The sequence below is a fragment of the Balaenoptera musculus genome, chromosome 8, assembly GCF_009873245.2.
Source record: "Balaenoptera musculus isolate JJ_BM4_2016_0621 chromosome 8, mBalMus1.pri.v3, whole genome shotgun sequence".
Lineage (NCBI taxonomy): Eukaryota > Metazoa > Chordata > Mammalia > Artiodactyla > Balaenopteridae > Balaenoptera > Balaenoptera musculus.
Window position 1 is genome coordinate 105,870,718 of NC_045792.1, and position 69,277 is coordinate 105,939,994.

Here is a 69,277-nt window from a genome sequence, read left to right on the forward strand (position 1 = left end):
AATGGGACCTAATGAAACTTCAACGCTTTTGCACAACAAAGGGAAACCATAAACAGATGAAAAGACAACCCTCAGAATGGGAGAAAATATTTGCAAATGAATCAACGGACAAAGGATTAATCTCCAAAATATATAAACAAGCTCATGCAGCTTAACGTTAAAAAAAACCAAACAACCCAATCCAAAAATGGGCAGAAGACCTAAATAAACATTTCTCAGAAGAAGACATACAGATGGCCAAGAAGCACATGAAAACTGCTCAACATCACTGATTATTAGAGAAATGCAAATCAAAACTACAGTGAGGTATCACCTCACACCAGTTAGAATGGGCACCATCAGAAAATCTACAAACAACAAATGCTGGAGAGGGTGTGGAGAAAAGGGAACCCTCTTGCACTGTTGGTGGGAATGTAAATTGATACAGCCACTATGGAGAACAGTATGGAGGCTCCTAAAAAAACTAAAAATAGAATTACCATATGACCCAGCAATCCCACTACTGGGCATATACCCAGAGAAAACCATGATTCAAAAAGACACATGCACCTCAATGCTCACTGTAGCATTATTTACAATAACCAGGTCATGGAATTAACCTAAATGCCCATCGACAGATGAATGCATAAAGAAGATGTGGTACATATATACAATGGGATATTACTCAGCCATAAATAGGAATGAAATTGGGTCATTTGTAGAGACGTGGATGGATCTAGAGACTGTCACACAGAGTGAAGTAAGTCAGAAAGAGAAAAACAAATATCATATATTAATGCATATATGTGGAACCTAGAAAAATGGTACAGATGAACCAGTTTGCAGGGCAGAAATAGAGACACAGATGTAGAGAACAAATGTGTGGACACCACAGGGGGAAAGTGGCGGGGGGGGGGGCGGGTGTGGTGGTGGTGTGATGAATTGGGAGATTGGGATTGACATATATACACTAATATGTATTAAATGGATAACTAATAAGAACCTGCTGTATAAAAGAATAAAATAAATTCAAAAAACAACAAACCAAAAAACCCAAAACAACAACAACAAAAAAAATATGCCTTGTTCCCCACATGAATTAGTACACAGTTTTCCATGAAACTAGTACAAAATTGCAGAGTTGTTCTCCAGTCTGAGTGCTCTGTTGTCTCCTGTTTGTGGGAGGCCATGTTTCCTAAACTTTCTGGCAGAAGTAGCTGTTTTTCCAGATAAAACTCAGAATTGTTGTAGCCCCTCAGCTGTGGAGCTGGAATTTTCCCCCGAGGCCTGGGCCAGCTGAACAGATTATACTGATTGGTATGTGTGTGTGGCTTTCAACTCATTTAAAAAAAAATTTTTTTTAAAATTCCAGGATCTTTATCAAATAAATTGTGGTGAAATACACCTAACAGAAAACTTGCCATTTTAACCATTTCTAAGTTCTGTGGCAAATAATTACATTCACATTGTTGTGCAACCGTCACCACCATCCATCTCCAAAACTCTTTTTATCTAGTGACACTGAAGCTCTGTCCCCGTTAAACACTCCTCTTCCCCTCCCCCCAGCCCCTGGCAACCACCATCCTACTTTCTGTCTCTATCAGTGTGATGACTCTAGGGACCATCCTTTGAGTGGAATCACACAGTATTTGTCCTTTTGCGACCCGGCTTATTTCACTGAGCATAATGCCCGCAAGCTTCATCCATACGGTGCATGTGTCAGAATTACCTTCCTTTTTAAGGCTGAATGATATTCCATTGTACGGATGGACCACATTTTGTTTATCCATTCATCCGTTGATGGACACTTGGGTTGCTTCTGTGTTTCTGTTGCAAATCCCTCTTTGAGACCTTGCTTTCAGTTCTTTTGGGGTTGTACCCAGAATCAGAATTGCTGGATCGTATGGTTGTTCTCTTTCTAATTTTTTTGAGGAACCATCATACTGTTTTCATTCCCCATTTTACATTCCCATCAACAGTGCACAAAGGTTCCAATTTCTCCACACCCTCACCAACACCAGTTATTTTCTATACTTTTTTCACAGTAGCCATCCTAATGGGTGTGAGGGGGTCCCTTCACTTAACTTTTAAATAAAGAAAACAATAATGTCTTTCTAGGAATGAAACTGGGTCATTTGTAGTGATGTGGATGAACCTAGAGTCTGTCATGCAGAGTGAAGTAAGTCAGAAAGAGAAAAACAAATATGATATATTATCACATGTGTGTGGAATCTAGAAAAATGGTACTGATGAACCTATTTCCCGCGCAGGAGAAGAGACGCAGATGTAGAGAATGGACTTGTGGACACAGTGGCGGGGGAGGGGAGGGTGGGATGAACTGAGAGAGTAGCATTGACATGTATACACTACCGTGTGTAAAATAGATAGCTAGTGGGAAGCTGCTGTAGAGCACAGGGAGCTCAGCTCAGTGCTCTGTGATGACTTAGAGGGGTGGGATGGGGAGGGGATGGGAAGGAGACTCAAGAGGGAGGGGATATATGTATACATATAGCTGATTCACTTTGTCGTACAGCAGAAACTAACAGAATGTTGTAAAGCAATCATACTCCAATGAAAAAAAAAGAAAACAATAATATCTTTCTATACCTAACAGAACCCCATTGTCCCCTGTTCAACCAAAGACACACTAATCCTCTCTCCAAAAACGGAGATGCATGGGACTTCCCTGGTGGTGCAGGGATTAAGAATCTGCCTGACAACACTGGGAACATGGGTTCGAGCCCTGGTCCGGGAAGATCCCACGCGCTAGGGAGCAACTAAGCCCGTGAGCCACAACTACTGAAGCCCGCGTGCCTAGAGCCCCAGAGAATCTTCTGGACTCCGGGCATAGTCTCTCCACTGCATTCCCCCTCTGAACCAGGACCAGTCATGCCAGCGGGTACAATAACCCCCTTCTTCGTCTCTTGGTTCAGAGCCTAGGCCGTATCCTAGAAACAGCAAAGGATCATCACCCAGCCATTAAAGGGCCATCCCTTCATTCAAAGATGCTTAGGACGATGGGGAACATGGTGAGACCGAGGAGCCAGTGGGCTCAAGCCTGGTGATGCGCCTTCATTTGTAGAGAAATGAGCTCCTTGGTGAGAAGCAGTGTCGTGGGGTGTAATAATGACCAAGGAGATTCCGTATGTCCATGGGTGGTGGTTTTGGCAGAAGACTTCCAGGCAGGGAAGGCAAATTCATGTTCAGAGCAAAGTCATAATTCCAGGAAAATCAAATCACTGTCCCTTTCATGATGGAAGTGGTCCAGTGAAATCAACCCACAACCAGGTGGCTGGCTGTCCCCTGGGGAATGGTGTCCCCCGGGGGTACCCGGGCTCGCAGCAGTGACTGAGCTGGGTCAGCTTTGGAGTAGGGAAGCTTGGGTTGCTGAGCCCATGCAAAGCAGGGTGGCTGGGGACACAGGCTGGCTGATGCCATCAGACAGGTCATCTTGTCCATCTGATGACACTGAGTCTCCTCTGTGAAGTTGGCCTCTGGTGGGTATTTACATGGGATGTTAATCTCTATCTGGCTACCTTGCGCCTACTCCGAGAGGTTCTCCCTCAGGCCTCTTCTCCTGACCTCCTGTGACCAATCATCCAATCCTGTTCCTTTCTTTTCTTTCTTTTTATTTTTTGGTCACGCCGTGCGGCACACGGGATCTTAGCTCCCTGACCAGGGATCGAACCCATGCCCCCTGCAGTGGAAGCGTGGAGTCCTAACCACTGGACCACCAGGGAAGTCCCCCAAGCCTGTTCCTTTTGGGTCCCTGACCATCCATTAGGCCCTGCCGACGTCTCAGTGTAGACCCATACCTCTGACCCTCTCTCTTTCCAGGTAAAAGGGACAACCAGGCACATGTCTGAAAATTTGGCCCCAGACCCTTCAGGACCACCTCCCTGGAGCTGCAGAGCTTCAGCTCTCCACCCTCAGACGATGCCAGCTTATCGTGCAGGCCTGAAGTCTTTCTTCCGGTCAACTGGTCCTAAGGAACTCCCAGGAGATCATTTGCGTGGATGGAGGGAGAGGGGCTGACACAGCAGAGGAGGTACCATGGGAGTCTAGCATCTGCTTCTGCAATGACTTGTGCCTTCAGGTCTGATCCGCTGTGTCTCACTTCCCCTTGACCGTGGAGTGCCGTGGTGGGCATCTCAGTGTCTATCTTGCTGGGTTGGGTAACACCTAGTTCAGGATGGGCAGCTCAGATCGATGGTGACTTTGCAACCTCTGTTCACACATTTAGTCTCTATTAGGGCCCAGAGGCAAGCCAGGAACTGTCTTCTCAAAAGGAGAAGAGTTCTTTTCAGAAGAGGATGTGCTTTGCTCCAAAATTTGAACGGTCTGTTCTGCAATACCCCAGTAGGAGCCTGCTAAAGACTTCCCACAGAATTCCCCCATCTTCTGACACCTCATGTTCCATCAGCTCTGCTGGGTCATTTGGTCTGAGCAGCAGAATAGCTTTCACTGCATCCTGGACGCATCCCAGAGCCTTCTCTTGTCCTGGCATCTACTCACACCTGCCTTACAGGTCACAGGCAGCCTTACAGGTAGACCAGTTGGATGAGCACACTTTATAAGATGTATGTTGTGTCCAAAATCTAAAGAGGCTCACCAGGCATTGTGGGACTTTCCTAGCAGTAAGAGCTTGCTGGTCTAGCAACTTGTATTTTCTTTTGGCGAGGTTATCTCAACATGCCCCAGACCATTGTCCTTCTAGAAATTTCATTGCATTTTGTGGGGATCAGTTCCCACCCCCTGACATGCATGTGTCTGACCAAGATTTCTGGAGGGTTTATATTTCTGGCTCATTGGGTCCAATCTGCCAGATGTCATCGATATGGTGGGTCAGTTTGTTGTCCTGTGAATCAGATCTAGAGGGTTTTCTTTGCTTATTCCAATCAAGTAAATCTCAGTTAGCTGCTCCTTTATGAGTCTGAACCATGTTAAATGGTAGTTCAGGTCAAAAATGGTTGCCTATCACCAATTTTATGGGGTTAAACCAAACATTTCAGTCCCAGGTACTTCCTGAGCAATTAGCCACTACCAAAGGGCTACTCTGGTTATTCATGTTTCCATGATGGTAACTACACCCTTCTTGTCTCCTTGGCCCCTGCTGTGTTGGGATTCCTTCATCCTCATGGAATTCAGGAAGCCTGTTTCAATGGCAGCGTCTCCCAAGGTCATTCCCAGCCCGCAGAGAACAGCCACGAAGACTTTCCACTTGCTGTGTTCCCCTCCCCACTGTATTTCTCAAAGCTTTGGTGAAGGGCCCTCTTGGGGCATGGTTAGGGCATGGGCGAGTGGGTTGTATATAATGAATCCACTCCAATATTCCTATTTCCCCAAGTCTTTGGAGAACTTTCTCTACAGCAGGTGTTCTCAATTAGGGAGGATTTTGCTACCACACACCGCCTGCCAACCTGGGGACATTTAGCAATGTCTAGAGACATTTTTGGTTGTTACAACTGGGAAGGGTGTGTTGCTAGCATCTAGTGGACCAGGGATGCCACTAAGCACCCCCCCTAAGAGCCTCCCCCCCAAAAAAGAATTATCTCGTCCCAAATATCAAAAGTGCCAAAGTTAAAAAACTGTCCTTTACAGTTTACCAAGGGAATCCCATAATCTCATCTCTATCTCAAATGGGCCACCACTGAATGTAAATTGGTGCAGCCACTGTGGAAAACCAAAAATAGAACTACCATATGACCCAGCAATTCCACTCCTGGGAATATATCTGAAAAAAAGAAGGACACTAATTCAAAAAGATACACGCACCCCAATGTTCACAGCAGCGTTATTTACAATAGCCAAGGTACAGAAGCAACCTAAGCGTCCATCAACAGATGAATGGATAAAGAAGGTGCGGTATATACATACAATGTATACTACTCAGCCATTAAAAAAAAAAAAAAACCACCGGAATTTTGCCATTTGCAGAAACGTGGATGGACTTGGAAGGCATTATACTAAGAGAAATAAGCCAGACAAAAACAAATACTGTACGATATCACCTATATGTGGAATCTAAAAAAATACAACAAACTAGTGAATGAAACAAAAAAGAAGCAGACTCACAGAGATAGAGAACAAACTAGTGATTACCAGTGGGGAGAGGGTTGGGGGGAGGGGCAACATAGGGGATGGGGACGGAAAGGGTTATTATGAGATTATATGAAACCATGTGTGTGAAATTTTTTTTCAATTTTTTGAATTGAAGTATAGTTGATTTACAATGTTGTTCCAATCTCTGCTGTACAGCAAAGTGACTCAGTTATACACATATATACATTCTTTTTAAATATTCTTTTCCATTATGGTTTATCCCAGGAGATTGGATATAGTTCCCTGTGCTATACATTAGGACCTTGTTGTTTATCCATTCTAAATGTAATAGTTTGCATCTGCTAACCCCAAACTCCCAGTCCCTCCCTCTCCCTCCCCCTTTCCCCCTTGGCAGCCACAAGTCTGTTCTCTATGTCTGTGAGTCTGTTTCTGTTTTGTAGATAGGTTCATTTGTGCCATATTTTAGATTCCACATATAAGTGATATCATATGGTATTTGTCTTTGTCTTTCTGACTGACTTCACTTAGTATGGTAATCTCTAGTTGCATCCATGTTGCTGCAAATGGCATTACTTCGTTCTTTTTTATGGCTGAGTATGTGTGTGAAATTTTTGAAAATTGTAAAGCACTGTAGAATTTAAAGAATCTTTCTTTCAATTAAAAAAAAAAGTTAAATTTTGATTTTGGAAAAAAAAAGAGGAGCCACTGCTGGGTCCAGCCTTCAGTCAATGACATGAGCATTCTGTTAGAGCCACGTCCAGCTCTGGGTTAACACTCTGAGTCTGGGATGGGCGATTGCATCCGTATCAGAAAACATTACGTTTCTTCCATGCTGGTCTGACACCTGCAGGGCCATTGCCGTGCTTATTCCCGAGGTTTCTGTCAATGGAAACTGGGAATGCCTGTCATTTCTTTTGTTGTATGCAGTACATCTTCCTGGGTCAGATTTTTTTTTTTGGCTGTGCCATGCAGCTTGCGGGATCTTAGTTCCCGACCAGGGATTGAACCCATGCCCTCGGCAGTGAAAGTGAGGAGTCCTAACCACTGGACCGCCAGGGAAGTCCCCCTGGGTCAGATTTTATACCCCTGCTCCTGCGATTCAAGTTCAGATCCAGAAGCAAGAGGTGGTGGCAGGCCCTAGAGGAAGCGTCTCCCTTAGGAGTGATGGAGGGGGGACTTGGGACGGCTTCTGCAGGCAACAGAGTGTCTGAGGGATTTGGAGGTCCAGCAGCACCACAATCTTTCCAAATGGGATCCGTTCCAACGTTTGGGGTTCCCCTCTTTCCCATCGATACCCTGACTTCACCCCAGGGAACCCGTGTGGCCACGATTTCAAACGGCCGAGCTGACCCCACGGGGTCAGAGTTTGGGTCTGGTTTTCTAAAACCTTGACCCTGTGATTACAAGAGATGTGGGCTTTTGAAGGGCAGTCATGGAAGTTTTCTGGCACTTTAATAACTTGGTCGTGGGTTCAGGGTCCAGACTGCCCCAGCACCGTGTGACCTCACTGCTGTCCTCCTGCGGTCACCACAGATAGAAGCCTGCACGTGAGGTACTGACGTCTGCTCTCGGATGGGACCACCACGCTTTGCAGTGAGAACTGTTGGCAACTGGGGTGGGGGGTCCTCAGTTCTCAGGACCGTCAGAGCCCCGTTGACTTGCCTCCCCGTCTTCTCTTGCAGAGGCTGACACCACGTGGCTCTTGCACCTGTTGGGGATTCGTCTCCACCTGCTTGCCTGCCGTCTAGTTCCATCCTGGCTGCAACCCATGAGTTTTGGGTTTTGCTATCCTAGGTGCTCTGTCCATTTTTATAGGGGAATTTGGAGAGATCAAAAAAGATGCATCACTCTTCCAACTTCCCCAAACTGCCTTCAAGCTCTCTTGAAATAGCATGAAATAGCAGCAGAAGTGTCTGTTCTGAAAGTCCCAGGTTTGATGGCAGCTCGAGGTGGGCTGTTTGTCAATAGAAACAAGCAGTACCAAGGAGCAGAGCATGACACCTATGGGGATCTGGGCCTTTCCAGGCCCCTGTCACCAGACCTTGAGGCCTGGCAGAGAGAGCTGCAAGCGGGGCCACCGTGCACTGTCCTTGGGTCACATGTCCTTGGTGCACTTGGCTGAGAGGGCAAGTGCGACTGAATTCCAGCTCATGCACAAGCCCTGGGTCCCGTCCCGGGGCTGCAGCCTCCACCCTGAGAATGCACCCTATGTGCTGGTGGTTTCCCTGACCATAGGGAGGGCGTGACTGCCTGTCTTTAACGCCTCTTTCCGCGGTGGGATTCCCTACAAGGGGGTCAGCAAAGTGGCCTCTCCCTGAGATGGTGGGAGCCGTTGCCGAGGTGAATGCACGCCCTCTTGGCTCTGAACTGTACCAAATCCCTCCCAGTAGAAGTGTGGGGTTCCCTCACCTCTGTGGTCACCGTGCCACCTGCATCCCCACCTGGGGAAGGGTCTCAGGGATGGGGGGCAAGAGGACAAGCAAAGCCGGGAGAGTCAAAGGAATCAACCAGGTAGGGAGTCGCTGGCCCATCCTAGCTCGGCCCAGCTCGAGGGGGCTCCTGGCAGAGAGACCCCAGGGTTACCCCCTCCTGGAGGAGTCCCCCCAACTTTCCAACCCATGCCCCAGGCAAGGGCTGCTCGGTTCCCTGGTTGGTGCAGGCCGTTTCCAACCTCTAGGTCTGTGCTCGTGTGTTCTCTCTACCTGCTGTTCCTTGGAAAACTCCCACTATCCTTCAGGGCCCGGTTCAAATGTCACCTCCTCCAGGAAGCCTTCCCATGAAGCCCTGCCAGGAGTTGGCACACAGAAGACACTTGATGAGGGATGAATGGGTCCAGTGTGGCTCCCTCAGCCAGCTCTGAAGGGCAGCGAAGTTCCCTTGACATCCTTCTCCAAGATGCTTCCCTGTTCCAGCTGCTGGGATGTCGCTGGCTCTCTGAGGAGCCCACGTGTTCCTGAGTCGTGTGGGGACTTCCCCTCCGCCCTCAGAACAAACCTTGACTGTGACCTGCCAGATCCGCTGGCCTGGCTTCGATCCTTGGCAGGACCGCCGTCCCCGGCCCGGAAGACCACCAGTCCCTCCCCGTCAGGTTTCCTGGTGCTGGTGGACTCTGCCCCTGGGGCCCGTGCTTCCCCCAAACCCCCTTCCCCGCCCCGAGGAGCCTGAGCAGCTGGCCGGGCAGCAAGCTCAAAGTCTGCGTTGCCTTCCAGGCGGCCCCAGGGTCTGCTTCCGTCCCTGCCCTGCTGCCGCGCTCTCACCTTCCCTGCGGCCCGAGGCGGTCGCCCGCTCAGCCCCTTTTCTGTGCTGTGGCCTTTTCTCCCACACCCTGGGGTTTATCATCTCAGGGCAAGGGTGCCTTTTCACAGCAAGATCCTTTTTGACCCACCTCCTAGAGAAATGGAAATAAAAACAAAAATAAACAAATGGGACCTAATGAAACTTCAAAGCTTTTGCACAGCAAAGGAAACCACAAACAAGACCAAAAGACACCCTCAGAATGGGAGAAAATATTTGCAAATGAAGCAACTGACAAAGGATTAATCTCCAAGATTTACAAGCAGCTCATGCAGCTCAATAAAAAACAAACAAACAACCCAATCCAAAAATGGGCAGAAGACCTAAATAGACATTTCTCCAAAGAAGATATACAGATTGCCAACAAACACGTGAAAGAATGCTCAACATCACTAATCATTAGAGAAATGCATATCAAAACTACATTGAGGTATCACCTCACACCGGTCAGAATGGCCATCATCAGAAAATCTGTAAACAATAAATGCTGGAGAGGGTGTGGAGAACAGGGAACCCTCTTGCACTGTTGGTGGGAATGTAAATTGATACAGCCACTATGGAGAACAGTATGGAGGTTCCTTAAAAAACTAAAAATAGAACTACCATATGACCCAGCAATCCCACTACTGGGCATATACCCTGAGAAAACCATAATTCAAAAAGAGTCATGTACCAAAATGTTCATGGCAGCTCTATTTACAATAGCCAGGACATGGAAGCAACCTAAGTGTCCATCATCGGATGAATGGATAAAGAAGATGTGGCAGTATATACGATGGAATATTACTCAGCCATAAAAGAAATGAAATTGAGTTATTTGTAGTGAGGTGGATGGAGTTAGAGTCTGTCATACAGAGTGAAGTAAGTCAGAAAGAGAAAAACAAATACCATATGCTAACACATATATATGGAATCTAAGGAAAAAAAAAAAAAAAGGTCATGAAGAACCTAGTGGCAAGACGGGAATAAAGACACAGACCTACTAGAGAATGGACTTGAGGATATGGGGAGGGGGAAGGGTAAGCTGGGACGAAGTGAGAGAGTGGCATGGACATATATACACTACCAAATGTAAAATAGATAGCTAATGGGAAGCAGCTGCATAGCACAGGGAGATCAGCTCTGTGCTTTGTGACCACCTAGAGGGGTGGGATAGGGAGGGTGGGAGGGAGAGAGATGCAAGAGGGAAGAGATATGGGAACATATGTATATGTATAACTGATTCACTTTGTTATAAAGCAGAAACTAACACACCATTGTAAAGCAATTATACTCCAATAAAGATGTTAAAAAAAAAAAAAAAGATACTGCAGGATACAAATGGCCACAACGGAGCAAAGTGTCCCCACCCACAGTCCCTCTTAGGGCATGGGGGTGAGAACTGGTTTGTACTGGGTAAGCCCCAGTCCCAAGGGATTCCCCGGAGGCATGTGGTCTCCTGCGGGGGTTCTCCTGTCCCCTCTAGTCCAGCCACCACACTTTAAAAGCATAAATCCCATCATGTTTCTCTCCCAAGCTTGAGACCCTCCAGCTGCCTCCAGCTGCTGTCAGAATGAGCCACCCCTCAGCACGGATGCCAAACCCTATGGGGTCTGCTGCCGACCCCTCCCCGCACCTCGGGCCCCTCCCCTCAAGCTCACTGCCCTCAGCCCGCCGTCACTCCCCCTACACACCATGCCCCCTCCTGCCCTGCCCCATGGCCAGCTCCTCCTCACCCTTCAGACCTCAGCTAAAATGTCATCTCCTCCCAGAGGCCCTCCCTGACCATCTCATGTAAAGAGGACCCCTCTGTGTGTGTTTTTCATTTAAAAAAATTTTATTTATTCCTTTTTTTTTTTTTGGCCATGCCGCACGGCATGTGGGATCTTAGTTCCCCAACCAGGGATCGAACTCGGGCCCCTTGCAGTGGAAGCGTGGAGTCTTAACCACTGAGGTGCCAGGGAAGTCCCCGGGTGTGCTTTCTAGGATCGAGATTTAATGAATTCTCTTACCATAAACTTCATCCCTTTAAAGTATAAAATTCAATGATTTTCAGTATATTCACCAGGTTGTGCAACCATCACCACTCTCTAACTTCAGAACACTCTAATCACCCAGAGAAGAAACCTCGTACCCCTCAGCAGTCTCTCCGACCCTCCCCTCCCCCAGGCCCTGGCCACCACCAACCTGCCTTCTGTCTCCGTGGATTTACCTCTTCTGGACACTTCGTATTAATGGAATCCTACATTACGTGGCCTTTTGTATCTGGTTCTTCCACTTAGCATAATTACCGTCAAGGTTCAGCACCTCATTCCTTTTTTTTTTAAGGAATTAGTTTTTAATTTATTTTTATTTATCTTATTTTTGGCTGTGTTGGGTCTTCGTTTCTGTGCGAGGACTTTCTCTAGTTGCGGCAAGTGGGGGCCACTCTTCATCGCGGTGCGCGGGCCCCTCACCGTCGCGGCCTCTCTTGTTGCGGAGCACAGGCTCCAGACGCGCAGGCTCAGTAATTGTGGCCCACGGGCCCAGCTGCTCCGCGGCATGTGGGATCCTCCCAGACCAGGGCTCGAACCCGTGTCCCCTGCATTGGCAGGCGGATTCTCAACCACTGCGCCACCAGGGAAGCCCCCTCATTCCTTTTTATGGCTGAATAATATGCCCTTGTATGGATCTGCCACGTTCTGTTTATCCGTCCCTCACTCCCTTCGTGCACGAATCCAGTGTATCCTTTTCATTTCCCTGCGGTGCTCTTCTCACTTTTGGTCTCTTTGATGAGACACGGGCTCCGAGAGGGAGGCCCTGACTCTGTGCTCCTGCCTGTGCCTCAGTGCGTGGCCAGGGCTGGGTGCACCGGGGTGCTCGGTGAATAGGGCGCCCCGAGTGGGATGGTCTGAGCTCCGCCCAGCCTTGTCTCAGTGGATGCTTTTGGTGCCGGCTGGGTAGCGCGGTGGACCCACGGATCCAGGCCAGGCCAACGATACCCTCCCGCCAGCACCTGTGCCTTTCTGCGCTGGGAAACTCACATCCTAGGAATGGCTCCAGCCAATGGCCTTGTCGCAGGGGAGTTGGGGGAGCACCTAGGCTTCCTCGCCCCGAGGCGGTGGGGACACCCTGAGGTTTCTTCTCTGAGGTCCCCCCGGGGACTGAGCCTGGCTGCTACGGGTTGATGGGGCAACCTCTATGGCTCCCTTCCCTTCCCTTCCCTGACCTGCTTCTGGGATTGCCACCCACACACACTGCTCAAACCTTGTCTCAGGATCCCAGCCCAGGAGGACACGGGTGTGCCTGCCTGACCTGGAAAGGCCCCAGATTCCTCCCCAGCCTGACACGGCCCCCGCCTCTCCCAGGCTCTCACTCCAGCTCCCCACGGGCCTTCTCTCCAGCAGGTACCCCAGCCCTGAAGGCATCTGGGCTCTGCTCTTCAGCCCCCGCCCCGCAGACCCTTGTCACCCTCAGCCCTTCCCTTGGCCGCCACCCGAGCAGCTCGGTTCCCGATGCGACCAGTGATCCGGGTCTCCCCAGATTCCTGTTGCTTGTGTCATGTGTGGGAGAACTCAAAATAGCCAGTGCGGCCTGTGCCCTGCCTGGGAAGGATCTGGTTTTCCCAGGGGTTGGTCCCCAGGGCACAGACGAGGTCTTGCTCACCAACGCCCCTGCTTTTGGCCCCGTGCTCAGCCGACGTGCTCTCTTCCCACGCTTGGGCAGGCTTGATGTCCACTGTGTCCCTCACTCGCTGTGTGACTGTGGACAAAGCACGTGGCCTCTCTCAGCCTCAGTTTCCCCAAGTGCAACAGGAGGATCGTCGCCGCACTAATCGTGGCGGTCATTTCAAGGCTGAAGTGTGACAAGGGACTTGAGAGTTCTTGGTGATCTTAAAACACTGCGTCATGTTTCTCCCAGAGATGGTATAGAAGGGAGGGGGCAGGAGAGGAGGAACAGGGTCTGAGGCCCTGTTGCGTGTCCCTTGTCGCTGCAGACGGGAGTTGCCGCCATCATTATCCGCGTTTTATACAGGCAGAGACCGTGGCTCAGTAAGGGGGTGGGGCTGCCCGAGCTCAGGAAGGTGGTCGTGGGCAGGGATATGAATTCAGATCTGCATGATTCCAGGCCCATGATTTTCCCTTGTAACCATGAGGACGGGTGATTTAAATTTTTTCTTCCGTGTGCTTTTAGAAATCATTTGAAACTGTTACGAGGAGCATCTTTTGTCTTATTCAGTAGTACCTAGGCCAGTCCCTGGCATGCAGGAGGCCCTCAATAGATGCGTGGATGAATGAGTGAGTGAATGAATTAAACCATAAAGCTACGTTGGCTTTATGGGCACATAAACCATGGGCACATGTTTTCTGCTCCTGCAAGTGACAGGGGAGACCCAGCCCCATGGTGGGCGTTGGCCTGAACTGACCAGGAAGGAAATGGATGAGATCAAAAAGCGTCAGAAGCAGGCCCAGGGTGCCCGACCTCTGACGGTCATGGGCCCAGGCTGGGAAGACGTTTGGGCCCCTCTGGGGCCTCCTCCATGCCCTGGCAGCCTCTAACCCTATAACCCTATGAAACGATGCAGAAATGTGCCAACACGGTTGGCACGTTGCCCAAAATAACACTGCTGGGGGCCAGCATTTGGGAGCCGTGGGGGCATCTCTGTCGTTCGAACCACGTTTGGTGCGTCCTGCGGGCGGGTATCTTGGGAGAGAAAGCTCTCTGTTGATGCTGCGAGCCGCCAACAGTGGCCCTGGTATGGCATGAAGGATGCCCAGGCTGACTCAAAGCCAGTGTCCCCACCAAGAGGACATCTTCCTCCACTGCAGGTTCTGGGGGACAAGGACCACAAGAGCCATGCTGGAAAGGCAGCTGCGGGGGGTGGTGGGTGGATTCCTCGTTCATTTACGGTGTGTGTGGGGTAGGGGGTGGCAGGAGACAGGACGACGCTGGCCCCTTATGAATCTCAGGTCTGTTTCCTTGCCTGGGCGCAGGGCAGGGAACAGAGTTTGTGCCAAGGATGCCCTTTCTCATCTGCTTTGTAAACCAGCGGCTCTGTGACTGCCCCGTTGCAGGAGTGATGGATGTTGCTTCCAAGATTAGGTTCTAGAGGACCGTGATTTGCATCGCATTAGCCCTCTCCGACTTTTCTCACTTTCTTGTTCCGATGAAGCCGGCTGCCCTGTTGTGAGCTGCCTTATGGAGAGGCCATGGGGCAGGGAACTGAGACCCTTGGTCTATCAGCCCGTGAGGAACTGCACCCAGCCCACAGCCGCTGGGGCTGAGTGAGCCCGGTCCCTGGAGGTGCCTGCAGCCCCTGCCACACCTTGACTGCAGCCTGGAGAGACACAGGCAGCCATCCAGCTAAGCTGTATTCGGATTCCAGTCTGGGAGAAACTGGGAGACAGTAAATGTGATTTTAAACCATAATGTTTTGGGGTTACTTGTTACGCAGCCATAGATAACCAATACAAAGATTTCATTGAATGTGTCTTAGGAAAAACATAAGTAGCACGTGAAATTGGGTTTGGGACATTTATTGCTTGCAATGACACTAAGCAGGGAAAAGCAATCCATTTAAATCAGTTTGAAGAGACCGATAAGATAAATAAACGTACAGATGGGTGTGGGGCGGCAGAAATCGGGAGGAGGAAGAAGATGACTGACTGAAGTCCTGTGAGCACTGAGATATTGACGGGAGGGTCGCTGAAGCCACAGCAGGTGTGTTCAGAGATGATTCTGGGTTGTGTCTGGGTGCAGCTGTCTACAGGGTGCAGCAAGGGCTGCCTCCTCCCAGGCTGAGCTCTGCTCTGCTGACGGGGCTGAGGCTGCACAGGAGATCACCCCAGTTACCGCCCCCTTCCACAGCCTACGCAGAGTGTAGCATCCCCAAGGCGGGAGGAGCGGCTCTGTGGCCTCTTTGCTGTTGCCCAGTGTCCAGTGGGTTGAGGGGACCGAGGATCTGGGAACCCTGGTTCTAGGACAGCTTCTTTTTTTTTTTTTTTAATTTTATTTTATTAAAAAAATTTTTTTTGGCCACGCCACGCGGCTTGTGGGATCTTAGTTCCCCAACCAGGGATTGAACCCACGTCCTCGGCCGTGAGAGCACAGAGTCCTAACCACTGGACCGCCAGGGAAGTCCCTAGGGCAGCTTCTGGCCGTGGCCGTCACCTCCCTGTGGGCTGAGGAGGAGGGACAGTAGGTCCACGGCAGGAAGGGGAAGGAGAGAGGAAGATGGGGGTAGGGGTGTCAGGTGATGTCACTGTCACACCCCGGGTTTCCTGCAGGCCTGCCTCCTGGTCTGGGGCACCAGAAAGACCCATGGGCAGAGCTGGGAGGAGGCCTGGTGACCTCATCCAACGTCAGCCACAGACAAGGGGAGACGTTGGCAGAGCCTTTGTCACCTCTGGTCTCAGTTTCCCCATCCCATGGCCTTTTGGGGGGTGTGGCCAGAGCCCACTGAGTCTGCGTCCCTTCCTCCAAGCCTGTCACAGCATCCCCTTTCCCAGTTCCGTCTGTGTCCTCCACCGGACCAGACAGACGAGGAGCTCCGAGGGCCACCTGGCCCCTGTCACCGAGTGCCTCCCTCTGCCCAGCGCCTGACATGTGTCACCTTGCTTGTATCCTCCCAACAGCCGTGTGAGGCTGGTGTAATTCTCCCCCCACTTTACAGATGGGGATACAGGCTCAGAGAGGGGCATGACATGCCTGCGGCCTCAGAGCTGGGCCAGCCTAGGAAAAGAAGTAGCAGTCAGGATGCCGGCATCCCAAAGCACCTGTTTTGTTCACTGCTGTATCCCAGCACCCAGACTGGCGTCTGGCACGCAGCAGGTGCTCAGTAGACACTTGCTGGGCAGGACTGCCTGAGTGATGGCTCCTGGTCAACCTCACAGAGCGGCTGGACCTTGAGGAGGCAGCTCACCCGGGGGCTGGACCTCAGCGGAGGTTACATTGCTGCTGGGGGGGGGGCTGTGTATGCCCAGAGAGTCCTGAGGGCCAGTGCCATCCCCTTCATGCCTCACAGCGGTCTTGAGTTTGTTATGATCCCACTTCACAGAAGAGAAAACTGAGGCACGCAGAGGGGCTGTGACTTGCCTGAGGTCACATCGAGGCCAGGCTGGTGCCCCTCTGGTTTCACTCCCAGGCCAGCTCTGCTCCCTTGGCCCTGTCCCCCTCAGTCGGTGCCGTGGGCTCCAGGAGACCCACACATGGGACCACCAGGCTGTCGTGAGGACCCGGCCACCCAGAGGGCCCCGCCAGCCCTTTCTCTCCCCACGGGCACCTCCAAGCGCGAGGCTGACTTACTTACTGAAAGCTAGTAGTAGACATGGCACGGAGGCCATCTGTCTGCACCCCAGGGTCCGTTTGGTTGTACAGGGGCATACACTGGCATCTGAGAAACCTTGTTTCTCTCTCCCCTTTTATGAGCACTACTTCTAGTAACCCCACCTGCATCCAAACCAGCCTTGACTGACTCCATAAAGTCCATGTAAATGCTTACACGGCACTGCATTTCACTCAGGCCTCATGAGTCTGTACGAACATCAAAGGAATTCTTTAATTGCAGTAAAGACAAGTCCTTGGGGGATGGGCCATTTTTGCAAAGGGCTGTGTGCATCTATTATTTCCTTTTTCAGAACAAAAATGTCTTACTTTTTTCTAGGTTTTATTTATTTATTTAATTTATTTTTTTTTTACAGTTCTGCTCAGGTATTTTATTTGCGTTTGTCTTTTTTCTTTTTTTGGCGAGGGAAAGGTTGGAAGGGAGACAGGAAAACAAAACCTAAGCGAGAGAAAAAAAAAAACACATGACTCTTCCCACCCACTGCCACCCCTGGCCCTGGGACTGAGTCGATGAGGGTGAGAATGGGCGCACATGGGGGGAGAACAGCAATAACTTAGGGTGGGGGGGGAGCATCAGGAGAACCCCCAAATATAATCTCTGGACTCCACGGCAGAGGACGCTGCCTGTCTAGAGGCCCAAAGGGCTAGGGGTGAGGTGGGGAAGCGTCCCGAGGAAGGAGGGGTGAAGGGGAGGAGAGCACTGGGACTGGAGAAGCTTCACTGAGTAGTGGGAGATAAAGCGCATTTTCAGCGCTCTAGATTTGGGCTGGGGAGGAGCTAGAGTTGGTCACCTGCAGGGAGGCAGGGCCCCTGGGGGGCTCGGGATCTCCGCGCAGCTAGAGTCCCTGGTGGTGCCTGGTGCGAAGCAGGGGCGCTTAGCCGGCGCTGGCTGCGTGGTAGCAGCGGGGGGATACGGCTGGGCCGCTCACGGCCAACTGGCCAGTGTGTGGATGGCCCAGGGGGGCAGGCGGGTGGCTAAACCCTGGCTGGCCTGTGCCAGCCCTTGCACGGGGCCCAAAACTTTGCCAACAGGGCTAGTGGGTGTTGGGCAGTGAGAGGATTACCCCGCCGGGGCCCAGGGACAGGCAGACGGCCGCAGAGGCCATCCGTCCTTGTTGGTCTTGGGGTAGAGTGCCAATAGGCCCAGGTACCCCCCGGCCCCGTAGGGCCCTGAAGGTCGCGGGCGACAGACGCAGCAGGGCGCGCAACCAGAGTCGAGAGATGCCCCGGCGCATCTGGGGGCCCTGCCGCCGCACCCATTTGCCCCCAGCTGCCACAGCTGCCAGAGGTAGAGCCAGGCCTGGCTAGGCTAGGAGCCAGGCAGCCCCAAGGCCCAGAGGGACACCCATGAGGCCTCGGCGCCAGCTCAGACCGAGGACGGCCCCCAGTGCGGTGCCCTGAGCCAGGAGTAGGAATAGATGGTGGTGGGCAGGGGCAGAGCTGTACAAAGAAGTAGGTAGGAGCCCCCCACCTCGAGGGCCAGCAGGGCTGCCTGCAGGCCACCCCACCCCCGGCCGCCAGCAGTGGGAGCGTCAGTAGAAGTTGCAGGGCAGGAGGCCGGAGGAGGACCCCACCGCAAAGGAGAGTCCAGCCGAGAGGCCATGGGACAGGAGTCCAGGGAGCTGGCTAGTAGGCCTGGGCCTCAGATGTGTGGGAGGGGGTCCGGGGGGGGATGTCTGGTTTTTTTTTTTTTTTAAAGCTTCCAGTAGCTTTATTTACAAAAGTTCAAAACTGGAAAGAACTCAAATGACCATTGTCATTAAAATGGACAAATTGTGGCATATTTATATAGAGCAATAAAAAAAGAATGAACTATTGATACACACAACAGAAGAGATGGCTCTCTCAGACAAAATGTTAAGCAAAAAAAAAGCCAGCCACAGAGCGCCGTGGGCCAGGAGGCATCTGGGGGATGGAGGTTGCAGGGGAAGGAGGATGGTAGCCTCTTGGATGAGGAGTTTGAGCTTGGCTGGATCCAGGGTCCAACAGTGGCCCCAGTCCCTGAGGAGGAGGAGGAAGAGGAGGAGGGGGCTCCGTTTAGGACCCCGAGGGAGCCTGGAGATGGCTGTCCCTCACCAGACATTCCATCCTGGGGTGCAGGGAAGGAACTCTAAGCTCCTCCATCTCCTCCTCAGGTGGCCCCCAAACTCCCTCATCAGCCAAACTCTGTTTTTGTGGGCTGGGACTAGGGGCTCCTGACTCTTTCCCCAACATCCTCTGCTCTCCTGGCTCCAAGGCAGCCCCTTCCTTCCCCAGAATCCTCCTCTCTGGAACTGCTTCCTCCTCCTCTCCCAGGATTCTTCTCCTTTTTAAAAAAATTTACTTATTTTATTTTATTTTTGGCTGCGTTGGGTCTTCGTTGCTGCACGCAGTCTTTCTCTAGTTGCGGTGAGTGGGGGCTACTCTTCATTGCGGTGTGTGGGCTTCTCATCGCGGTGGCTTCTCTTGTTGCGGAGCACAGGCTCTAGGTGCACGGGCTTCAGTAGTTGTGGCTCGTGGGCTCTAGGTGCGTGGGCTCAGTAGTTGTGGCGCACGGGCTTAGTTGCTCCGCAGCATGTGGGATCTTCCCAGACCAGGGCTCGAACCCGTGTCCCCTGCATTGGCAGGCAGATTCTCAACCACTGCGCCACCAGGGAAGCCCTCCCAGGATTCTTTGGTCTGCCTCCTGGCCAGATGAGCAGGGCTGCTCTTCTTTAAGGGTGCCTGTGTTAGGTGGCCCCAGAGCCCCAGGAGCAGGGAGCGGGAGGCCCGGGGAACCCTGGCCTGCATGTACTTTGAGGCTCTCGGGCTGCTGGCGAACCTGGGCCGCGTGCTCTGCCGCGGTCTTGCTCACGCCGCTTACTGTACTCCAGCTGGTTGCCCAGCTCCGTCTGCTGCTGCAGGCGGGTGAGCGCAGCCCGTGTGAGCTGTACGGCTTGGAGCTGCCGTAGCTTCGGCTCCCGTGGGGCCTCATGCTGCCGTAGCAGCAGTGCACGCTCCAAGTCCTTCTGTGTCTGTTTCTTGTTCAAGTCCTGAGGCAAAAGAGAGGCAGGGCCCAGAAACTGGTCCGAAAGCCTTGTTGGTGTCAAGGAAGTGAGAGCCCCAGGACTCCTCGGCAGAGGGAGCCGAGGGTGGGGAGATGCGGGGTGCAGGTGAGAGGTGAAAGGGAGCCAAGCTCCTGGCGGGCCTGGGAACTCTAGCAGGGAGGGTCTGGTGGGCACGAGAAGCGAAAGAGGTGTTGAAAAGAAGCCGAGCCGTAACACGAATGAGGGCAGAGGGGAAAGGCAACCACAAGTGAGGCAAGTGGAAAAGGATGTAGGTGTCTGGGATCTGGGAGGGGAACAGGGGAGGGGGTGGCCTACCTCTCGAAGCAGGTCCTGGTCCAGGCTGTGACGAGCCGGCAGCACCTCGCGCTTGTACTGGCGACACTGCAGCTCAAAGTACTGGCGCTGCCGCCGCCCCTGCCCAGCCTCCTCCTCCGCCTGGCACTGCTATAGCTGCTCCTTCTGCCGCAAAACCACCCGGCCTTCTCCCGCTTGGGTGTGCTGGGCTTCTCCTGGAGCTCCTAGGAAAGGGCAGCGGGACAGCCAGGAGGGCAGGGCCGCCTGACCCTCCATCAACCCCACCCACCCCTGCAGCCTATCCCACCTCCTTCAGCGGCTCCTTCCGAAGCTTGTAGGTTCGCTTCTGTGCCTCCGGCAGGGCGGCCAGCTGCCTCTTCTGCTGCCCGAGGACGTGCGGCTGGAACTTACCCGCCTCAGCCTGGGCAGCTCGCGCCGCCTTCTCACCGGTAGCCTGGTGCCGCCCGGACAGCTTTTCGGCCTCAGCCCCAAAGCCAGCGCGCTGCCCCTCGAGCTCCCGCTCCTGAGGCTTAACCCTCAACCTCAGCGCCAACGCCGGCAGCTGTTTCTGGTGCTGTTGTCGCCTCTGCCTACAGCTGCTCCCGCAGGGCTCAGCCCTGCTTTCGCTGCTGGGTCTGACGGCTGACCCGGCAGGCAGTACCGGTGGTGGCAGAGTGGTCCCGGCTGCGGCAGCAGCCCCGTCGGCAGGCAGAAGAGGTGGTGGGTGTGGGACCCGGGGCTGCAGGTGGCTGGAGAGGGCCCGGGGTCACCTCTGGCGGGCAGGGGTCGTCACGGAGGCTGTCAGAGCCCGGCAGCCGGTGGATGATGGAGCCGTGGGAGATGACGGCGCGCTCGCCCTCCTGCATCGCGGCCGTCTCCCGGGCTTCAGGGCCTTGTGCCTCCTTTTCAGAGGTGTCTGCCAGGCTGTTGACTGAGCTGCCCTGGCTGGAGGGCTCCTAGACCGGCCCGTGTCTCGGCCCGCTGCGTGTAGGGCTCGGCCTCCTCCTCCTCCTCCTCCTCTGGGGCCTCAGCGCCAGGGCCACTGGGCGCCTCTCGCAGCCGCATCTTCTTCATCTTGCGGTTCTGCAGGTTGCCTAGCTCCCGAACAGCATTCTTGGTCCTCTGGATTAAGTCCGTGATGACTGCGGGTGGCTGCTCCCAGAGCACAAAGCGGTGCTTCAGAAGAACCTCTGAGGTTGGTCTGTCTTGAGGGATTTTCTGAAGGCAGGAGTCGACAAAATTCCGGAAGGACTCAGACCAGTGTCCTGACTGGAGCGCGGGGGACTCGCTGTGTGCAGTGTGGTGTAAGGCACTCATCGCATTCATGTGAAACAGCGATGGTTTCCATTCCGCCAGCTCGGTGCGGGTTATGCCTAAGGACCGAGACGTCCACCTTGCCATCGTACTGCCCCCTCATCCATTGCCAGGATCACTTCTGGAGCCATCCAGTACGGGGCGCCCGCGAAGGAGTTGGCAGGTGCCATGACGGATGCAGAGCCGAAGTGCCCCAGGTTCACCAAGCCTGGCTCTGACAGCAGGATGTTTCCAGCCTCACATCCCTACGGATCACGCTGTGGGAATTGCACATAAGCCAGGCCGTGAAGGGCCCCGTGGTTCACAGCTGCAATCCCCACCTCCTGAAGGGGCTTCTTGTGCACCTCTAGAAGGTCAGAAGCTGAGCCCAGGCGATACTCCACCACCACGCAAGCCATGTGCTTCCTCAGGTAACAGCCCCGGTACTGAATGGCATCGGGATGCCGGAACTTCTGCAGGAACCGCACCTCCTTGATGACGTCCTGCCGTTTCTCATGTGACTGCTTCCCACCGTAGGACACCTTTCTGATGGCCACCACCTCATTACTCTGGACATCCTGGGCAAAGTACACGGCTCCAGAGCTGCCATGGCCAATTTCCCCGAGGTCAGAGAAGAGCTTTTCCGGGTCGTCCTTGAAGTAGAGCTCAGCCACGTCGGGGTCCTTCAGGCTCCCGGCCCGGCATGGTGGCCCCTGGGGGCCCTGAGAGTGGGACTTGACCTGGCAGGGGTCACTCTGGTGCCCAGAGCCTCCACTTTCTCCTGGGGTCCACCATCGGCTCTGCCAAGCAGGGAGAGGGGCAAGGAGAGCTTTCCCCTTGCCACCTCTTCCGCCATCCTCCCGCCCCTTCCTGAGGGGCCGGCGGGAAGCTTTCCCTGGAGGGGAGGGGGTGACAACCCGGTCTGACCTCGCCGTCCTGTCCTCCTCCTCCTCCTCCTCGAGGGCGCCGGTTGCTGAATCCCGAATTTCTGATTGTGGGGTCTGAACCCCAGATATCTGAACAGGAGGGAGACCGAATCTGATATTTGAACTCGTGGGGAATGAACCCCGGATACTGGTGCACGCAGTGTCCTGAACCCCAGATATTTGAAATCCTGTGAAACAGAGCCCCAGGTTTACAGAGGAGTCCCAGATATCTGGAATCTCAGGAGCTGAGACCCGGATATTTGAGAAGCGTGGGGTCAGGCCCAGAAATTCGGGAAGGAGGGGACTGAGCCCCAGGTCTTTGGCCACTGATAGGGGGCCTACCCCGAGGACTTCCGACGGCACAGTCCCCCTCACGCCGGAGTCCGAGGGTGAGAGCTCCCACTCCTGCCGCGGCCCCCACACTTTCCCTTTCTCTCTCCCGAGGACAGCTGAAAGATTGTAGCTGAGGGCGGTCCCAATGCCCTCTGCCCCTCTCCTCTTCTCAGTCTCGGCCTCTCTCCTCACCACAGCCCCGGTCTCGTCCCAGTGTCCCTCTCCCTCTTCCTCCCAATTCCAAGATGGAGACAGGGCGGGAGGCTTTTCTAGGTTTTAAAATGCGTGCAGACTGTTTAAGAAAAAAACAAACCAAACCCATGAACGCATCCTGTGATTTCTCTCTACCCTCCTGGGATAACCACACTCTTGCCCTTCAGAGCTGTATCATCTTTTAAATACTTGCCAAGTGATGGGCTCAAGGATTTCATTGTTATTTTAATTTGCATGCCTGTATTCTAACGAGGTGGAGCTTCGCTTCGAGCATTCATTATTCATATTTCTTCTTTTGTGTACTTCTGGTTCTTACCCTTTGCCCCTTTCCCACCTAGGGGGAATTTAGTCTTTTTCTCACTGATTTTTTAAAAAAATTAATTGATTTATTTGGCTGCCTCAGGTCTTTTAGTTGTGGCACGCAGGAACTTCGTTGTGGCATGCAGGCTTCTCTAGTTGTGGTGCCCGGGCTCCAGAGCGCGTGGGCTCCTTAGTTGTGGCGGGCGGGCTTAGTTGCCCCGCGGCATCTTAGTTCCCGGACCAGGGCTCGAACCTGCGTCCCCTGCATTGGCAGGTGGATTCTTAACCACCAGGGAGGTCCCTCTTACTGATTTTTTTCTCTTTTTTTAAAATCTTTATTGGAGTATAATTGCTTTACAATGGTGTGTTAGTTTCTGCTTTATAATCTCTTACTGATTTTTAAGAGCTCTATGGGAGGCAGAATTATGGGCCCCATGACCTCCCCCTCCCCATCATGCTTGTGGTTATGGTCAGTTAGATGGCAAAAGAGATTTTGCAGATGTAATTAAGGGTACTAATCAGCTAATTTTAAACTAAGGAGATTATCCTGGATTATCCCATATGTCCAGTGTAATCACATGAGCCCTTAAATGCAAAGAGATGCTGCAGAGGGGGAGGTCAAAAGGATTGGAAGCACCTTGCTGCATCTCGAAGCATCTCATTCAAAGCATGGGAGGATTCAGTGCTCTCTTCCTGGCTCCGATGATGGAGGGGACCATAAATAAAGGAATGCAGTAGCCTCTAGGAGCCGAGAATGACCCCCAGCCAACATCCAGCAAGAAATGGGTACCTCAGGGCTTCCCTGGTGCTGCAGTGGTTAAGAATCCACCTGTCACTTCCGGGGACACGGGTTTGAGCCCAGGTCCAGGAAGATCCCACATGCCATGGAGCAACTTAAGCCTGTGCACCACAACTACTGAGCCCACGCGCCAGAACTACTGAAGTTCATGCACCTAGAGCCCGTGCTCCACAACAAGAGAAGCCGCCGCAAGGAGAAGCCCGTGTGCCGCAACGAAGAGTAGCCCCCGCTCGCCGCAACTAGAGAAAGCCTGTGCGCAGCAACGAAGACCCAACGCAGCCAAAAATAAATAAATACAATAAATAAATTTATAAAAAAGAGAAGCAATGGGTACCTCAGTCCTAGCCGCATGGCAGCGAATCTGCCACCCACCTGGATGAGCCTAGCCCAGGTGGGCTGAAACCTTGACTTTGGCCTCCTGAGGCCTTGAGATGAGAACCCTGCCCAGCCACTGGACATCTGACCTCCAGGACTTAGAGATAATAAGTGGGAGTCGTTTTAAGCTACATTTGTGGTAATGTGTCACTGCAGCAATAGAAAAAAAGCTCTTTACATATTAATGTTGGAAATACTTTTTACATATAGTGTAAATATTTTTTTCAAATGTGTCATTTGTCATTATAAACTTTACCTCAATTATACTTAGCCTCCCTAATTTCATTATCAGAGGGTAAATTCAAATTCCATTTTGGGGGATGACCTTTGGCGTTCACTCCATGTACCCAAAAGTCACATGCAAAACACAGATTCCTGGGCCCTGCCCCGAGTTTCCGATTCAGCGGGTCTGAGGGGGGCCCAAGAATGTGCATTTCTAATCCGTGTCCACGTGATGCTGACGGAGCTGGCCGGGGGACCACCTTTGAGAAGGCCTTCCTTCCAGCCCTAGCAGGGTCCTTAGAGCCCCTCCCTGATGGAAGGAAGCTGAGCCCCACCCACCAGGAGGCGCGGTCGGCTAAGCCCCCGCCTCCAAGAGAAAGATCTCCGTCTTCACTGGCTGGTAGGAAGGAGCGTCCCCGTACATCACAGGGCTGTCCCCGCCTCCTCCCGAACCCCGGGGGCGGGGACATTGCGCCTGCGCAGTGGAGCTCGGCACTCGCGTCTTGTGCTTCTGTGAGGTCCGGGTGGCGGGCTGTGACCCCATGGCGGACCCCAGGGAGGAATCGGAGCCCCTTCTGAGCCGACCCGCGGCGGCAGTGGCCGCGATTCCCCGGCGGGCGTACCCTCCTGTCACAGCGTCCAAGTCGGCCCTGGTGAGCCGCGGCCTGGGGAGGGGTCGGGCCGCGCAGGGGTGGCGCGTGGAGGTCCCGCCGGCCCGTACCGCGTCACTGCTGTCCCTGCGGGCGCGCCCCCGCTCCCGGGCCGGGGTCCGAGCGGACCCGGGCGGCGCTGCGCGCCAGGGAGCCGCCTTCCCGAGGGCGGGACGGCTGCGCCGTGCGGACCCCGGCCCCGCCAGGGCGCGGGCTTCAGCCAGGTTCTGCGGGGTCGCGCCCTGGCCCCGACCGGTCGGACTGAGACGCCTCGCTCAGCCCAGGGGCAGCCAGCCCCCTGCAGGCCCCCTCGGTGCGCCCAGGCCCTCGTGCTTTCCGTGGATCGCCTTGGTGATTCCTAGGAGGAAGCACTTCCGTTTTCCCCAGTTCTTACGGGGGAAAGTGAGGCACAGAGAGGGGCGTTCCCCTACCCAAGGTCACACAGCCAGGAAGTGGCCGAGGTGGGATTCGAACCCAGCTGGGAGTGAATTGTGAGGCTCCTCCTTCAGCGTCGGCTTGGGGCAGGGCTCCCCAGACCGGGGCCGCTTCCTTCTTTCCTTCTCTGCAGCTCCATCCTGCTCTTCCTGTTTACCCGCAGAGAGATTGCTGAATCCCAGGGAGGGTGGGGAGGGTGAAGTCCTTCTGTCCCTGGCAGACCCCAAGGGCACTGGGTGCTGGGTTAGGGATGGAAGGGCCTCAGCCTCGTTTTGCAGAGGGGGAAACTGAGGCCCAGAGAGTGTCCAGGACCTGTCCAAGAACATAGACCTGGGATCTGTCTCAGCCACCCACACTGGGTGCTCCTTCCGGGCCACCTTCTGTCTCTGGACTCACTTTCCTCCTCTGTTGGGGAGGGGTCCGCAGTGTGTGCCTGTGCTGGGATTATTGGGGCGGGTCCCTGGCAGGAGACGGAAAACATGCCCACCTGCCCATCTCAGAGGCTGTCCTGGGAAAGTTCTCCGTCCAGTCGGTGCCAGATCTCCGGGGGTCCTGGACATGGTGGCATTCAGGGGATGCAGCCTTTGCGTCGGCTGTGTGACCACTTCCCGGCTGTGTGACCTTGGCAGGTTGGCTAACCTTTCTGAGTCTCAATAAAAGGGGGGTGGTCGGGGCGTTGTGAGGATTCAGAGAGAGTCCAGGTGCCCGGCCGGGTGGCAGAGCTGGTGCGCGTCAGTGCTGATGGCCATTCTGGGCGGAGAACCGTGATCACTGCAGGTCCAGCCCCGGGAGAGTGCATGGAGGGCAGATGAGACCCACGCTAGAGACAGGAGCCGGGGCAGGCAGCGTGGCTGGTGAGGGGGGACCCTGGGGACGGCTTTTTGTCCCGACGCCGTGGCCTTGGTGGGGGCTTCTGAGAACATGGACAGGACACTCTGTGTTCTGGATTTCCCTGGTCAGGCTGTCCAGCCAGGCTCTGCAGAGCCTCATTCAGTTTCTGCCCAGCTCCCGTGCGGGGCTCCTGGATGGGGCCCTGAGCTCAGGGTCCGCCTGTCCGCAGCTAGCTGGACTCTCCTACCGACAAGGGTGGGGGAGGGTTGCTGCTGGGTGCCCCGTGGACCCCAGTGGGCCCGGTGGTCAGGTCCAGACCCAGCCCCACCTCATGGGCCGTGACCACAGGGTGGGGGTAGTGGTTTTCTCTTCCTGGTCCTGGTCAGGGAATTACCCTCTTACTGGTTATGGAAAAGTCAGAGGACAAGGGGTCGCTGTGCCATAGAAGGGGCTTTGAGAATAACAATAATAGCAAATGTTTATGAAGAGCTTACTGTGCATGCACTTTAGCTACAGTAACCCATTCAGCCTGCCCATCAGTCCTGTTGTGTAGGGCCCGCAGGAACTGAGGCGCAGAGAGGTTAAGGGGCTTGTCCAGGGTCACAGAGGCAGCTGGTCAGGACCCCACCCAGGTAGTGGGGAGTGGGCAGGGGCTGGAGCCAGAGGGGGAGGGGGGTTTATTCTGGGATGTTGGGGAGGGCAGGCTTGGGGCAGGGGGACCAGCGCAGGGCTGAGGTGTTTGAGGCCCCATGTCCTCTGTGCTGCGACATTCTACAGTGGTGGGGGGTGCTGACAGCTGATCGCCACCTGAGGCAATGAGTCCCTAGACGCCAAGCTGGGGGACAGTGCTCCTGGTAGGGCTGACAGCCTGGGAGGCTTTGGAGAGCTTGGCCTTGGCGGAGCCAAGTTCGGGTGAGTGGCACAGAGGGCGCACGGTGGAGGAAGCAGCAGGGGAGGAGGCGGGCAGGTGGGCGGGGTGTGCGCCTGAGCTGCCAGGCTGGGGGCAGAGTGTGGACTTTCTCCTGGAGCAGTGGGGACCACGGAAAGCGGCCACCGCAGGATGGGAAAGGGAGGCCGGTGTCGGGGCCGCAGAGCAGGGTGTCCTGAGGTTTGGTGCCTTGAGGGCCGGGTGGCCAGAGGGAGCCCCTTCCGCCGCACCCAGTCCTGGTCCTGGAGCGAGCTCTGGGGGCCCTGGCTGCCTGTCTCTGCTTATCCAGGAAGCTTGTCTCCTTGGATCTCTCCAGGCTGAGTTCCATTCTCACCCGGGGATTTGGTGACACGGGGCCTCTTGCGGCCCCTCAGACCACCCTGCCCTCCCAGGCTCCCCTCGGCTGTTCACTCAGTCGATCAGTGGGACTTGGGGGCTGCTGTGTGCCGAGCCCCACGCTGTCCTGGGCTCTGTGGGTACAGCAGGGAACAAAACAGGGTGCCTTCACATCACAGCGTTCCCGGGACGCTTCCAGGGGAAGCAGGCAGTCGCCACCCTCAGAGCCTCCGTGGGAGAACTTTTCGGCGCCTCACGTGAGCATGGAGGTCGTCCAGGGGAGGAATCTGAGGCCCAGATGGAGGAGGGTGCTGGTTCTGGTGACACAGCAAGGTGATGGCAGAGACAGGACAGAGTCCAGCCCCCCGTCTCTGTCCAGGGTCCCCCACGTCCCCGGTGGGCACAGGCCCTGAGGACAGCGGCAGCAGCTGCGTCCCTGGGGTCAGCAGACGGAGTGGGCAGGGGCCCGGAGCTCTGCCCAGGTGCCTGGCCTCCCCCGCCTCTGGCCTCAGCCTCTCTGCATCTCTCGGTACCGGTTAAGGGCGGTTTGGACAGCTGCTGGGCTCAAGGGCAGATGTGAAAGTAGAATCTTCAACAGAAATGGTGACAGGCCCGTTCACCTCGTTTCCAAGCCCGGATCTGGGAGCTGCTGGGGGCTGTGTGCGGGCTCTGCTCCCCCAGGGGCCTGGGCTGCACCCTCTCTGGGGCCTCTCTGGGGGGGTCCTTTGTCCTGTGAGCTGCGGCTCCTCGTGTCTTTCTTGGCCCTTTACATCAGGCTTCTGTGCAGAGCTGCCCACCATGCGGTGGGCAGAACCCTAGGCCAAGGTGACAGACCAGAGGTTTGAGCCACGTGACTTGTCCTGAAGGCCCCTCGTAGTCAGGCACCTGCACCACCGCAGCCTCCCTGGCCCCGAGGACCCCAGTCCCTGGTTGGTGAAGGTTCCCTCGGCTCCCACCCTCGGTGTGGCTCGGTTGCGGTCGCCTGGCCCCGTGGGCCCGTGACACAAGCAGGGGGCCACGATGGCCTCAGAAGGTCCTTCTTAGTGCTCAGTGTTTGATGGAGGGTGACGCAGCACCTCAAGCTTCTAGATATCGTCTTCCTGTGTGAGTGTTAAATCTGGGATCTTGTTTGGTGAGGGGGTAGGCCGTTAGTGCTGCCCCGTCTTACAGTCGCGTAAGCTGGGGTGCAGCGTCCTGACAAAGGTCACCTGGAGGCCGGTGGTGGGACGGGGCCGAAGGGTGGCCCTGAGCACGTCCTGTGTGCCGGGCCGGCCCTGGGGGGTCCTGCACTTGCACTGGGGGCCAAGCTGTGTGGCTGTTAACACCCCCATTTGACAGGGGGAGATGGGCACAGTGAGCTTAAGCCCACAGCCCTCAGCCTTTGAGCCAGTAGGTGGGGAAGCGGGGTCTGAGCCCCCTGAGCCTGGTTCCATCTCACTGGCTGCTTTGTGCCCTCTGCCACTCCACCCCAGGGGGTGGGGACTGCTTCTCCTCTGGGCCCGGAGCCCACGCTCAGACCCTGCCCCACCTGGGGCCCAGCCCTCGGGGGTCCTGCCCCGTGGGCGTGCACACACGCGCTGCTGGGCAAGAGGCGTCTCGGTCCAGAGCCTTGGGAAGAATGCAGCCGGGTTCTTGCCTTGCTCTCAGTGGCCCTGTAGCGGGTGAGCGCCTCCCGAGCCCCCTCCTCACCCTACGTGTCCCCTCTGCCCGCAGGTGCCGTGGCCAGGCGGGATCTGTGCTTGGACCAGGCTGTGGTCTTCATCGAAGACGCCATCCAGGTGGGCGGCGCCTGCTCCCGGCGGCTTGTCCCTGGGGCTCGTGGGGACCGCGCGATGGCTGCCCCACTGGCCGCTTCACTCCTGCCATCCTGGGGCCAGGGCTGCGGTTGCTGGACCGTGTGGTCGTTGTAGCTGCGGTGACTGGGCTTTGGGGCATGGTCCCCTCGAGTCCGCCTTAAGGAGACATGTGCTGGGTGCTCTTCTGGGTCCCTCGTCCCTCGTTTCACTGATTCACCACCTGCCGAGGGCCTGTCGTGTGCCGCCCTGATCTCGGTCCCGTGAAAGATGCCCAAAGGTGGCAAGACCTTCCCCCGCCTGCAGACGACACACAGGCTTAGTTAGGGAAACAGACTGTAGAAGCCACCAGTGCCCCACGTGGGGGATGAGGCTGGGGGCGTCCTGCGTGGTGACACAGCTGAGGTGGGGGGGGGATCAGCCTTGCACAGAGGAGGGGAGAGCCTCACAGACAGGGCACAACTGTGCATCCAGCCAGCACGTGTCCGTCCACCTGCCGGCCCTGGGGAAACCTTGCAGCTTGGGAGGGTCTGACCCTGCTGGGTCTCGACGAGCCCCTGGTCCCTGTACTGAGTGGAGGTGGACCCTGCGATCCCCAGCCTGTGTCCCCGCCTCGGGCCTGTCGTGGGCGAGAGGGGTGCCCTGCACGGGGCTGGCTGTGCCGTGTGGCACGGACGGGACCCTCACGCGCCCCGCGTGACCTTCACTTCCAGTATCGCTCCATCAACCACCGCGTGGACGCCAGATCTCTGTGGCTGTACCGATGGTACTACTCCAGCATGAGCCAGTGGTGAGAACGCACGCGCGCGCCGCGGGGCCCCCGCAGCCGGACCTGGGGAGGGGGCTGGTCTCGGGGGGCAGGCAGGCTCCCCTCCCCGCCGTCTCCCCTCCTTATCGGAGCAGAGCCCGGCCCCTCTGCGGTGAGGGTTCCTTTCCAGAACCTTCCGGCCAGCCATGGCAATTGAGTTTTGCGCCGATACGTGTTATCTGACCGCACACACGAGTGGCCACGGAGCAGGCAGTGTGGGCTCCGGCCTTTGGACCCGAGGCGCCTGCCCTGCTGCCTTCCTGGCGTCCCGCCTGCTTATCTGCTTTTTTGGCCCCAGAGTGTGGCTGGTTCTTGCCTTTTGACCAGTTTTGGTCCCTTTTCCAGGATTCTGAGCTTCACCATTTTCTTGATCCTGGCTTTGGCTTTTATTGAGACCCCCTCCTCGCTCACCAGCACCTCTGATGTGCGCTACCGCCCGGCCCCCTGGGAGCCGCCCTGCGGCCTGACCCAGGGCGTCGAGGCACTCTGCCTGCTGGTCTTCGTGGCCGACGTCTCCGTGAAGGTGAGGGGGCTGCCCAGGTGCTGAGGTTGGGACCCGTGCCCTCCCGGCCCGGCTGCTGCTTCCTGGGTTTACTTTTCGCGCTCCTGGAGCAAGCTGCCTGTCCCACTGTGCGCTTTGACCCACGGAGCAGAGGCCTAGGCTGCCTCTTGGACGGCTCTTCCCCCTCCCAGACCATCGACGGGGGACGGCCGAGCCCTCGGGGGCGCACAGCCTCGCGGGACCCCGGGAGAGAGTGGCCGAGGGTCCGGCAGTGCTGCTGTGGGGAGGGACCCCCACTAAACAAGAGGGGATCGGGCGTTTCCCCATGGCCCACGCTCCCGCCCCAGAGGAGAAGCCCGGAGGGGAGGAGCTGGCCTGGGGCGGAGGGGCTGCTGTCCCGCCCCCGGCCGTGTGCAGCTCTGGGTCCTTCTAGAAGCTGGAGGTGGGCCCTGCCTTGCTTGCCAAGCTGAGCTGTGTCAGGGCTTCAGAGCTGTAGTGACTTCCCATTGAGATGCAGGGTGTGCCACTGGCCACGCCTTCTGTCACTTCTAACCAATAACAGCGATTCCATCGCTCTGGCCCCGGGCCCACGTGCACATCCACACCCTGCCTGCAGGGCACCCCCTTGCAGGGTGGTTTGGCCTCTGTGGCCTGACCCCGAGGGACGTGGGTGAGCGTTGGTGCATGTGTGTGTGACTGAGGGCCCCCGCAGTTTCTTATTTCTTCTTTTTTAGCCTATAAGGTGGTTAGGAGGTCTGGGGGTTTTTAAACTGGAACTGAAACTGAAACTGGTTAGAAGTTCTCGTTAGCCTGTTTGGAATGGTTGGTCCATTTGGGAAGTCTCAAAAGGTGAGAGAGAGCACATGTTTTTATCTGCAAGCTGTGACCTCTGGCGGGGATCAGTGATGGGGGTCAGTGATGGGAAAGGGCGGTTAGGTGCAGCCGAACAGGTGACAAAAATCCCGCCTTCCCAAGGCACATCCCCGAGCATCTGCTCAGATTCCTAGTCTTTTCCGGAACGACTCCTACGCACAAGCTACAGTGGTGGTTGGGTAGGCAGGACAGGCAGGGATCCCGTTACCCACGAGGACACGGGCTGGAGCAGGTCAGTGCGGAGCCCGAGGTCACGGGCTGCCCGGGGTCACGAGCTGCCCGGGGTCACGAGCAGGCTGGGCGAGGACCGTGGGCCTTCTGACCGTTGCTCAGCTTCCTGCTCTGAGTCACGCGGGGACCGTGCTGCTCGCTGAGGCTGCCTAGCCTCGCCCGCGTGCATCGCGGGCCTCAGACCGGCTGCCCGGCCGGGGTCTGTGTGGCCAGCCCCCGGCTCAGCCGCGCCCCTCTTGCAGAGCTACCTGGTTGGGTGGGCCCAGTTTCAGAAGAACCCCTGGCTGCTGGCCTACCTCGTGGTGCTGCTCGTGTCTCTCGTGGACTGGATCGTGTCGCTGAGCCTCGTTTGTCAGGAGGTAGGTAGGTGGCGAGGCGGCTCTGAGGGGGGGAGGCGGGGAGCTCTGGGGGTTGGGGGGACGCAGCTGCCCAGGTGAACGGTGGGCGGGAGTCCCGAGGCCCTGCATCCGTCCGGCCCACCTGCCCGGCTCTGCCCGCCCTCCAGAGCACGTCAGTCACCCACGGGCCAGGGAGCCTTGTCCCCATCTTGCAGATGAAGACACTGAGGCCTAGGGGAGGCGCGGGGCCCTGGGGGCGAGTTCCGGGGTTCCTGCCCTGCCTCAGCCGAGCTGGCAGCCCGCAGCCTTGCTGACGACAGCATCTTTGTTCCCCCCAAACACCCAGAAGCATCGCCCTGTGATTTGATAGAGCAGAGCTGGGAGCGGTTGGTTTGGGGACATCCTTAGCCATCAGGGCTGGTTGGGGACACAGAAGCCCATCAGGTGCTTTAGTCAAGAGAATTTAACATAGGGCCTCAGACAGGGGTTGAGTAAGCAAGAAATCGAGAAGGGGGCCCAGTGAACACAGAACTGCAGGCAGCAACCCCCCGCCCCCCTAACCTGGGGCTAGGGGAGGAAAGGAAGCAGATTGGGGTTATGGAACCTGGAAGCTCACGGGAGGGGCTCCGAGAGCTGGGACCCTGCCCTCTGGGGACGGGGTGCTGGCTCCTCCAGGAGGCGTGACCATGATGCTGGTTCTGGGGGTGCTGGAGGAGGGGGAGGCTGGACGCCCTGGGTGCTGCCGGCGGGAGCAGCAAGATGACGGGAGCCAGTGGGTCCCCAGCCCGTGCCTCCTGCCTCCTTCCCGCTGGGCAGGGGCGGCCGATGAAGGAGAGGTGTCAGTGGCGGGTCCTGGCCCAGCTCACAGCAGGGCCGCAGGGCAGGTGGAGGGCGCAGTGCCCCCTGCAGCCCCCATGCCTCCGCCATGGCCCTGTAGGAGCACGACGGCACATGCTTCTCCCTGAGAAGATGCTGCCTTCTTCGTACCAAGGAGGAGGCCCTCACCCGCCCCCAGAAAGGGGACAGACACCAGCCTAACCACCGCCGGCTCCACTTCTGAGTGACCGTCTCATGTCACCTGAGCATTTGTCACTTTAAGGCTGGATTGTGACCCTCACCACCACCAAGGAGGCTTGCGTGCGATTAGGAGGAGGGGGAGGGGAAAGAGGACCATGGCTGGCTGTATACAAACCTGTGTCTGTGTAACTGGCCATGAAGACCCGCAGGCCTTGTTTGGTTCGTGGCCCAGGAGCCCAGCTGCCCCCTGCCCCAGCCCCACATGCCTTGGGTCCCTTCGTACGGGGACCCAGACTTTCCTTCCCGAGGGGCCTGGGTCCTCGGTGGTCCTGCCTTTTTATTACTGGAGTTTTGTGATAAGTTTTCATGTTGGACGCAGACCTCCCTGCCCCTCTGGGCAGCAACACCCCAATCTGTCCTTGGTAATTGGAGCTTTTTTGCCCACACTGGCCCCCAGCCCTCTTGTGATGAACAGTTGTGGTCCAGCCCAGTGGGCCCAGCGTGCGTCCCTGGTAGAAGCATCTCGGCAGCGGATGCTTCCTGACCAGCAGGGCCCGGGATTGTGGGGTGGGGGGCGGAGGTGTAGCTGCTCCCATTCTGTCTTAGTGCTCAGAGCCCCTGCTGGTTTTCCCACCCCACAAGGGCTGTCCCCCTCTCCCCCCCGCCCCGCCCCAGGGCCACCAGGCCCTCCCACAGGCCAGCTGCTTCGGGGTAGGGCCGTGGTAAGGCCGGTGGTAGCTGTGGGCCGTGCCCCGGTTGGATGCAGCATTGGTCCTGAGGCTCAGATGCTGGTCCTGGGAGAGGCACGGAGGGCAGGGCAGGCAGAGCCCATACCCGCCTGCCTGCACGTGCGCTGAGGACAGCTGAGGGCCTTGCTTGGGGAGGAGCTGGTGGGTCCCCGCGGGGGCCGCCTGGGGGCCGGCTCTGGGCTCTGCTTCTGGCAGGGTGGGCCCCCAGTAGTGGCCTGGGTGGGGGGGTCCATGTGGCTGGCCCCAGGCGTCACCCCCGTCCCTGCTCTGTGGCCACTTTGCCTGTGGCCTGTGGAGATCGGTGCGGGGTGGCCAGGGGAGAGGCTGAGGACATCCACAGATGTGTCATCTGTCCAGAGAGCCGCCTCCTGCTGCCTCGTGGTGGGGGCACTCTCTGCCCACCCACACGTGTCCTCTCGGATGGTCTCGTCCCCAGGCGCCCAGGCTGTTCTTTCCATGGCCCTGACCCCCTGGGAGTCATTACCTTTCTGGTCCGTACAGGGTGGACCCTGCCCTCTGTAAAGCTCCCCCCTGTGGGACTGTCTCTCGGGGACTTTCCCGTGGAGGTCGTAACGCCACACGCCATCCACTTCTGTCTGGGACTGGCCCGTCACCCAGAACGGTCTGCACACCAAGCCCAAGGTGCTTCTCCGTGGCCAGCTGGCTCGTCTTAAAGAGCTCCCCCGGCCTTGGGGCCTGCAGGAGGACGGGGGCCTCTGACCTGCTCCAGTCTGGTCTTTCCTGTCCTTTTGCACCTGAGGGAGTCCTGCCTCCCCAGCCTTGTGGCTGGAGGGTCAGGTCACACATGGTCTGCGGGTCAGCTGATAGGCCGTAGTCGTGACTGCCGTGGCTGTTTCTCATAAGAGACTAGTTCTCTGCAGATCAGTTGGTAGCTTCTTTCTAAAGGCTCAGAGGCCTAGGCTGTGATTCTCGGTGTGATTTAAGCCTCGCCAGGGGCTTAGCTGGCACTGGGCTGGCTCTCCTTGCATGCAGGTCACGTGGGAACATCTTCCCACCCTTCACATGTGTTCCCTGCATCCGTGGCAGTGATGTGGCCCCAGCCATCGGGAAGGCCCTCGGTGGGTTGGGTTGGGTGGGGTTACTGCGTCTGGAAGAAGCCGTGCTCTGGTCTGTGTCTGACTACAGGCGAGGGCCCAGAACCCGGGGAGTGGGTGCGGCTGGACCTCTAACTCCTGCTTGGCCTGGGGGACGGGCTGAAAGACTCCCGATATGGGCCCCGAGACTGGAGCTTTCGCCCAGGGGCAGCGAGCGGGTCGTGGGTGAGCTGGGGCACTGGTCCCTCAGCCTGGGAGTGGGGCAGACCCCTGAGCCTCGCCTGTTCACCGCTGTTTCCTTCTCCCTTCTTAGTCCTGTCGGCAGCCGGGGCCCCTTCTGAGGGCGAGTGCAGCCCGGGGAGGCCGAGTGAGTCCTTGGGGCTCTCACGCTGCAGACGTTCTGAGGGCCTACTGTGCGCTGCTGCTGGCGGGGCCTCGTTCTGTTGTGAGAGGGGCTGACGGTACCAGGAAGCACCAGATGTGTGCGGGGGAAAAAAAAATCGAGGCGGGTGGCGAGAAGGCAGGTCGCCCACGCAGCGCCGGAGGTGGCATTGACGGCGGGACGGAAGGGCCGGGTGCAAGCAGCCCGGTGAGCGGGGGTGGGGGGATGGGGGTGCCGAGCGCGGCAGCCAGTGGGACGGGGAGGGGTGGGTGCCCTGGGCCTCCAGGCAGCCCTGGAGGGCTGGGCCGGGAGGTGACTCCGTCAGCCTCATGCTTCTGAGACAAGATGTCCATTAGGACGTGTCTGGAGTTGACAGCTTGGGTTGGAGATTGAACGTGTTGTGACCCTTAAAATCCCAAGGACGCATATGTCCCCTGAGGCGTGAGGCCAGAGAGCGGGCAGGCGGGGGCTCAGGGCGTCCAGCACATGGTCGGGCACAGAGGAGGCGGCCAGGGCGCCGGGCGGGGGGCGAGGCAGCCGCCAATCCAGGCAGGAGGACGGGAGGTGACCTTGGGCTCAGAGGCCTGGCGGTCACCGCAGGTGGGTCCCCTGCCCTTGGACAGGAGGACAGATTGGCTGGGGTGGGAGCGGGAAACGGGCGAACAAAGGGGCGAGTGTTGTTTTTGTTGTGAAAACACGTGGTGTTTGTGTCCACGTTGGGGAGGGAGGAAGGGCCCCTGAGGGGAGACTCTGAGGGGCCGGGGTCCTGAGCACGGGGAGGAGGGCTGTTGGGTTGTGACAGGAGGGAGGAGAGGAAGGAGTGTGTGTGTCTGTGTAAGTGGAGGTGTGGGGGTCCTGCTCCGTTTCTGTCCATCTGTGCTGGAGGCCGAGGCCCGGAGCCGAGCAGAGGGGCTGGGGGCCGCGGAGAGGAGGCCTGAAGAGCCCCCAGAGGGCAGGACAGCCGGCTTCACAGACACGTGCAGGGCGCCCGGCCGCAGCCAGAGCAGGAGTGGGGTGCTGGAGAGGCACGCTGGTCGCCCCCCTTCCCCGGTGCTGGCAGGTCTGGGGGCGGGGGTTCCCAGCTGGGCCCCGGGAGGGAGCGGGGAGTGTGTTGAGCCTGTGAGGTCCAGGCCGGGCGTGCTGGGAGCCGCAGACCGGGGGCCGTGGCCGTCCTCGTGCAGAGTGTCGGGCCTCTGGGCCCGCGTGCCGTCTGCCAGCCCGCAGTGGCTGTTCTCAGGGTCCCGGCTCCTGGTCTCTTCCAGCCCGTGCGGGTGCGCCGGCTCCTGCGCCCCTTCTTCCTGATGCAGAACTCCTCCATGATGAAGAAGACGCTCAAGTGCATCAGGCGGTCGCTGCCAGAGATGGCCAGGTGGGCTCCGGTGCCAGGTGGGCTGGCAGAGCTGGGAGGGGCTCCCCTCCCCTGAGCTGGGGAGGCCGGTGGGTGGGCATTTGGGGGTCTCTGTCTCACACTCAGGGCGTTCCCCTAAATGACCTTGCTTTGAGCCCCGCCCCCTGCTGCATCCTGCGGGCACTTCGCACCTTGGCTCTGACCCCTCCCCTCCCCGCCATCCCCCTCCCCACCCCCATGACTCACGTGGATGACCCTTTCCCGTCCGGCCCAGGTTGATGGAAGCGGCCTTTCCCCTCTGAGAGTCTGGGGGTCCTGGGACGCTGCCTCTCCCAGGCCCCTGGGACACTTCCCTGGGGTTGCGCTTTTCCGCTGAGCGGGACCCCTGGGCGGGAGGGCGGCAGGTCTGGGGCGGAGGAGGGACCTGGCCCAGGGCCTCGGCTGCGGGAGCTCCCTGTGCGGCAGGTCGGCTGTCCTGGAGCCCCGTCTGCCCGGCGCTGAGTGCCGCTCTCGCCCCCAGCGTTGGTCTGCTGCTGGCCATCCACCTGTGTCTCTTCACCATGTTTGGGATGCTGCTCTTCCCCGGCAAGAAGGTACCGTGCGCTCTGCGCCCTGCCCTGTTCCCAGCCGGGCAGGCTCCCTGCAGGGTGATCGACAGCGCGGCCCCTGGTTAATCTGCCCGGTAGCTCTCGGGCCGGCAGAGATGGGGACCGGGTTAGGCTACCCGCCCGCCTCGTCACCAGGAGGCCAGTAGTGGCCCACCTGGACTCCAGGCATCTTTCTTCAAGCGGCCACACCTCCAGGGTGTCCGCCCCGGGCCTCCTGGGCTCTGGCTGCTCGGCCCTGCCTAGCTGCCTGTTCCTCCCCTTCCCAAGTCCCCTCTCTGCTGGGCCGGTTGCTGACCCGCCTTCTCCGTACCTCACTGAGACGGAGGCCCCTCAGACGAGCCATCAGGATGGCCCCTCGCCTCTCCAGAGGGCACCTGCCACCACTTCCTCCCCTCCCCGCGTGGGCCCCCTTCCCTCCCAGCCCCGCCCTGCTGCCCGGCCCCCGGCAGCTTGTTGCTGTGCGGAGGTGTCACCCGTGGGGCCTGCCTTGCATCTGCCGTCCCGTGTTCTTTCCTCATGTCCCGGCGGGGCTGTCGTGCGCCTCTGTCCTGGGATCGTGCCCGGTGCTTGGCCAGGGCTGGTCTGCAGTGAGTTCGTGGCAACACTCGGGGGTTGTGGCTCTGCTGCCCGTGAGGGAAGACGAAGACCATCCCTCAGACCCCGGGGAGGAGTTCCGCTTCGCGCATGCGTGTGTGTGTGTGTGTGTGTGTGTGCGCGCGTGTGTGTCTCTGTATATCTCTGTGGGTGCTGTGTGTGTGTGTGCGTGTCTGCGTGTCGGGGGCACCTAGGCTGTGAGGTGGGACTGGCTAACAGGCTCTCAGGCCCTGCGTGTCTGTCCAGTGACCCTGCTGTTCGCGGAGCCCAGGACAGGGGCGGTGGGTGCACTGGGCGAGGGGGGCTGGGGTGGGCCTCTGACCTGGGCACGCTGAGGGTTCCAGGGTGTCTGCTGGAGGGCTGGCCCTCGGGCGGCAGCTGGGAAAGCGGCTTGGCCAGGCTCCCTAAGTGATCAGGTGGTCATGTGTGTCTGGGCGCCATGCCTTCCATCCACACTGGGTGTAAGGCACACGGCGCAGCGTGTGGAGAGTCTGGCTGAGAGCGGGCGGGCTGGCCCCCGCGTGGGCCCTCTCTGTGTCTGGGCTGTGATGCTCTCTGCCGGGCTGCCCGAGAGCTGTTCACCTGCTCCGGTGGCTGGTGTCCGTGTGGGTGTGTGGCATCCCCGGACGCTGGCCCTTGGGCCTGGAGGTCCTGAGTTAGGTCCTGTCCGGCCTCCAGCTCGGAGCCCGCTGGGAGGTGATGGGGAGGTGCAGGTCTGGGGCTGCTGAGCCTGGGTGGGTGGTCCTGGCTTGCTGGGTCCGGGGCCTGGGCTTTGGTGGCCTAAGGCCCAGCCGGCACCTCAGCGCTGCCACGTCTGCTTCTGCAGGACAGGGAGCGACTGGCCCACTTCCGCAGCCTGCCCGAGGCTCTGACCTCCCTCCTGGTGCTGCTGACCACCGCCAACAACCCTGACGGTGCGGGACGCGGGAGGGTGGGGTGGGGCTGGGCTGGGGGCCCTGTTGGGCGGGGCGGGGTGGGGGGGGGGGGGGGGGGGGGGGGGGGGCAGTGCTGAGCCTGAGGGCCCAGCTCGGGGTGGGAGCCCCTAAAGCCTTTTTGTCCAGAGCTGGGGAATCAAAGTGTGATGTTGGAGCCCTCCCTCCTACCTTCCTTTCCTTCTTGATTTTCTTTTTCTCTTTTTCTAGTTTCCCTTCTCTCTCCTACTTTTTCCCTTTTTCTTCCCTTTCCTTTCCAATTTTCTTTCTCTGTTCCTTTCTCCTCTTCCCCTCGTTTTCTGCGTCCTGAGAAGCTAGAGATGGACGGTGTTCTTTGTGTGGTGACGGATCAAGCTGTGCTCAGCGGGGCCCTTGGTGGTCTCCTCTTTGCGGCCCAGCCATGGGGTGAGGCTTGGCCGCACCGCGTGGGAGAGGCCCTGGGGTCTCCGGTGGCTGTGACACTCACTGTGTCAGGGTTGCTGAGGGGGCCTCTGTTTGCTCGGGCCGGGGATGTGGCCAGGATGGGGTGGTCACGGTCCTCTGGGGCTCAGCTGTGGCCTGGCCGCCCTGGCTGAGGCCTTTCTTCTTGGGCTCAGATGGTCACTGACCATAGAGACCCTCCCAGGAGGGTAGCCACTGGCTTTCATACCTGGGGAGAGCTGCGCTCGGGACCCTGAGCACCGTCCCCACGTGTCCTGTGAGTCCTCGAGTCACCCAAGGGAGAGCTGAACTTTCAGTCTGGGAGGCGTGGTCATGGGGAAGCCTAGAGGATGAGCATCCTTGAGAGGTAGTGAGTTCCCTGTCCCCGTGGGTGTGCAAGCAGAGGCGTGAGGGGCAGAGTTGGACGAGAACACCTCCCAGCTCTCCTAACACGGGGCCCGCCTTTCTGTTGAGAAGGCAGCGGTGTGAGACAATGAAGGGAATCACTGGACGCTGGCTCTGTGGGTGTGTTTTATTTCCTTTAATTTCTTTCAGTGATGATTCCTGCCTATTCCAAGAACCGGCTCTACGCCATCTTCTTCATAGCCTTCACCCTGATAGGTGAGTCTGGGCAGGTCTGCAGGGTCACGTGGGGCAGACAAGATCCCGAAAACTCGGGGCTGGGTGTGCTTCCCAGATCCTGCAACTTCACCTCAGTGGACCCCCTAACCCTGTGACCGCACTTCGGCCTGACCTCCCCAGTCCTGTGACTTCATCTCTCTGTGGCCCGTCCGTGGTTTTCATTCCGTGACCACCGATGACTTGTCCTCAGTGCCCCTGCTGGGCAGGCCGGGTGGCGCCCCCATCCGCAGACGAGGCCCCCAGGCCCCAGGCCCTGTCTCTGCCCATCTGGGCCCTTCTTGCTGCTCACCTTCTTGCTATGCCCGTGTCGACCCTCTGGGCCCCCATCGCTGGTGCTCCTTCCAGACTCTGCCCCTGCCCGTGTGGTCCCCACTGACAGGGGTCCCCACTGACCATGGCCTTTTCCTCTCCAAGGGAGCTTGTTTTTGATGAACCTGCTGACGGCCATCATCTACAATCAGTTCCGGGGCTACCTGATGGTGAGCTGAGCTGCCCACCCTGCCCGGCTGTGAGGGGAGCTGTCCCTGGAAGCCTGGCGGGGAGCTGACCAGCGGGGGGGCAGGGGGGACAGGGTCCGCAGTGGTCTCGGTGCTGCCCCGGCTCTCTCTTGTCGGGGAGGGGGACTGGGCCCATCCTCCCTCCCTGCCCCCCAGGCGGTGCTGTCCCCAACGTCACCCTGGGGTCCCTCCCCTGCCCCGCCTCCTCTAGAGGGAGCTGCAGTCTTCTTGCAGTGACCCCAAACCCACCTTGCAGGGGGGCCAGGGACCCCAAATCTGCTGAGAAGAAACGCATACCTTAGTGAATTACACAGCGAGTGGCTACCGGCAGGACCAGCCCTTGTTGTCCCCTGATGCCCACGGGGCAAGGAGCTGCTCCCCGGGCTGCCGGTGGGCGGGGGCTGCCCGAGGACAAGGGGCTGGGCGGCTGGGGAGAGGGCTGAGCTGAGCCCCTCAGAGCCATACTCTTTGCAGAAGTCTCTGCAGACCTCACTGTTGTGGAGGCGCCTGGGGATCCGGGCTGCCTACCAGGTCCTCTCGTCCATGACGGCAGAGGGAGAAGCCCACCCCGAGGGGTGAGTGTGGGGCTCCGGCCCTCTTCCCCTGGGGCTGCTCTGGGAGGGGGTGTTCACGGGGGGGATGTTTCCTGAGCGCCCAGTCTGTGCCGAGCTCCCTGCTGGCAGCGGGTTGCAAGCCTCCTTTGTGATCACGAAGACGTCCCTGGGCTTCCAGGGTTTCTTTCCGTGGTCCTTGCGTCTGAGTTAACTCGTGTGTCCTCGTGACCCGCTGGAGATCCCTGGCTGGTGAGGGGCCGTGTGCTCTGACCTGTCCCCCCCTCCAGGGGCACCCTTCCCACACCCTGGTGCTGTGACCCGTGTGTTGGGACCAGAGGGGCCCGGGACACATGTCGACTCTGCCGCCTGGCTTGGAGGCCGTGTCACCGGGGAAGCTTCAGTGCCCCCTGCTCGTTAGCCGCGGGGCCTGTCGGATTGCACCCCCTTCCCAGCTTCAGCTGCTCCTCTCTATGGCGGAAGATGAGGTCTCGGGGTTTTGGAGACAGGAGGACCATGAGGCGCTCCTTCTTGGAGGCCCTGTCATCGCCCGGGGCTGCTCAGGCCAGAGGTTGGGGCGCCCGAGGGTGCTGATCTGGCTGGGCTCACGGGGGGGCGTTTTCCCCACAGAGTCGGGGTGAAGCCCCAGGACTTCCTGCAGGTGCTTCAGAAAGTCCAACTGGGTAGTGACCGCAAACAGGCCATCACGGAGGTACCGGTCCCCCCGCCCCCGCCTTCCCCTGCCAGCGCCTCTGGGCTCCGGGCGTCAAGTGGGTGTCATTGCGGATCAGCCGGGCTGGCCCAGTCCGGGTGGGGCCAGGGGCAGCTCCCCCCTCCTGCCCTCAGCCCAGCTTCTCGGTTGACCAGTGCTTTCCTGCTTTGCAGAAGCTGCATTCCCGCAGTGGGGACCTGCTGTCAGCCGACGAGTTTCAGAAACTCTTCGATGAGTTTGACAAAAGGGTGATCAAAGAGGTAACGGGCCAGACCAGAGTCACCTGCCCAGTGCCAGGGCCACCCGGGGTTAGGGGGAAGTCCTTGGTGTCTGTTGGCATTGATCATCTGGGTCACGCTTAGTGACCAATGCCAGGACTTGCCTTCCCAGGGATTCTGGTCCCTAGGATGGTACGTGGGAACAGAGATGGTGTGGCTCTTGGGGAGATTTTGTTGACCTCATGAAATTCACAGACCACAGGGACTGTTGTCTTGACCCAGAGGAACTTTCCAGACAGTTTTCTCCGTCTCCGTGATAGACTTTTATCCTCTTCCCATGTGTCCTAATCTGGGAGGTTCCTGAGTTTGTCTAAAACCTTTGTTTGTTGTCCTTGACACTGAGTTTTAAAGTTACCAAGTGGGCCTCAGCATCCAGCTCAGTGCTGTGTCCATAAGACCCTGGACCGCCTGCATTTTACGTAGCAGGTTTGTGGGAGGTGGGGGGGGTGGGGTGGGGTGGGTGAGGTGGGTGGCAGAGGTGCTGAGAGACAGCCGAGCTGTTCACAGGCAGACTGTGGGGGCAGCGGCGGGGGCTGCCACTGCAGCCACTTGGCCTTCAGAGGGCCAAGCCGGACTCGAACGGGGATTGGAGTGAAGAGGTGGAATCGGACATCTCCTGCTGATTGGACTCCTAGCAGCTCTGTGTCACCGTTGAGTCAGTCAGCTCAGCTTCTGTAACAAATACCACAGCCTGGAGGTGCTTAAGTAACAGGGCTTATTATCTCCCAGTCCTGGAGGCTGGAAGTCTGAGATCCCGGTGTGGGCAGGGCTGGGTCCTCCTGAGGCCTCTCTCCCTGGCGTGTAAATGGCTGTGTTCTTCCTGTGTCCTCACAGGGTCGTCCCTCTGTGTGTGTCTGTGTCCCAGTCTCCTCCTCTTATAAGCACCCCAGTCACGTTGGACTAGGGCCCCACCCCAGTGACCTCATTTCCCCCTAATTTCCTCTTAGGAGACTCTGACTCCAAATATAGTCACATCTGAGGTTCTGTGGGTCAGGATGTCAAAATACAATTTTGGGGGATACATCTTAGCCCACAACAAATGTCAGCTTCTCCAGGTCTTGTGGTCAGCCTCTGTGGCCTCAGGCCCCGGTCAGAGGTGGTTTTCCTAAGAACATGTTTTCCTGAGGTCTTTCCAGGTCACCTGGGGGCAGGCCCTGCTGGGCCTGGAGCTCCGGGTGGTGCGTACGTGGCATGTCTGTTGTCAGCAGCAGACTCATTGCGGCACCCTCAGGGCACGGGAGATGGTTGTAGGGACACACAGGCGGACACTTTGTATGTTAGTGCACATCGTACCTCTCTTGGGAAGAGGCTAGGCAACAGTGTCTGCTTCCAGGTGACTCGAAGGAAATAGTGAGTACGTGCCATCAGATGCAGATTTTGCAGAAACTGTGACGGTGGTCCTCAAACGACAGAAAATCAGGAAGCACCTTTCTAGATGATGGTCCTCATCCTGGGGCAGGAGGTTTGCTGGGCCCAGGACGCAGCTCTTGGCAGCTGTCATGTGATCCAGCCCTTTTCTGGGTGCAGGCTGACCTGGGCAGGAAGACGTCTGGGAAGGCGGGCTCCTTTCTCAGGGTTCGCTCGGTGGGGCCCACTGGGCCAGCCAGGCTCTCCCTGGGCACTTGCCTGCTGGCCTGTAGGATGCTGCTGGGTCCGGGTCTTCCAAAACCGACTCTCCCTTCCTCTTCTGGCATCAGGATCTGACGATATCAAAAAGGAGGTGCTGTGGTTGTGACTGGCGGAGCAGGGCACATGCTGGGCACAGACTCAGGGATGGTCTAACACGCAGGCCACGCCCCTGCCCTAACCACACCCCTGCTCTGGCCACGCCTTTCCTAGTGTGGTCCATGGGATGTTCTCTCTTCCCACAGCTACCTGGGTCTAAAGTCCAGAATTGTGATTTGAGATGGGAGTTTGGGTCCTAGAGGTTTGGGGAGCTGTGGTGTCCTTGCCTTGGTTTTATGACAGCCTCTTATCCCGAAATGCTGATTGCAAGGGGGCAGGCAGGTGCTTCACGGATTGTTAGCATGTGGGGGCTTGTCCCAGGTGCCCTGGCAGCCTGTGAATTTGGAATCGCTGCTGAAGAGAGGTGTTCTCCAGGCAGGCTGATACCAGGAAAGCATGAGCCTTTCACGAGAGCCCTCCCGTGTGTCGTCACCCCCGTGCATCAGCCTGGCCTCCGGTGCTGGTCAGTTCTTGCTAACTGGTTGTAGAGAAGGTGCTGTGCCAGCTTCTGAAAGTCTGTTTTTCTTTTAATAAGAAGCTTTTTGGGTTAAAAGCATAGCAGTCATTCATTATAGGTAGTAGAGAAAAATAGAAAAACCCACCCAGCTGTCCCCCTTCCCAGAGACAACCACTGAAATCATTTTAAGGTTTGTTATTTCTTGATAGCAAGGTAATCTATGAGTCCATACTTCTTGTAACCATTTAAACACCATGGATAATGCTGAAATCTCTCTTGGCCAATATATCAGTCTGGGTCCAAACAGGAGACAGAAACCACACAGTGGGTTTAGCAGGGGAAGTTTAGCATTAAGAAGTGTCAACTGTGATAAAAGAGTAACTGTAAGATACGAGGAAACTCTGCGCTACCTGAGGGGTGAGGGAGATACCTGAGGAAGAGCAGAGCTGGGAGGGGGCGCCTTCCCCAAGGCCAGGGTTCACACTCCCTTGGAGAAGTTGTGGTCCAGCCCACAGGGTGACAGAGACGTTTGCCGGTTTGCCCGGCCTGGAGCTGGTCTGCAGTCACTGGGCAAACAGGAAGCCACCCTCTGGGGTGCAGCAGGGATGGGTGCGGGTGCAGAGGGAATTGATACCTAATTCCCTCTGCACCTGCACCGTACTAGTGTGGGCAGGTGGCCTCTGGGCACCAGTTCCCACGTGGAGGACTGTGGGAAGATTGGGAACGTTCTTACCGGGTCAGGCTGTGGCTGTCCGTCACCGAGGGACCATGCGTCTGAGTGTGGGGCTGGGTCAGAGCTCCGTGGGTGTCCTCATCCCACTTGAGATGTGGCTATCATGACAGAGAAGCCGAGTGTTTAATTTGATCGGATTTAAATTTAAATCAAGTGGCCACGTGCAGTGAGCGGCCCCTGCGTGGGACAGCGCAGGCGTGGTCCGTCTCATGCTGCGGTGACCGCCCTGCGCCTCTGTCCTGGCTCTGGGGTGTGCTGAGCATGGGAGTGCTGGGTCTGACGGGTGTCTTCACGTTAGTATTTGTTGCCTAATTGCCCTCCTTTGAGTTCCACTCCAGCGTGGTCACGATGTGTGAGGTTCCTTCATTCTGTGCTGAGTTTTCATAGTTATTAGCTTGTAATTTATACATGTATTTTCACATGGCACTTTGCATACATTTAAGACGACTGTGTGATAGTCCGTCACGGGTTACTTACAGCATCAATGGCCATCTGGGTTATTTCCACCTCTCTCGGTGTTAGAAAGACCGTGATGAACATCTTTGCGCATAACACCGTTACTGTGTTTGAGACGATTTCCTTAGGCTGGAGAGCCTGGGATAGGAAGTAAGGTAGGAAGAGGTCAAACCCCAGGATAAGGGGGTACAGGCATCGTTGGGCCCCTGTGGCCATGGCCACCTCCGGCATGTTTCTGAGCATGTGTGTCCCCCCAGCACCCGCCGCGGCCCGAGTACTGGTCTCCGTTTCTGCAGAGCGCCCAGTTCCTCTTCAGCCACCGCTACTTTGACTACCTGGGCAACCTCATGGCCCTTGGAAACCTCGTGACCATCTGTGTGAGTGAGGATTTGCCCTGGCGTCTCCCACCCCCTAGATCTCTCACCTGCCCTTCCTCCTGGCTCCGGGGCTGAGTTGCCGTCCGCTCTGGCTCCGCAGGTGTTCCTGGTGTTGGATGCAGATGTGCTGCCCGAGGACCGTGATGACTTCGTGCTGGGGGTGAGCTCTCCAGCCGTGCGAGGTGATGGGGAGTTAGGGGGGTAGAGGGCACAGCCTCCCCACCTGGGGCCCCAGGTCCCTGGGAGGCTGGGCTGTTCTAGGGCATCACAGGGATGGCCCAGGGGTTGGGGTGCCGGCCATGGGAGGGCAGCCGGGAGCCCGTGCAGAGCCCCGGGTGAGCCGGCATGCGGGCCGGACGGCGGAGGGAGAGTTGTGTAGAGAGAATTCCTTTCCTAACATTCTGAGGTCTTGTCAAACTCCTTAGGAACTTAAAAACAATTTTTCCATTTTGGATTTTAAGCAAAAAGCTGTACACGCCCCCCCACCCCCCCATATTACTTAATGCCAGACCTTCACAAAGCATGTATTTTAAAGTTTATTTTAATGAAATATATTATGAATGATATTAAGTTGATGAAAACCATTGAATGTTCTCTAATTATATAAGAAAAGCTTGATTTGTCCAATTAAAAAATGACACATTAGGTCATGTATATTAAACATAGAGTTAAACTTACAGCATCAAAATTGAAGAAGTGGCTTCTTGACCTGCTATTTGAAATTCCTCTATTTTACACTTAAAGAAAATCAAATTTTCTACTTTCCTAATTTTTTTTTTTTTCCTGGATTCGACAGGAATTGTTCAGTCTCCTCTGTGTGAATAACATATTGCAGAGGTGGCTGGTTTTTATTCCTGACAAATGTCAAGTTGGATACAGTTGACCTGTATTTTATCTTTTTTAACAATAGTTTTTTTAAGCACTCGAGTCAGCTTGATTGCTTATGAGAGACTTCTGGTCAGATCAATGCCACGTAGGGTTCTTGAGGTGACTTTGCAGAATTCCATCATTTTATGCCCCTTGATAACTGCTCATAATGCAGGGTCGGAAATGTTTATTCTTCTGCCTCTAACGGTGATCTCTGTGTAGGTGTGAATGAGACAGCATTGGCTAAGAATATAGAATTTAGACTGGATGCCGGGCAAGGTGACTGCCGTGCTCTGCTGACCCCATGACCCCCCTCACCCCACCCCGACGTAGCCCCCTCTAAGGGAAGAGCTACTTGATACTTTACTTATTGGCTTCAAAAAAGACAGTGACCCCATAGCCCGAGACCAGCTTTGATGACGAGGCCTCCTAAACACATCCCCCCCGCGACTGGGAGGAGGCTGCTTAGAGCCAGGAGTTTCCGTGAGGGAAGGACACTGCCCGGTGTCCCCAGGAGATTGGACCAGAGGGGCCAGGTTGGAGGCGGAGACCCCCGAGGAGGCCAGGGGAGAGAGGCCTGGGGGTGGGGCTCCGGCTGTGGCCGTGGGGAGGGAGCCATGGGGCAGGTGTGGGTGACCCAGGCCCTGCCAGCATAGAAATGATGTGGGGCTGGGAGACACCGGGCCTGGGGGGTTGAGGGCCCGTCGGATGGTGGGGGGAGTCTGGGTCGGGGGATGCAGACATGTGAATTGTTGTTGAAGCCGTGCACGGGGTGCAGGTCACCCGAGGAGAGGGTATGGGGCAAGAAGGGGGCGCTGAAGATGCCCGTGTCTGGAGGTGCGGGGGGCTCGGGAAGAGCAGCCCAGAGGGGCCGAGGGGCAGCAGAGAAGTGGGAGGAGAGGGTCACGTGGCTCCGGCAGGGGCGGGATTTCGCCGTGTGCAGCTCCCGTGGTGGGTTTCGCCGTGTGCAGCAGGGCGGGATGCAAGGGGCCCTGTGGCGTCCAAGCCGCGTGGATCCCTCCTGGGCCCCATTGCGGGGGGCGGGGGGGGCGGGGGGCAGGGGCGGTTGGGGAGCCGGGCGGCACCGGGACTGAACGCCGGGTCCCGCTTCTCCCTTTTCAGATTCTCAACGGCGTCTTCATCCTGTACTACCTGCTGGAGATGCTGCTCAAGGTGTTCGCTCTGGGCCTGCAGGGGTACCTGGTCTCCTCCAGCAACGTGTTCGATGGGCTCCTCACCGTCGTCCTGCTGGTAAAGTCTGAGACGGGCCGAGGCGCGCTCTGGGGCGGGCGGGGAGCGCTCGGCGTCTGGCTGGGCCCGGGGGCCGCGGGCACTGGGGCTCCCGCCTCCGGTGACACAGGGGCTGGCTTCCCCCGGCTGAGCTGCTTGGCGGGCGGCTTCAGGAGGCTGGTTTCTGCTGCATCTGCGCATCGTGGGTGGGAGTGTGCAGCGGTGGCAGGCTGCCTCTCCTGACCCCTGGGGGAGGCCCCGAGGGAACCCGTGGTCCCCGCTGGCCAGTGGGGCCTCGACGTGGGCGAGGGAGGGGCAGGGGTTCGCAGGCACCGCGGGTCTTGGGACACCCTTCCCCAGGGCCTGGGGGAGTGAGGGGCCACGCCCGGTGGGCGTGTCACAGCGGCGATATTGGCGTGACACGTATTCGTATCTGATGGATTAGAGCCGTGGGCCCCTGGGAGCAGGAGGGAGACAGCTGACCGAGTAGCTTCTCCCGTGCCCGGGACTTGGCCGGCCCTTCCCGAGCCCTGCCCTTCGTGTGTGCAGCCCGACTCCTGAGGCCAGGTGTCTTGCTCAGCTGCAGGATGTCCCCACGTGGCACCCACCGTGGCGATAGGACCCCCCCTGGTCCTGATTTCTCCCTGGAACCCTCTTTGGGGGCAGCGTGTGAGAGCTGCCAGTGAGCCTTGCCGTAGCGAGCTTCTTTTCTTTTGTGATTAAAGGTTTTGGAGATCTCAACTCTGGCTGTGTACCGCTTCCCACACCCGGGCTGGTATGTGACCGTGGAGGACCCAGGGAGGCCTGGCTAGCGCCCCGGGGAAGGGTGTGCGCCCGGCTTCCGGCCGCTGGCCCGGGCAGCTCTAGAGCCAAACGCCCGACTGTCGGGGGAGCGGCCGCGGCTCCTGCCCTGCTGAGGCCTATGGGGACAGGCCCCGTCTCATCGCTCTTGGGGACTCTGTGCTTGTGCTTCGTAGCCGCCTTCAGAAGGGTAGCGTTCCCAGAGCCGGGACGGGGAGCTGTGGAGGTGCCGCCTGCAGTGCCCTGGCTCAGCGCCCCCTGACCCCCACCCCGGGATGGGACGCGGGGCCCAGGTGTGCTGGGGGCCAGAAGCAGGGAGGTCCTGGGGGCACTGGAATCGGGCTGGGGCCCTCCTCTGGTTGGAGGCCCTGGGACCTGGTGTTGTCACCTCCCACCCTGGGTGTCAGTTCACCTCCCCGTAGATGGCAGGGATGGCCCGGGGCTCGCTGAACTCATGCTGCCACGTGTTCTAGCCACGCAGAGCGATGGACATCTGGCCAGGGGTCCCAGGGCGCCTCGCAGTGTGGCTTGTGGCAGGCTTGGGGTCTCGCTGCCCAGAGTACAGCCGCCAGCAAGCACGCGTGCCGACCTCGGGCCCTCGGGCAGCCCTGGTGTCTCGGTCCCGCTGCTGGGCTGCTTCCGTCTCAGTGGAGCGGCTGGGAGTTGCCCAAGACGGGGATGGAGGTGGAAGGCTGCAGCTCCTTAGGGTCCCGGGAAGGGGCTGTGTCGGGAAGACGGGGGCTGTGCGGTCCTCGGCGGGGACCTGCGGCCTGGGAGCGGTGGGGCTGCTGCACCGCCCGGCACCTTGGGGCCGGCTCACCTTGTTTCTCAAGTGCGCTAAAACCCGCACTGGGGAGGCGGGGTGGGCTGGGGTTGGGGGGTGACATCTTGGGTGAGAATGGGTTTAAATTTAAATAGAAATGAGAGGCCAGTAAGGCCATGAGGGACACCAAGGGGACAGGGTCAGGGCTCAGGGGATGGCTCAGAGGTTAGGGAACGGTGTCAGAGGATAGGGGATGGGTCGGGGCCCCATCTCTCCCGGCTCTGCTGGGACCCGAGCTGGGCGTCCGGAACCTCAGTGTTCTCCCGTGTAGGACGGGGGTCGGGTAGCCCTGCGGCACTGCGGGGGGCTGTGCCCTGGAAGGTGTTGCCGTGACCGCCAGGGGCTGCAGGCGTGGGCGGCTCAGGCTCTGCCCTCTTGTCACGATGGAGCTGGTCCGGCTGGGGTTGGCTGCGGGGCGCGCTCCCGGCACTTCTGGGGCTCTCTCTGAGCCTCTGCGTCTCTGTCTCTGGACCCCGTGTCTCCCGTCTGCTCCTCGCCGGCCTCCGGCCTCCCCCAACCCGTCTGCACGTGTCTCCGCAGGAAGCCGGAGGTGCTGGGCCTGCTGTCGCTGTGGGACGTGACCCGGCTGGTGAACATGCTTGTAGTCTTCCGCTTCCTGCGCGTCATTCCCAGCATGGAGGTACCGCCCCCGCCTGCGCGCGCCGTGGCCTTGCTCTGGGAGCGGGCGCGCCTGGCGGGCAGGGAATGGGCCGAGCACTGCCCCCGCCACCTGGGGCCCTTCGGGCTGCGGCCCCGCCCTGCACTGCGGCTGGGCCGTGCCGGCGGCGGTTGGAAGTATGAGTGCCCAGCCCTGCTTTGTGGGTGAGGACAGCGAGGGGGTGCGGGGGACCCGTGGGAGGCCCCTCGGCCGGTCGCAGGGGTGGCCTCGTGCTCCTCGGGGTCCCTGACCTTTGCGAGGACCTGCTGTGCTCCCAGCCATCCTGCGTTTCTGGAAGGCCTTCGGCACGGGCTGCTGGTGGCTACTGGTGCTCATTTCCAGGACCCCCAGAGCAGGAGTGGGGCGGCCTGTGATCGTCTCTGAGCCTCGGTTTCTCTTAATGTTCCCACCCGGAGTAACACCCACCTTGAGGGGAGGGGAGGCGGGAGTCGCGTGCTCAGGCCCAGCTCCCGCCCGGCCCGGAGGCTCCCGTCAGCTTTCCTAAGCACTTTTCAGGAGAAAAGAAACCGAGGACTTCTGACCTCTTTCTAAGTGTCCAGGTCCTTCCCCTGGGCATGTCTGTCCTAACTACCAAGCTGCGCTCCTGGCCTGTCAGGGGAGTGACCTGTCACCCAAGGGTATTTCCCATCTGAAGGGGGCTCGGGGCTCCTGGGTGCACAGGGGTGCTGCTGCCCTTAGGCCTTCATACACACACACACACACCCCTGTGCGATTATGCACGCGCATACACATAGTGTACACAGGCATGTGATCACACACACACCCACAAGCACACATACAGTTACACACACGCACACGTAATCACACATCCACACAATCACATGCGTCATCTCACACATACACGTGATTATACACGTGCATGCACCAACACGTGTATACGTGGAACCACACACAATTGTATACACACGTGCATGTAATCACACACATACACATAATCATACACTAGAGCAACACAATATACGCTTATACAAACAAGCACAACTGTATATACGTACACAGATAATCACACGTGTGCGTTTGTACACACATGCGTGACCACCTGTACACGCCTGTATACACATGCGCACATGCATGTACACACATGCACACGATCACACGTGCACACACGTACAGCATGGTCCCCGCCTGCTACCATCCAGCGCTGTGTCCTCCTGACTTACCAGGTGGGGTAACCAGGCTGCTTGGAAAGCCCTTCTCCGGGGCTCAGGGTGGCCTGTAGCCGGGGTTCCTGACGGGGTCTCTGAGGCCCCATCTCAAACCCTGTCACCCGGGGCTGACCGGCCGTCTCCAGGTCGGCATTTCTTAGGAGCCTCCAGATCAGGAAGGAGCTGACCCGGCCTGAGTGGGTTGGTGGGCAGTGTGGGCCTCGGCCCTGCACACCATGGCTTCACCAAGGGGCTTGGACTTAGACCCATCTGAGGCTGGGTGGGTGGAGGTATCTGCAGGGAAGGGGGTATATGCATCTGCGTGGGTGGGTGTATGCAAGTGTGAGTATGTATGGGTGGGCATGGAGGTGTGAGCGTGTGTGTGTACAGGTATCGGTATACAGGTGTGTATGGGTGGCTGTGGGTGTGTGTACAGGTGCGTGTACAGGTGAGGTGTGTATGGGTGTGTGTACAGGTGTGTGTACAGGTGAGGCGTGTATGGGTAGCTGTGGGGTGTGTGTACAGGTGTGTGTGTGAGGCCTTGGGTGTGTGTGTACAGGTGTGTATGGGGGCCTGTGGGTGTGTGTACAGGTATGTGTACAGGTGAGGCATGTATGGGTGGCTGTGGGTGTTTGTACAGGTGTGTGTGTGAGGCCTTGGGTGTGTGTGTACAGGTGTGTATGGGGGCCTGTGAGTGTGTACAGGTGCATGTACAGGTGAGGTGTGTCTGGATGCCTGAGGGGTGTGTGTACAGGTGTGTGGGTTGGGAAGTCACCAGTCTCCTCCTGCCTTTCCAGGTCAGCGTTGGGTGGTGGGCGGGTTGGTGTCACCTCAGTGGGACCAGGAGGAATCGGGTCTGTGCTTTCTCCCTGTCTCAGCTGATGGCCGTGGTGGCTAGTACCATCCTGGACCTGATCAAAAACATGCGGGCTTTCGGCGGGATCCTGGTGGTGAGTCTGGCTGCCTGCGCTGGCCCCTCGGGGGAGTGGAGCTGGACCGTTGGATGGGGAGCCAGAGCTCAACAGGAAGCTGGTGGCCTTCGGAAGGAGGGTCCCTGTGTTAGGGGAGCGGGTGACCAGGGCCCAGGAAGCGCAGGGCGGGGCAGGAAGCCAGAGAGAGGAGCTCGGGGCTGGTCTGGCTGGAGGCATTACCTGACCACACCCCTTCCCGAGCCAGAGATCCTCTTGGTCACTTCTGAATCCCTCCTGTGTCCTGGGCCAGGGGCCACACTGAGAAGATGAAAGATGGAAGAGGCACCAGGGACCCTTCAGGGCCCCCAGAGCCCCCAGTGGGGTTTGGTCAACCATCCTTGCTCAGAGAGATTTCGAGAACTCACAGTCACTTTTGCTCAGAGAGCCGCGATGTCCCCCACCCTGGGGTCAGCCCTTCCCGCCCCCCGCCCGCTGTTGACTCTACCCTGTGGCCCAGGTGGGGCAGGGACCCTGGGTGCTGCTCCAGGTACGAGGCTTGGAGGGCAGGAGGGAAGGTGACAAAGCCCTGCTGCTTCTTGTTTTGGACAATAAGGGGGCTCCTGTGGCACTCTGGGCTGTCATGGGATGCTAGAGGTGGCACCTTGCTTCGGGCACTGCCCCCAGACCCCTATTTGCACAGTGGAGGAAACAGGCCCAGAGCGGGGCTGGGTTAGCCTGGGGCGTGCGCCTCTTCGCGGCACCCCCCTCCCCCCACCGGGCATGCTGGGGACAGGTCGGGGGCGGCCAGCAGCCGCTTCTCTGACCGTGGCACAAGGCTGCCCAGCGGTGCACTCAGACGTCTCCTGATGGACGTGGGGAGAGTGGTGGGACTTCTCCGGAGGGACCTGGCCAGCTCCCGGCCACCCTTCCACGGCACACCGTCCCCTGGCCCTCGCCGTCCTGTTCTCAGTGGAACCCTCTTCCTGCCATACCAGCCCTGGAGGAGGGGTGGACAGCCTCAGTTCTTAGGCCTGGGCCCCCGGTTTATCTTGGGGCTCCCCACGGTGGCTCCTCCCCGCTTCCCTCTGGCGCAGGTGCCTGGGAGCACGTGTTCCCGGGGAGGCCGGCAGTGCCCGCAGTTGGGGATCCCTGCTGGAATGCCGCCCTCGCAGGCCTCAGCCTGGCTTTGCGGGGGTCCCTCTGGGGGGTGCTGACAGGCCCCGCCTGCCTCCCTAGGTGGTCTACTACGTCTTTGCCGTCGTCGGCATCATCCTGTTCCGAGGCGTCATCGTGGCTCCTGGAAACAGCAGGTGAGGGGGGCTCCTAGGTGCGGAGAGCGCCTCGCCTCTGGGGGCGCTGGAGCCGGGGTGACGGGGCGGGGCAGGGGGTGGAGGGGTGAGGCTCAGCTCCCAGGAGGGGCCTCCTGGCTCCTCTTTCTTCCTTGGCCTCTCCACCGCCCGCCCCTCACCGAAGCCCTCCCTAGAACCTGCCCTGAGGGTGTTTCCCGTGCCGGCTCAGAGCCCCCAGCCGTGCCCCTTTCTGGACCTGCAGGCCAGGCCGCGCGCCGGCAGAGGGGGCGTCCAGGGCCAGGCCTGAACTGTAGGGCCGGGGGCTCCCCCGGGCCGGCCGCTGGCCGTGTGTGTCCACAGCGCTTGCCTTCTCGCTGCCCTTAGTGCCTCCGAGGTCGGGGGCCGTCTCCTCTTTCCCCCGCTTTCTCAGGAGCCCAGCTGGGTCCACGCCGAGCAGGGGCCGCGGCGGTGCCAGGGCGCCCGGCTGTGTGTCCTGCCCCCGCCTCACAGCGACCCGGCTTGTGCCCCCCCCCCAGCCTGGCCCCTGACAACGGCTCCGCGCCCTGCGGGAGCTTCGAGCAGCTGGAGTACTGGACCAACAACTTCGACGACTTTGCCGTGAGTCCTGCGCCCCCCGCCCCTCGGGACCCCCGCCCCCGCCTCCCGCGGCCTCCTGGACCCTGCGTCTGCCGCCCCACAGGCCGCCCTGGTCACTCTGTGGGACGTGATGGTCGTGAACAACTGGCAGGTGTTCCTGGACGCCTTCCGGCGCTACGCGGGCCCGTGAGTGACCCGTCCTGGCGGCCCCGACCGCGGCTCTGCGTGGGGTGCGCGTCAGGGTCTACACCTCCCGGGGACGGCGGGGCGTGTGCAGGAGCAGGTGGCCGCTGGGGGCCGTGACGGCGGGGCTCGTGGGGTGAAGGGGCTCAGCCTGGAGCTTGCGGAGCTCAGACGGGCCCCCGCTCTCGCCGGCCGAGCGCCCCTAAAGGCCAGGCTGGGCCAGCTCGAGGGCGGGAACGGCGACGTCGCGGGAGCAGCTGCGCTCGGCTCAAGGGCAGCCCCGGCGGCCTCCTCGTTCTCCGCAGGTGGTCCAAGATCTATTTTGTGCTGTGGTGGCTGGTGTCGTCCGTCATCTGGGTCAACCTGTTCCTGGCTCTGATTCTGGAGGTATCGGCGACCCTGCCCGGGCTCTTCTCTGTTGGAGTTGCTAACTTGCTGATGGGGGCCCACCTGGAACTTGGTCCAAAGAGGCCGTGCTGGGTTCGGGCAGCCCTGGTGGGTTCGGGCTCCGTCCTCCCTTAGGGCTGCTCGCCCTGGCTGCTGGGGGCCTCTTGGAATGTTCCTGACCTTTGACCTCTGGGAGGGGGGCCGGAGGAGGGCTCTCAGGCATCTGCTCCCGTAGGAGCTGGTGGCCTTGGGTCCCGATGTCCAGGGTGGGCTTCTCAGCCAGGCCGACACTGTGGGGTTGGGGTAGGGGGACAAGGCTGGTTCCACGCAGGGCCCACGCCTACTGGCCACCCGTCCCTCCCTCCCTCTTGCCAGAACTTCCTTCACAAGTGGGACCGCCGCAGTCACCTGCAGTCCCTCACAGGGGACCTAGAGGCCACCTCTGAGGTGACCGTGGAGCTCTTGTTCAGGTGTGTGGAGGGGGGAGGCGGTGGGCGGGAGGTTGGTCCCCACGAGCCCGGGGTCTGCCTCCGCTCCTGTGCGGGGCCGGGACTCTGTCCTGCTCTCCGGTGAGCATATTTAGGGAAGCACCCTCAGGTTCCGGTGGTCTCCAGGTGATCCTGTTGGTGGGTGTAGCCAGGTGGCCCGAGGAAGCCTCGCCCTTCTCTTCTCCATGGTAACCTGGAGAGTGTCCCTCTGCTGGTTCAGAGAAGTGGCAGTCGTCCCAGAGTCAGCCCCGGGAGGTCAGACTGCCGTCTCTGAGCGTTTGCTGTGTTGTTACAGCCACGCGGAGAGCCGTCCTCCCGGGCTTTGAGGGACGCCACGTACGCATCCCAGAGACGGACCCGAGTCCCTGGGGGGTGGTTCCGAGGGGCCCCTCGTCCCGAGCGCTGACGGGGCTTCTGCGTCAGCTGTGCTCACCTGCTCCTCTGGAGGTGCCCAGGGCTCCCCGTCCATGCTGTCCCCGATTCCGCAGGGATGTCCTGGAGGAACCGACGGAGGAGGAGCTGATAGAGAAGCTGAGCCACCACCCGCACCTGCAGCTGTGCAGGTGACGTCCAGGCGCCTTCCTGGCTGGGGCGGCGGCGGGTGATGTGGCCTCAGGAGGGGCGCCGGTCGGGGGAGGAGGCGGCTGCGGCCCAGTGGAGAGGCTTTTCCCTTGGGCAGAACCACCGTGCGCGCCGAGGCTGGGACAGACGCAGGCCTTGCTTTGCAGCCGAGCTGGGCCGCCTCCGCAGCCCCTAGGGCGCTGGCCACACCACTTTCTTTTATAAGCTGCTTCCCTGAGACTTATTTTTCTAAATATGGAAAGAGGGCGACTCCGCAGGGACCTTTGAGACAGTGTGAAAGGGAGGGCAGCGGCTCTCCCCCTGTGCCCTGTGATTTCCGTGGTGCCTTCACTGCCGGTGGCCTTCAGGGACCAGAGGCCCGCGTGAGGCCCGCACAGGCCAACCGGCAGCTTTCCAGGGCATTAAGCTTGGGATCCTGGTTTTACATGATAAGAATCTGGACTTTTTATTATTGTATGGCTCGTGTGAGTGTGATTGGGTGCGTTTCTTTATGGGTGAGAATGCCAATCATCTCCATCAATAAGTCTTGCACGGAATGAGATTGTCATCCTTATTCCGACACGACTGTGCTTCTCTGGAATGGGGCCACCAGGTCTCAGCCTGTCAGAAGCCAGTGCTGTGGTTGGACCAGCCCTTGTGGTTCGTACTGTGTTAGCAAGATGCCTTTCAGCAACCACCGTCAGGAAACTTTGAAAAAATAAAGGTTTATTACTTACAAGACCTGGAAATTACATAGTACACCTGGGGCCGCACAGCGAGGTCTTGGGTAGAGAGAGAGAGAGTGTGGGCCTGGGGTTATGCTTTTGTTGGGATCGAGGGTTTCAGGGGCTCACTCTTTTCTGTGTTGGGTCTTCGTCTCTGTGCGAGGGCTTTCTCCAGCTGCGGCGAGCGGGGGCCACTCTTCATCGCGGTGCGCGGGCCTCTCACTGTCGGCGGCCTCTCATTGCGGAGCACAGGCTCCAGACGCGCAGGCTCAGTAGTTGTGGCTCACGGGCCCAGTTGCTCCGCGGCATGTGGGATCTTCCCAGCCCAGGGCTCGAACCCGTGTCCCCTGCATTGGCAGGCAGGTTCTCAACCACTGCGCCACCAGGGAAGCCCAGGGGCTCACTCTTTATTGGTGAATTCGAAACATAAGAGCAGGAATTTAAAGCCAAGGAAGAAAAAAAAAAGTGGTCCAAACGGTCAGTTATCAAAATCAACCAAGATTTCTAAAATAAAGGTGCCTCAGTGGAGGAAGGTGGCCTGGCTCTTTATCTCATTGAGCGGCTGCCAACGTGTTTATTTGAGATAGCCGTGTTTGAAGTGGACGCCTCTGCAATCAAAGCTTAAGACAGGCACTTGCATTACAAAAAGAAGAAAACAACTGTCGGGGCTTCACACTCCCCCCGGTATGGTTGTGTAGGTTGTGCACTGCACAAGGGTACCTGTCTGCAAGGGTGTGTCCTGGCATTGACTGTCTACCCCAGGAGGGGGACACCTTTTTCTAATTTGCATAAAGACATGTATAAGTCAGCGGTGGCCCTACTTTGTGTGTCCTCAGGGTGTGTGACAGAGGGGGCTGGGGTGGGGAGGAGGGGAAAGCGAGCAGTGCATGGCAGGCCACGTTGCCAGTTGGTCTGCCATCGATCCAGGTTGATAAATGGGTTTCTCATTTCAAGGGCCAGTTCGAGGGGTTGGTGGTAGCTCCTGGCGGTTCTGTTGAGAAGGATTGGAATCTTCATGGGAAGGGGTGCTGGGATCTATTAGTGATGTCTGCTGTGGGCACCAAAGGGGAAATCAGGGTACAGATGCTGACTCCGCTGCAGGAAGTGATGTCAATCTTCCCCAGCTTGTCTGGGAAATGGGATGAGAGGAAAGCTTAACTAAAAAACGGCACTTCTAAAATGTCACGAAATCCAACTGCTTGAGGTTTTCTAACTGCTGGTAACGTTTTGTGTATCCAAGCACATTGCGGTTTCTGATCCCGGAGTTTTTCTGAAATTGTGGGCATTCACCCAATATTCCTCAGGTTTTGGGGACCTTTGGAGGTAGACAGGACTCTCCCAGACCTGCCCCCTGTGCAGGCTGCCTTCCTGGAAGGCTGGTTTTGGGTGGGGAGGCCCTCATGGAGCATGGTTTAGAAGTCGATACCCAGCTTGCCTCAGCGAGGCCCTGCTCTTTTGGGGACAAGGGTGAGGCCTGTCTGGTCAGCTGCTGTGCCTTCTGGCTGTATTTCCACCCCCCATCCAGGTCTGAGCGCCATCTAGTGGTGGATTCCGGTTCAGTTGACCTGACTCAGTGTAAGCTGGACCCCGTGATCCCCAGGGGATAGCTCCTTGCTTTTCCCAGGCCCCCTGGAGGCCTGCTTCCTCTGTGACCCGCCTGTGATCCGAGGCTGGGAGCCCGGCCTCACTGCAAGCTTGTCCACCCAGAGCGAGCCTGGTTCTCGTGGGCGATGTGCCCTCTGCACTGCCCTTGTGCCGGTCCCAGCTGAGGGTCCACCTCAGAGGGTCCACGTTCCATGTCTTGTGTGCAAAGAGGCCCCCTCTGATTATGCTGTCCTGCGGCAGATAATTCCGGACAGCCCACGCTGGGCTCTGGGAGACGCGGGCTCCGCCCTCGGGGGGTGGGGGGCACGAGTGAAGCCGGGGCTGGTGCCTGCTGTGCCGGTGCCTTCTGAACACAAGCTGGGGGCACCCGTCCCTGCGTCAGTTCCCCGTGTCAAGTGATGCCAGCCTCTGAGCCTTTTGTCTGAACGAGAACTAGGGCCGAATTCAGGGCTGCGCTGGGGCTTGGCTGCTCGTTAAGGGGGGCAGGGCTGTGGGGCAGCACAGGGGCACCGGTGGGGCAGGGTGGTGTGGGTGCCCGTGGCCTGGACCTTGGGCCCGGGGCTGCCCACACCAGAGAAAAGCAGCTAAGATCCTGCATGCTGCAACTAAAGAAACCACGTGCCGCAACTAAGACCTGATGCAGCCAAATAAATAAAAGAAAAAGAAAAGATGCCATAAGGTAGGCAAGGCACAACCTGGGAGAAGATACTTGTAACGGATATAACTGATGAAGGACTTGTATCTAGACCACATATAGAGCGCCTACAAATTAGCAAGGAAAAGACAAACAAACCAATGAAAAAAAATGGGCTTGAACTGGCTTTTCACAGAAAAGCAAACTCCCAAGTCCAGCAAGTATGTGAAAAGATGCTCGATCTCACCAGTAATTAGTGACACGCAGAGTAAAACCACATGGCAATAATTTCACTGTCACTACAAGGTCAGAATTGAAGAAGTCTAACCAAGTGAATGATTAGAACTTTTATATATGCTTGGAGGAAATTTAAATGGACTCAGTTTCTCTGGAAAACAATTTGGCTTTATTTATTGTAGTTGAATATGACATACCTTATTCTCCTGCAAGGTACACACTCAAGAGAAGCCCCTGCCCATGTGTGCCAGGTGGTAAAATGTCCAAAAGAGCAAAGTGAGCCCTGCAGAGAGATGGACACAACCTAGATGTCCCCAACAGAATGCACATACGCTGAGGTTTATTCATGCAGTGGAATATTATGCAGCAGTGAACATAGACGATCTCCAACCACAAACAACTACGTGACCAAGTCTTAGAAACACAATGTCGAGTGAACAAAGCAAGTTCCAGAAGACTCCGTGTGGCACCATATTATTTATAAAATTCAAAACCACAGTTAAACCCTATAGTGTGAGCATGTACACATTGGCAGTAGGATTACTTAAAAGTGAAACACAGGGGCAGCCTGTAATCCAGCAGAGGGGTCAGTGCTGGGGAGACGGGGGCAGAGTGAGAAGGACCATCTGGGTGATATGGGGGTGTAATTAAACTTTATAATGGACACACATTTACATACAGTAAGTCCCCTACTAACGAACCTTCAAGTTGCGAACTTTCAAAGATGCGAATGTGTGTTCGCATGTCCAATCACATAAGTTAGTTCACGTGTCTGGTGTACATTGTCACGTGCGTGCATCCTCTACAAGTGGCTGTGCTTTTGTGTACTTTATAGAGTACAGTAGTACAGTATTTTTATTTCAAGTCCAGGATGTCCAGAAGCAAGTGTAAAAGCAGCGGTATATAGCTGACTGTGTTAGTTGGGTACCTAGGCTAACTTCGTTGGACTTAACAAATTGGACTTACGAACGTGCTCTTGTAATGGGACTCGTTTGTATGTAGGGGACTTACTGTATATTCTTTTGTACATACCGAAGTGTAATATGTTAAAATATAATAACGGAAGAGCACAAAAGGAGGGGAGTTGAAGACACAGGGTATGGGCAGCTCCCCCTGGGAATTGTGTTGCCAAGGGGAGCAGAGACATGGGAATGATGGTTGGAAGGCAGAAGGGTCAAGACAACGTCGGTTATTTACGTGGGAGAAATTGTGTGGATTCTGGGGAAGATCCAGGGACGCAGGGGTGAGAAGGGGAGTGGCTGTAGCCTTGGCTTTGAGTGGGGGACAGGCGTGGCCCCCTGGACGAGGGCAGTGGGCAGCAGCGGGGGCATGGGGCGGGCTGGGGGGCTCTGTGCGCCCTAGAGGCGGCCAGCAGCATCTGTGTGTGGGGTTTCTGCCGGCCCCGCAGGCCCAGGTTCCTCGTGGGAGCAACACCACTGGCCACCGAGGTCCCTTCCCGGGCCCCCTCCCACGCGCCGCCCCCCAGCCCTGGCAGCCGGGCGGGGTCCAGGCCCGGGGCCCGATCTGTCGGTGGAACCTCGGAGCGGAGTCCCAGCAAGCGGGTGTGGGTCTTTCATGTGGTCTCCTCCGAATCTTGTCTTTCACCAAAACAGCCAGGGTTTGGTTTCCTGCCTTGCTGATAATTGGTGGTTCTTATTAAAACATGAGAACAATTCCTCGCTTAAAACAAAAAAGTGGAAGGCAGGCACACTGCGCCACTCTTAAAAACCAAAGAAGGGGGCGTGGGGCTCACAACGCCCCTCACATCAAAGTGGCCAGCAGATGCTGCGTCCCCCCGGCCCTCTGATCACGTTCGGCCGAGCTATTCTTCTGGGAAACACAATCGGAGCCGCGCCAGGGCGGCTGGCCCACACCTGCGGGACCCGGGCGGCCCGGCTGCTGCCCTGGGTCCAACAGCAGTTGGCTAATCCGTGCCTGGGCCCTGCAACACCTGTCGCCAGGTGAGCCAGACCTGCCTGGCCTTTGCTTTTTCATCGCAGTTTAACGGGCAGGAAGATGTGTGGGGATACGGGAGCTGCCGACACCAGAATCCACGGCCGAGGCCATTCTGCAGCCGCACCCGTTGCTGAAGCCTGGCGCCGGCTGAGGGCTGAGCGTCGGGCAGGAGTCTCTGCCATTGGCTCTGACCTGCGGGAGGCTCGGGATCCCCCGGAGGAGGGCTTGTTAACACCAGTCCTGGGCCCCAAGCACACAGCATCCGGGGGCCTGGGAACCTGCATTCCTAATAGTTCCCAGGTGATGCAGCTGCCGGTTCGGAGACCACAGGTAGAGAACCTCCCACCCCTTCCCTTGTTTGCTTTCTGTTAGCAAGTATGTAACGAGCACACACAGCTGCTGGTGGTAAATTTTTAAAAAAACAACATTTTGGGAGGGAGCTATTACAGAAAGGACCCCTTTCTGGGTGGTCAGAATTGCCCAAACTGTCCGCTCTGGGCAGAGGATTCAGGGAAAGATGTCAGCTCAACAGGACGCACGTCTTGGTCAGCAGGGTCCAGGCAGACGGTGCCGCCCATCCTTGGCTCAGGGTCTGTGCCCTAACTGCGTGACTGGCCGTGGAGAGCCGGCTGGACGCTGAGGGCCCCGCCCAGTCTCGGGTGGGCTGGGTGGAGTGGGCTGGGACAGCGCCAAGGGCCCCCGGGCTAGAAGTGGGGAGAGATGAGGTCCGGCCACCCGCTCCCAGGTCCACAGTCCTGTGTTCTCACGCTGCCCCCCCTGGACTCCCCCTGCCCACAGTGGGGTGTTTCCACTCCCTCCTCTGTCCCCAGGGCCTGCGGTGCTTAGCGTGTAGCTGGCGCGCAGCCAATATCTGTGCGTGAAAGAATCCGCAGCTATTCACACCATCTAATGCCGGAGAGGACACAAGGAGTCCCGCGTCAAACACTAGCATTTGCTCTACAAATACGTCCTGGGGGCCACTGTGTACCAGAAGACACACGGAGCAGCAGGGAACCTGGGCAGCCACACTCAAGCCGGCAGCCAACAAGAGAAGTGGGAGAGAGAAGTGAAAGGGGGTGAAAACAGAAGAGGCGGGGCCAGGAGGAAGGGAAGGGGCTGCAAACACACCTGAGGACCTGCTGCTGCTGCAGGCCAGTTCCGAGCTTCCTGGCAGCCTCTGGGAAAAGGGAAACGAGCCCCTACCCACTGCAGCCTCCCCAGCCTTGGTTTTGTCATCTGCGTGTTTCAGGGCTCACCATGGGGGCCCCACGAGGTAAGGATGTGAAAACACCTCCTTTCAAGTCTGCGAAGCAGCGCACACAGAAGGTGTCAGCATTTTATTTCCCTTAAGGGAACCCTCAGGAGAATAATAGTTACAGTGATAATTAGTCACAATAAAAACCATGGTTTGAGTGCTTGCTCTTTGTGGATGCTTTTCTGAGCACTTTACACTGGCTTGTTTAATCCTGAGAAGTCCCCAGCTGTGGCACCCCTGACAGGTGGGGAAACTGAGGCAACAGAGAGGTTGGGTGACTTGCTCATGGCCACACAGCTGGTGATGGCGTTGCCTCCTCTCCTGGCCCAGGCTTGTCTCTGTTTCCATCCCCCTGTGCATCAGTGGGAGAATTCACAGAGCAAGTGCTGGAGCGTCAGGTGTAACTTGCAGGACTGACAGAGTTCCTGAGGCCCTGGTGGGCTCCGTGTGTCACCACAGGAGGTGGGAGGTGGCACGCATGATGAGGTGACCTTCAGGGCGCAGGCTGGGCTCCTTGTGACTTTCTTCCGTCTTAGCCACTATCCAAAGTAGCCCAGGGCACCCGGAATCTAGGCCTGGGTATGCACCCTGCCTTCTGCACGCCGGGATGCGTGGCTGGCCTTCCTGGGCACTGGTTCCCTCACTAGAAAAGGAGATGGGTAGGCGGCTGCAGAAATGACGTCTAGGAAGCCCTTGTGCTGGCTCAGGTGCAGTATTTGCACTTCAGACACGTGCAAATAGCACTTCTGAGCTCTTTGTAGGTGGGGTTCATTGTCCCCGTCTTACAAGTGGGGAAACTGAGGCACAAGGGATTCAGGGACCCAAGCCCACAGGTGGCAAGGCAGAGTATGAGCCCAGGGCTGTCTCGGAGGCCAGGTGCTCTCAGCCTGCTGTCCTCATGGCTGTGGCCATGAATTTCCCATGTGTTGGCTCCTGGGTTTCCAGCCCTTGGCTCGGCCACAATGACTGTGGGTCTTAGTGGACCACTGGCTTCTCTGTACTCATGTCCTCAGCTGTCAATGGGCCACTCGGCGAGCACCTGGTCACCCTGAGCTTGGCAGTGGCTGAGGCAGGGAGGGGCTCTGGGTGGGCTCCACCTGGAAGGGCTGAACCTTCCGTTGGGGATCCCCCTCCCCTCCCCCCACCCAGTGCTGGGTACCCGGTGATACCTAGCGTATCACCTGTACTTGGATGTTTAGGAACATCCTCAGAGGCCCCGTCAGCCCCACCTCCTCCACCTGGGGACAGAGTCCAGGCCCCTGGGCTGGGTCACTGAGGCCAGTGGGCTCCCTCTGTCTGGGAGTTTCACCCGCCCCACCTGTGAGCTTTCACAAGCTCCCTTTCTCACTTAGGAGAAAGGCAGGGTGCAGCCCTGGACACAGACGGGGTCGTGAGGCACACCTAGGGCACACGGTCAATTTAACCTCTCCAAAATTTCACAGGTCCTTAATGTAAAACAAGAAGAAATAGGACTTCCCTGGCGGCCCAGTGGTTCAGACTCCGTGCTTCCACTGTAGGGGGCACGGGTTTGATCCGTGGTCGGGGAAGATCCCACATGCCGCGTGGTACGGCCAAAAGAAAAGAAAAAGAAAAAGAAAAAGAAAAAACCAACCAACCAACCAAACAGAAAAAAAACCAAAAAGAAAGTAAAACTCTGGCTCTGATAGTCAGTTTCCGAAGTCCATACAGGTGTCCCACCATTCAAGGGAGGGAGGCACGAAGGACCTTGTGTCCAAGGACGTGGACGAGCACAGGCTCGCGTGCCCTCCTTTCTCCTGCCCCACAGCAGCACCTGGAGAAGTGCACAGCAGAGGGAGGGGGAGGGAGGAGGCTGGGGTGCTCCCAGCTCCATGGGACACGCCCCGCGGGCCATGGCCGGAGCTCCGGCATGTGGTCACTGCTTTCTCCCTCCCGGCTCTTCCTTCCTGATTTGTGGACGGAGGCCCCGCCCCGCAGTGGGCTCAGGGGAGAGGAGGCGCCGGGTGAAAGGCACGGTTTCCCGGGTGGATGAAGGTGGCACAAGTTCAGAGCTGACTCCTTGGGGCTCTGCTGGGTCCCTCCTACCCGTCCAGTGCCTCTTGTGACAGGTGCCATGCCTGTCCCCGGGGATGACACTCGCCGCTGGAGACCCTTGTCCTCCCAGGGGTCCCTTTGGACAGGTCTTCAAACGGCTCCATCCAGCATCCTCTCCCCTTCCCGCATCACCCACACCTGGCCCCGGGAAGCCTCAGGTGGTCCTGGCCCCACTGACTGGAGTCTGGGGGTGCTGCCGTGCTGCTTTGGCCTTGGTGCATGGTCCCCATTTGTGGGGTACAGCCCTCCAGGGGACCCTGAGCCCAGTACGGTGTGGTGTCTTCAGATGTGGGGAAGGGGTGCAGCACAGCGGTGCAAATCCTACCTACTCCCCCTCTGGGCGCTTTCTAGTCTCAAGTGGACAAGGGGGCTTAAGAATCTGAGAGCTGGTTTTTATCCCTATCCTTTGTCGATACTTTTTACGTCCAAAGGGCTCCGACCTTGGGATGTCACGCCTCTCGGGCACAGGTGGAAACATCATCTGTAGCATCCCCTGCTGGTGTGTCTGCACAGACGCAAACCCAGAAATTCTCGGGCCGGTGGGTCTTTCCTCTGGATGGCGGGAACGTGAGAGATGTCTAAAGAAAGGACTGAATGCCTACCCTTCCCTCCATACTATGTCCTGATTGTGGAAAAAGTAGGTGCAAACTGCTTTAAAATGAACTAGAAAGTTCTAGAGTGGACAGAGGGTTAAAGCCTATATCCCTCGTGATGCCAGTGGCCCTTGGGCACCTGCCAAAAACATAACCTAAAAAACATGGGGTGCAAGGAAATGATATTGAAAAGTTGTCAACAAAACAGCATCAGACCCCCATGTGTGACGGAGCAGCCCCACAGCCTGTTTTGAGACATGGGTGACAGTGGCCACAGTGAGAAATGTGCCTGTGATTTCTGCTGATGACGGGCTGGTGGTCCTACCGTCACCCTGGCTTGTGGCCTGTGTCCATATAGAAGGGAATGACGCAATGGGGTTTGATTTAAAAAAAAAAAAATTATTTATTTGTCTTTGTTGCTGCGCGCGGGCTTCCTCTAGTTGTGGCAAGTGGGGGCTACTCTTCGTTGTGGTGCCCGGGCTTCTCATTGTGGTGGCTTCTCTTGTTGTGGAGCACGGGCTCTAGGCGCGCGGGCTTCAGTAGTTGTGGCATGTGGACTCAGTAGTTGTGGCTCGCGGGTTCTAGAGCGCAGGCTCAGTAGCTGTGGTGCACGGGCTTAGTTGCTCCACGGCATGTGGGATCTTCCCGGACCAGGGATCGAACCCGCGTCCCCTGCATTGGCAGGCAGATTCTTAACCACTGCACCACCAGGGAAGCCCTCAGAGTTTGATTTTTCCCATGCACGCTCACAGGCCGGAACCGTGGCAGGATTCTTCCCCGTGGTCGCTGAATTAGCATGGTGAAAGTAGCTCAGTTCTGATGTTGGCCGTGGCTGGGGGGGCTGGCTCAGCCCCCTCTGCCAGGAGGCCTCTCTGGTCCCCCCGCAGGAATGAACCCCCTCCCCAGTTCCTACTGCCCTTTCTCTCTGTTCCACCACTGACCGCACCCCTGAGTCACAGGTGGGTGTGGGCCTGGGAACGAGATGTCTCATGCCTCCTCAATCCCAATAAGTAAAATGAGTCCCAGTAAACGTGGCACCCAGTGCAACCCCAAGCAGGACTCTTGTGCGTATGGGTTCGTGAGGCAGGAAGGGATGTTTTCTGGTATCATTTAGGTGGTCCCCAAGCTTGAGCACATCTCAGGGTGCCTGGAGGGCTTACGGAACACAGCTTGCTGGGCTCCACCCTGGAGTTTCTGATTCAGCAGGCCTGGGGAGATCGGCCTGGGAATTTGCATTTCTAACCAGTTCCTAGGGGATGCTCTTGCTGCTGGCTGGGGGCAGGACTCTGGGAGCCACTGGGGTGTTCCCTTCCCTGGCACCACCGTAGGGAAATCAGTGGCGACCCCTCCCAAAATATATGTCCGAGTCCTTACCCCTGGTACCTGTGAATGTGCGCTTATATGGAAATAGTCTCTGCAGATGTGATATGTTAAGGATCTTGAGACGAAGTCACCCTGGATTGAAGGTGGACCCTGAACAGGGTGAGGTGTCTGTACAGGAAGAGAAGAGGACGCAGAGACACACGGAGGAGAGGCCACGTGGCCACGTGGCCATGGAAGCAAGGCTGGAGGGATGTGGCCACAAGCACAGGGTGCCTGGAGCCCCTGGAAGAAGGACCCTCCCCTAGAGCCTTTGGGAGGAGTGCCCAAAGCGCCGTTCGTGATCCCTCGTCACGGCCACCCCAGGGCACTCGCGCAGCCCCTGACAATGTGTGAAGCGGCTGCAGCTTTTCTTTTTTGCTAAGCTTGTTGAGACCTCAGATCACAAGCTCCAGGTGGCCCAGACCCGTCCAGTGGGGCCAGTGCTCAAGGGAAAAAAAAGCAAAACAGATGATACTCTGTCCTGTTTCCCGCTGTTCTTAGTGAGGTGACCCAAAGCAACTTCTGGGACACACCTAGGCCCAAGCAGCCTGGGTCTGGGGACCTCCTAAGTGGTGGCCCCAAGGGTGAGCCTGGGTGAGCCGGGAAGAAGATGCATGTGGTGACTTTCGGGGTCCAGGTACCACGGGAACAATCCAAACAGCCTGCCCTGGGCCCTAAGGCATGGGTCCACGTGTCAGGCCTGCGGCTGCGCGGTGGAGGTGGGCGTTCCAGCCACCCGTGGGCTACCAGCCGTCCTAGTGTGGCCCCGTAAGCCACAGGGGGTCTAGGGGACCTCCCAGGAGGCCCACTGACTGAGTGGGAGATTTGCTGAGCCACAGCAGAGCACAGGTGACCATATGGCTTGGAGGTCACACAGGCCAGGGCTTGACCTCAGCCCAGTAGGACCCTGCTCTGTGACGGGGCCCTTTCTCTCCTCTGGCCTTAGTTGCCCGGTGTGCGAGATAGGATGGAAGGGCTGCCTGTGAGCCTGGAGCGGGCACCTTGTCAATCCACCAGACACTCAGGTGACAGCAAATGCAGGTTCTTCCTGCTGCCCCTGCTGGCAGTGGGCTGGGGGTCCCACAGGTGATTTGCATACAGGTGGGGGCTGGAGACAGAGGCCCTGGGCATCCAGAGGCAGGGCCCTGTAGAGGGCCAGGTCGGACACGCCCGGAGACGCTCCCTGGCATGTACGCAGTACCAGAGCTGGCCAGCAGAGGGCAGCAGAGCTCCAGCGACGGGGGTCCCCGGAGGCCTGGCCTAGACCACCCCCATTCCCACCCCAACTCCAGCGCCGCCCCGCTCAGCCCGGGGCCAGGTGCCCCAGTCTGGAACTTTCCCCCTTCCTTCTCTGCAAAGGGTCTCCTCCTCCTGCAGCCTTCCTGGCTCCCAGGCCTGTGCTGGGAACGTCCTCTGGCGGGCACTACCTCCTTTAGGGCTCACTTGTCACTGCTTTAGCTGGTCTGAGGGACGCCAGGGGACCGGAGTGGTGGCAGTGATGTGTCTGGGCCGACAGTAAACACCTGCTGAACTGCAGGCTATGCGACGGAGGGCAACCTGGCCTGAGAGTGGGGGGGCGGCATGACCACACTCGGCGGGCTGCGCCGTCTGGCGGGCAGGGTGGTGGCCCAGGCCTCTCTGGCCGCAGGAACCCCTCTGGGTGGGTCTGGATTGACCCCGGCGCCGGGCCCGCCTGCCGGCCGCTGCAGTGGCACCGTGGAGCCCCGTCTCCCCCACAGGGGCACCGGAGGTGTCCGCCTCAGCTGCCTGCAGGGAGAGTCTGGGTGCTGGGGGTGGGCAGTGAGGGCCCCTCCGTCGTGGTTGGAAAGACCTCGCACTTCTATGGATGCTCGGTTCGTGTGGCCATATTTCCCAGGAACCTGGGTCTCGGGTGGGCTCCCCCCCCGCCACCCCCCCAGGTCTCTTCAGTGTGACCCCTCCCCACGGTGCCTTGAGTGTGGTATCTGTCTGTTGTTTGCCTTCCTTACCGGAATGTAAACTCCACAAGGGCGAGGACTTCACTGTATCCTCTGCCAAGTCCCCGGTGCCCAGAATACTGCTAGGCACGTAGTGGGTGCTCTGTAAACATCTGTTGACTGAATGAATGAATGGCGGCCTGACCCCATGCCCCGCCCCCAGGGCTGCCCCGCCCCACTTCTGAGCAGCCGCGGGGCTGGGTGGAGGGGGGCAAGGTGAGGTGAGAGGACCAAGCCCCCTCCTTGCACCCCGTTGTCCTGCCCGGGTCCCCCACTGTGGGAGGTGTGGCCACTTGGCCCAGGTGGGGTCAGGCGGGGTCAGGCGGGGAGGGGTCCCTGGTCGTCTGCCAGGGTTGTGTGTCCTGTGCTCAGATGTGGGATCTGCTCTGCCTCTCGCTGGAGAGGCTTGTTGTCACCTGCACCGGGGCTGAGTCACACCTGGTTGGCAGAGGGACTCGAGTCTGTCTACTCTGGGCCCAGAGACCCCTGGGGGCTGACTGTCTCTGGCTCAACTCCTGTTCCTGCCCCCTGGAGCAAAAGACGGGGCTCCGTGAGGTGGGCCCAGGCCCTGGAGGCGTGGCTCAGTGGTGCCTGGGAGGTACCAGGGTGTAGCTAGGACGATGGACCACGAGGAAACAGGGGCACAGATCCCAACTCTTCTCTGTCCAGGGCCAGCAACCTCCCACCCCGGAGGCTGGAAGAGATTCTGGCTCGCCATCTGTGCTCCAGGGAAATCAACAAGGAGGGGGATGATAAGGGACCCGGGCTCACATCCTTGGAAAAACGGTTAAAGAAACCTCTGGGGGCCGGCCAGCATCAGGGCAGACGGGTGCCTGCCGAGGGCGTCTCTCTTTGCCCCCAGAGGCTCATGCGTTCTCATTTCTGTCTTACAGAGGAGGGAACTGGGGCTGAGAACATTCCAGAACACCTCCCCCCCAGCATCAACACCCCACCCCCTGTGCGTGCCTGGCTGGCTGCTTCCGGAAACCAAAGTGTTGGCCGCTTATGTTGGGGATTGTCCAGGGTTAGAGGTCACCCCGGTGAGACTGATTTTAGCTCAGAAGGAGGGGGATACGGTTACCGTCAGAGGTGTCCAGAGGTGTCATGGGGTGAGGGGCTTGAGGGAAACGGGCCGAGTCCCTTGCAGAGCCCGACGCGGGCTGGCGGGGGCAGGAGACCGGCCTGCACTGGGGCCTCGAGGAGGGTCTCGCAGGGCTGGGAGA

General features: G+C 58.2%; 1 protein-coding gene and 1 pseudogene across 1 annotated transcript; one reads left to right on the forward strand and one right to left on the reverse strand.

Moving 5' to 3' along the window:
* Positions 1-17,415: 17,415 nt before the first annotated feature.
* Positions 17,416-24,963, reverse strand: LOC118899621 (annotated as a pseudogene).
* TPCN2 (two pore segment channel 2) lies at positions 24,914-56,377 on the forward strand. Its single transcript, XM_036862101.1, is given in 26 exon segments — positions 24,914-24,998; positions 25,001-25,072; positions 29,313-29,377; positions 30,106-30,182; positions 30,546-30,723; positions 32,049-32,165; positions 36,610-36,716; positions 37,216-37,288; positions 38,724-38,811; positions 39,805-39,870; positions 40,306-40,370; positions 40,863-40,963; positions 41,570-41,651; positions 41,825-41,911; positions 45,558-45,677; positions 45,778-45,837; positions 47,667-47,795; positions 48,500-48,549; positions 49,939-50,038; positions 52,101-52,172; positions 53,370-53,443; positions 53,959-54,040; positions 54,123-54,205; positions 54,508-54,589; positions 54,965-55,059; positions 55,566-56,377. Coding segments are annotated over 26 exon segments (2,241 nt in total). The 5' UTR covers positions 24,914-24,961; the 3' UTR covers positions 55,645-56,377.
* Positions 56,378-69,277: the final 12,900 nt, after the last annotated feature.